Source organism: Aythya marila (genome assembly GCF_965140915.1).
Source record: "Aythya marila genome assembly, contig: HAP1_HAP1_SCAFFOLD_304, whole genome shotgun sequence".
NCBI classification, from domain to species: domain Eukaryota; kingdom Metazoa; phylum Chordata; class Aves; order Anseriformes; family Anatidae; genus Aythya; species Aythya marila.
Window position 1 is genome coordinate 69,943 of NW_028137351.1, and position 70,586 is coordinate 140,528.

The 70,586-nt window shown below is 47.5% G+C and overlaps 3 protein-coding genes across 3 annotated transcripts in view; all 3 read left to right on the plus strand.

Moving 5' to 3' along the window:
- Positions 1–14,159: 14,159 nt before the first annotated feature.
- Positions 14,160–21,262, plus strand: LOC309890875 (ubiquitin carboxyl-terminal hydrolase 42-like; the record flags this gene model as incomplete). Its single annotated transcript, XM_082785272.1, has 12 exons — positions 14,160–14,388; positions 15,139–15,339; positions 15,932–16,042; positions 16,202–16,304; positions 16,509–16,576; positions 16,733–16,803; positions 17,335–17,417; positions 18,336–18,447; positions 18,825–18,965; positions 19,160–19,260; positions 19,724–19,865; positions 20,546–21,262. 12 exons carry the CDS (start codon positions 14,160–14,162, stop codon positions 21,260–21,262), a joined length of 2,079 nt encoding a protein of 692 aa, XP_082641398.1.
- A 30-nt stretch (positions 21,263–21,292) lies between these two features.
- On the plus strand, positions 21,293–24,581 carry LOC309890876 (uncharacterized protein; the record flags this gene model as incomplete). The annotated part of the gene is given in 3 exon segments (XM_082785273.1): positions 21,293–21,306; positions 23,678–24,257; positions 24,259–24,581. Coding segments are annotated over 3 exon segments (669 nt in total). The 3' UTR covers positions 24,334–24,581.
- A 45,239-nt stretch (positions 24,582–69,820) lies between these two features.
- Positions 69,821–70,586, plus strand: part of LOC309890877 (ubiquitin carboxyl-terminal hydrolase 42-like) — a gene marked incomplete at both ends in the record, with an annotated part of 7,101 nt that continues 6,335 nt past the window's right edge. The window contains one exon of the mRNA XM_082785274.1: positions 69,821–70,049. Within this exon, the coding sequence (XP_082641400.1) occupies positions 69,821–70,049 (229 nt within the window). The remainder of the gene's footprint in view (positions 70,050–70,586) is intronic.

Below are 70,586 nucleotides of genomic sequence, written 5' to 3' on the forward strand. Positions count from 1 at the left end.
TTCTGACTGTCTGCCATTCCATGCTATGTTGGGTAAACTGCTAATAATGCAATTTAGTAGAGAATTGAAACACTTTGATTAAAAAATAAATAAATAAATCAGTTTCTTTCTTCATAGAGGCCAAAGCTTTCCAAGCTGGAAAGCTGAGTTCCAATTTCTGCTAAAGTAACTTTGGAATTGAATTCTAGTTGTAATCCTAAATAAACTGTAGTAGAAGTAGGTGCAGAACTTCATTGACTTCTGAGAGTTTACATTAAGGGAAGGTGCCCAAAACAGGACCAAGCTGTTCTCATTCTGATGATTTGGTCTCAGTCACTGGGGGAAGAGAACGGGTCTAACCTAGACGTGTTTATTATCAACTGCTTTGAAAGTGCTTGAGTTCCCACAGAAGTTTTTGTACAGGCTGTAAATTCCTTCTAAAATAAGTAGTGAAATTCCTCACCTACCTTTTATTACTAGAACTTGAAAATGGAGGAAGACGTAGAGGTACTAGCTACTTCAGACACCTTTTGGTAGAGAAATAAAAACTCAGCAAAAAGCCCTCACTTGTCTGCTGAAGCCTTTCTCTTCCCTCGATAGCCATAAAGGGTCTAAGTAAAGGCTGCAGCAAGGCAAGTAAATACAAAGGAGGCGCTGTTGGATGTGGTGAAAGCCATTACTTTACCAGTGTAGCGTACAATCCCTTCAGCGAGCTTTAATTCTACAGGTGATTCTTAAAGGTGATATTTGAATTTGCCGTGCCAGCCTGTGAAAATGTAGCGTTTTAAGGCCAGGATGATAACTTTTTTCAGTTTGTGTTCTTCAGGTTATTCTTAATTTGAAAAGGTACTCGTCTTTTTGGAATAGAAGATGAATTTTTGTGGCCTTAAATCTGAAATGTCTCTCCTCCTTCTGCTTTAGATGCAAAAATTATTTAATACGGAATTTGGAGAAGTGTGCAATATTGAGTTGCCTGGTAGGGCAGAGAGAGCAGCCTTTTTTTGAGGACCTAATTCTAAATGAAGTGGCTAAGCCTCCCGTAAAGAAAAGAGGTGAGGAGGATATGAGAAGTACATCTAAAACTTTCCTATCGAAGTTACTAGCTCTTTGGGCTTTGCTTTGGTGGTCATTTTCTGTCAGTAATTTGTCATATGCTTGTATCTGAGTACTGTAAATTGGCTAATGTTTCCTGATGAATTGAAGTTGATCGGACACTGGAAGTTGTGCCTGTAGCACCACCAGCTGAGCCTCAGAAGCCACAAGAGGAAGAAGTAGGGATGCTGGAGGAGGAAGAGGAGGATACCTTGCGTGACCTTAGAATTTTCTTGAGGGACGTTACTCACAGACTTGCCACTGACAGACGTTTCAGGGAATTTGCGAAGCCCGTTGACCCACAGAAGGTAAAGTAGTGCTGATCTGTGTGTGTCTGTAACTTCTCAGTGTTTGTACTTCTCAGCGTTTTGGGGAAGGTTCAACTTTGTTTTTAGGGCTGCACTGTTAGGATTTTGCAAGAAGCAGAGGCAGTGCTTTTACTTCTGCTGACTCTCAAATGTCTCTTATGGGATTATTCGCTGAAAGCCCTGGTTTCATTCTAAAAAGCCAGTCCAAATGCCAACACAGTTTGCTCGTGAAAAAGCTTTGATATGTAGGCGTGTCACAGCACTGAGAAGCACAGAGATCTTTCCTTATAATTACAAACAGTATTTACAGGAGTACTTGAGTGAAGTCTGAAGCCCTTTCTTGGACTGTCAGTTCCTGTGGGAACAGGAATAGGAGCAGCAGTTTGTAAAAATAAGTTTTGAGATCCTGTTCTCTGTTTCATCTGGAACTCCTCAATAGGAATCAACCATAAGTGCAGTGTGTTTTCTTTTTCCTCCAATTGGCTGCTTAGATGCCTTTTTCTCCTTAATTTATGAGATAAGCCTAAACTAGGGGCGTATATTTCAAAGACAGATGTAACTTGAATATACCTGGGGATCAGCAAAGTCGTCTTCATGTGGGCCTCCACTGGCTTTTCTTCCCCTTTTCTCCTAGGTTCTTGAGCTGTGAAAAATCTAGACAGATACATATGTCCTCATCTGAACTGGTCATTAGTCTCCTCTTCTGGTCTGAGGGAAGAAATGAGCACCTCAGGGCCCAGTTATCTCATTCTAAAGTAGATGCCTGCAATAGGTACTTCACAGGTGCAATTCATGCACCTTTTCCTCAATGTCAACAACAAAGAGAATGCCGGATGGCTTGCTCAGCTTTCACTGTTGTGATTTTCTGAAGCAAAGTGAAATGAATCTCCCACCCTCAGTGTTTCTTCTCTACCATGCATGTGCTTCTGACCTCCCTACTTCTTGTTGTCCTCTCGTGGCCGCGCTAATGAAAAATGAAAGAGCCCTTCCATTTTTGAGAAGCAAACTGGTTAATTTCAGCATCTTCTGATGCATCGCAAATGTTCAGAGTTTTTAGGAAGTTGTTTATTTAAAGTCTTCAGAATAATTTTGGTAGACAGTGTGCAAGGTTAAGAAAACCTCTGAATGCTTGTATTTGATCTGCAGGTACCTGACTATGCCACAAGGATTAAAGAGCCGATGGATCTTTCAACAGTTCTGACTCAAATTGACTCGCGCCAGTACCTCGCTGCCGGAGACTAGCTGAAGGACATCGATCTAATCTGTAACAATGCCTTAGAGTACTACCCGGATCAAAGATCTACAGGTGAGGATGTGCTTTTTAGCCCTAGTTTAAAAAATCTGTCGAACGTATAGATGGATAAGTGCTGTGTGCGGACAATAGACTTCGGATGGATTAGATGATTTTGGACGTCCACAGAGAACATCTCTTACCACAGTGTAAATATTTTATCATTTTGCTACTTGGGCATGGAATTGTGATATAAGTGTTCCCAAGGAACTAGTGCTTTTGTTTTAATTAACTTCGATGTTGTTATGCTGAAAATATTCACTGAGAGAACCTTTCGGAACCAACCTATGAAGAAAGCAATTTTCTTCTGTGATCAAAACAGTTTCATTGGTTGGTAGACAACATTCAGTTAAAGTGTGTAAAATTTCAGATCGTCACAGCGCCTATGTTTTGGAAGGCATTGCATATTCAATGGTGAGGAACGAAATGGATACAGAGTTTAGACGACTTTGTGAACAAATTAAAGAATCTCGTGAGAAAAGAGGTACGTGCTTTAACGCTAAGGATTTGAAGACTTGTCTCTGCATTTGTAACTGAAAATGCACGACGAAGATCTTTGGTATCTATTCTTTCTTGCAAGGTCGCACCTCTGCAGCGTGTGCTCCATGCGACAACTCCAAGTCACCACAGCAGAACCCTGCTACTGAAGACGAGAAACCAGATGAAGAGAGTAATGAAAATGAGGAGATGCCAGCAGCACCTGTAGATGCCAGTACACCCATTTCTAATGGCAAGTTGCATTTTATTCAGCTGCTCTTGTCGTTCATACCTTCTCTGTTCTTGAGGCGCAACAGGTGTCTCTGATGCCTGGCTCTTTATGGCAGAGGTAGTTTGTTTTCAAATTGACTTCCAAATGGGAGAGAGAAATCCAGAGGTCATTCATTCAATATAGTGATGAATTAAAGTTCGAAGAAAGTTGGTTCATTTGATGTACTCTTACTGGAACTTCATTTTGTAAACAGAACGACCCCCCACTCAAGGATATGACAGCTTCCCTCCCGTACTAAAAATGATAGTGCTCACCCTTGTAGGAGCAGCAATGTGAAGAAGGTCAAGGGCAGTAAGAAGGGTTCGAAGCTTTGATATAACAAGCCTTTCACTTTTTTTGACAGAGCTCCTAATAAGCATCTTTAGCAAGGTCTGGAGATGGGAGAAAAACTCAAACTAGATTTTAATTCTAGGATGTATAATGTCAAGCTTGACTGTTCCTCTGAACAGTCAATTGAATTTAATTTTTTTTAATTTAAATTAATTAGTTTATTTTTTTTAATTTAAATTCAACTGAATTTAAAGTTTTGAATTTAAATTCCAATTGAATTTATTGAAAAAAATTCCAATTGAATTTAAAGGTTTTTTTGTTGTTGTTGTTTTTCACGAAACACTAATTTTATGTGAAAGGTTTTGCTGCAATATCTTTTTGCCAAGGATATTAAGCTTAAGTTATCCACAAGAAAACGGTGGGGAAAGGGAAGCTTTAGTTTTGAAAGCTTTTTTTTTTTTTTTTTTTTTTTTTTCTCTCCCGGTTTTTCTTGAGCACAGCAGCGTTTCAGTGTCTGCCTGCAATTAGTTGCCCCACTACCAAGTCAGGAGGGTCAATTAAACTTGCGTGAGGCAGAATTTCTTTATCTGAATCTACGTGGTTCACATAAATATATTCTTGTTTCCTTCTTTCCCTAGGATTATTCTTCTCCCAGTATTGAATGTTTCAACGGACACCGTTGAAGATCAATGAGCAAAAGCATCCTGCGGTGTTCAGTCTCCAGCTTTGAAGAAAGTATGGCGATACTGAGGGGAAATGTCAAGAGAAGATGCTTTTCAAGGTACTGTATTTCTATATGTTCAATCTCTGTTCGATTTGTAGATTGAAAAGCAAGAGAGAAAGCATGTGCAGTGAGTTGTGGCCTGATAAACCTCCGGCTAAAATCAGCAGAGGCCTATGAGCATGCTGATGGCGTACCAGTACCTTAAAACTAGCATCCCTCTTCTCAGTGAAAGTCTTCCGCTTTTCTAAAAAAAACTGTTTTTTTCCCCAACCCCTTTGAGGTGGTGTTGTGGTTTAACCCGGCCGGCAGCTAAACACCACACAGCCCTTCTGCAACCCTCCCACCTCCCTCTCTGGGATGGGGGAGAGAAACAGGACAGTGAAGCCCGCGAGTTGAGATAAAGGCAGTTTATTATGACAGGAAAATAATAATGATGATGATGATGATGATAGTACTGCTACTAGTAATGTGTACAAAACAAGTGATGTACAATGCAGTTGCTCACTACCCGCTGACCAGTGCCCAGCGTAACCCCTAGCAGCCCAGCTGCCCCGCCCTATCCATGGTGCAGCGTGTTGCCATAAGGCATAGAATTCTTTGGCCAGTTGGGGTCGGCCATCCTGAGTCTGTCCCCTCGCAGCTGTTGCTGTGCGCCGATTCTGATCGCCAGTAGGACAGTGAGACACCGAAAGGTCCTTGGCTTGTTGTAAGTACTGCTCTGCAGCAATTGAAACATCGGGGTGGTATCAGCAATCTTCTAAACATCCTTTCACACATTCTAAGCCAAAACATAGCAACCTACCCGCTACTAGGAGGAGAACTAACGCTGTCCTAACTGAAACCCGGACATGTATCTTTTCCACTTGGGTGCTATTGCTCATAATTTTGAGAATTCAACATGAGCAAGCTAGGAAATGTGGGTACATACAGAACCGCGTGTATATGGCACGCAACAGACTTGGGATGTGGATCCTGCGTGAGGCCTACAGGCTTCTCTTTGTATACCATGGAGCACTGGCTTGTAAACATGGTGAAATTTCCCATCCTTGATGGGTCTAATACAACAAGTCTTTTCTCCCTTCTCTGCCCTGTCCTCTTTCTTAATGTAGGCAGTTGAGAAAGCCAAAATTGGAACGAAAAAAAGAATATAGCACAGGTAAGTGGCTGTAAGTCCCCGGGATACCTATTTGCGCAGGTTACTGAAGAGGATGGCACTTGGTCACTCCATGGCTTTCATTTGGCCCCAAAGCCTTCTGTAGTCAGCTGAATTCACTCCTCAGTGACTTTTCTGTGAAGAGAGGTAGGTGCAAATAGGAGATTTTATGAATTCCTTGGGGAGGGAGCAGTGTGAATTGCAGCTTGGTAGGCACAAAGCAAACTGTTCTAATTGTGCAAAGTAAATCGATACTTGATAAGTTCAAACTTAGTTTTATAGCTGGCAAGCACAAAAGTAAACCTTAGCTGTGATCCTAGCAGCACAGTGGTGTAGCTCTTCCCTTCCCCTTGTCCTCTTGGCTCTTTTAATGACAGTGCAAGCAACCAACCTGTGCCAAAGGGTGCTGTATGGCAAACAATGGGCAGGCTTTTTTCTAAAAAGCACGAGTTTGAGTTATGTGGTGTTTGGGTGTTTCTCTTGAAACGGTTCTTCCCTCCTTGAGCTGTTAGATCCTAATGCAGGAAATGGAAGTGCTGCATGCATAAACAGAGTAATCAAACATACACCTCTTAGGAAGAGGCTTGCAATGTCCTAGTGTTTGTTTTGAGCACTGTTAGATACAGTTTGACATGAATGGAGTGAAAACACCTTAGAGAAAGGTGTTGATTGTTCTCACTTTTCCAAGACAGAAATAAGTGGAGTAGATTTCCCTCCCGCATGGAACAAAAGTTGCACGTTTGTTTTTGTCTGGCTAGCTTTCAGTCTCTTTAAAAATTTCCCTACAGGTCCCAGTTTGAAGTAGACAGTTTAAACGTGCAGAGCGATAAAGAAGTGGAATGCAGTGGTTGTGACACCAACTTCTGACCTGAAATGTAAAGAAAACTCAATCCACTTCAGGGTGCCTTTTTTGTTTGTCTGTTTCCATTTTACAAGAGCAACGGTGAAATAAGGAGAATCCCATCTTCACTGTTTCAAAAGACTTTGTTTCTGCGTTTCAGTCACCAGAACATTGAGGAGTAGAGCTGGTGCAAAAACTGTGAGACGAGTCCATGGAGAAAACAGGGACTTGGAGCTGCGCCGCAGCTGTAGAGTCGGACACAGTCGGTACTCGACTACTAACTCGTCCATTCTATTTGACAAACTTATGACAAAGTAAGTCATCTTTTCTTGCAGACCTCTTAGAATGATCTTTCTTCGCAAGCCTTTGCACTATGGCATGATGTTGGCCTCGACTTGCTCTTTATTTTGACAGCAAAGAGGTATGGCTGCTCCTGGCATTTCCTTCCTGTTTACAGGGAGACACCGTTACCTGGCTAGATAAACAGATTTTCTTGAAGGTGATATTTCAGCATATAAGAATTGATTTAAAAAACAACCAACAACAGCAACAACAACAAAAGTGCTTCATGGCTTGCTAGTTTTGTAATCTCACATTTCTCCAGGAATACTTGATTTGCTGCATTTCACCATTACACTCGTCAGCGCCGCTGATTCTGGTTTATCACTATTTGCATTGCAAATCTCCTTGTCCAAAGCTTAAACTGATGTATGCACTTCTTGAAAACAAAACCTGAAGTTGCAGAGCAGAAGACTCAAGTCATTATGTTAGCAGCTGTGTAACCATACTGCTTTCCAAGCATAAGATGTCCAGCTTATTTTGTTTCTATGAAGAGTTTAAATGGCTCCCGTTAAGCAAAGATGTCCCCACACTGATACTTACTATTAAGCAAGGATTCCACCTCCTTTGGCTGAGGTCTGCTCCCTTACTCACATTGGAACATTCATCCAAGTAGCCTGCAATTCCACACTGTCGGGGGAAAGTCCATAGAATAGAAAAGGTTCCTCCAGTCTCTTCCTCAGCCTTTTTTTGAAGCATGCAATAAAGCAAAACATTCACAGGCTGCCCTTCCATGCAAAACAAGGCAAATTAGTAAGACAGGAGCCACAAAACTGATTGTCCTTTAAAGTTAAAATGAGATTTGAAATAGATCGAGTTAGCAAGTGTTGTAAGTCTGTAGCTAAGTCTGGTTTTGCCAATGCAGCACAATTCCCTATCACGTAGCCAGAGCTGCTTCTGTAGCTCCAAGAAGCAAAACTGCTTTGACAAAATACTGTGTCATCAAAGCATTCGTTGGCTCAGTAGGCACGGCTCAGGTTCAAGAAGTTTGTGAAAAAATGAGTACTAACAGAAGCAGCAGGGTCCAAAGAAACACTTTATGTCCCCACTGCGAAATGAGGGGCTTTACCTTGAGTGTTATGCACACTGTCAATAGAAAAGCACTGTAACAGAATCTGCCACGGCAGTTTGCATGTTACTGAAAGACCATCAGAGTGGGACTGCAGCAAGATCATTGCGAAGTTACAAAAAAACCATGTGGGGGTGGGAGTTTAGTTGCGTTCGATAACACAATCTTAGATAAAGATTTTGGTCTTAACGTAAAAGTAAGGATGTCTACTGATCTCTTCAACTCCAACAACTGAAGCCCAAGTCTGAAAAATCGCCTTTAAGAATGCAAAGAAAATATTTAACTCTTCTGTATGTTCATACTTTGCTATCAAGCAAAGGAATGAATGCTGATGCCTTAACTATGTAGGGCTGTAGCTTACAGAGAGACTACACCTTCCTGTTTTTTTCCCTTTAAAAACGTTAAATGCGCGTGAAATTATTTGGGGGTGTTTTCACATGCAAAGCCTAATGCAGTGCATGCAAGCCCTGTCATCTTCTTCGTCTAGTAGTGTCGCGTTAAGGGGTGTAGCCGATTGACCGTCATGGGTCCCGTCGGATTCAGGGTGCTGAACTATCACGGTCACGGATTCACCAACAACGCAGTACGGCCTCGCTCTAGTCGCATTCAAGGAGAACTCTCACAGCTAGGAAGAATGCAATTAAGTGCAATTTCTTACGGCGACAGGTACACAGGTTCTTTGGATTGTCAGTGATAAATTCACTGTCTGCAAAAGCAAGCTAGCATGCATGAAATGCAGAGGTACACAGCCTAGGTATTAAGACATTAAAAAGCATCAAAACTCTAGAGATTTCTAAGATTCCACAGAGACGCCTGGTATAAGCAAGCGTTCAGATCTTACCCCACGGCGTCCCAATGGAGTGGGGGTGGGGGAGTGAGAGGCTCAGCCTGTCGAGTGATGTCAGAAGGAATCCTTCCTGATAGTATCTTCCCTAACATCCCCTTTCTCTTAAAGCAATTGATATTATTTTCTATCTTTAAGGTGGAGCTTGAGTGACTCTAGTCATGCATATCTTGGTTGTGCTTGGTAGAAATGATCTCACTTGCGTTTAAAGGTACAGGCTCTGAGAAATTCCGAGGGCGTGCTCAGTGAGGGGTGGTTGCACCTTGGAGGCGGGTAGCTTTTGGGATGGAGGTGTGCTTATGATGCCTAGTCGCTTAAGGCAATTACTCCACAAGTAGTAACTTAGTGTTGATTTAACTCCAGCATATCTAAAACATAAGAAGGATGTTAGTATGGAAGAAGCCGATGAAACCAGTCCTTAAATCTTACTACTTATTGTGCGTGAGCAGACTGGCGTGAGTTTTAGCTATACTGGCAAATATCAAACCACACCTGTGTCGTCCCAAAGCTGGGAAAAAAAAAAAAACAAAAACAAAAACAAAACCAAGGAAATGTTGAAGCAAATAGGGAGGCCTGTAGCTTGTGCAGTCTTTTAGCTGAGAAAATAAAGAAGGAGAGAGACAGGTAGCCTTGAGCTAGCAGAAGCAAGGAAGAGAAGGGCTAAAAGGGAAAAAACAGGAAGGAGAACACCAGCTCCAGACTGACCTATAGTAACCTTTTTCTCATTAAGGGTCATTAGCACATTAAAAATCACACCTGTCAAAATGCTAATCTATGCTAATGTGGGATTCGGTGTGTGTCCCCCCTCTCCTGTTCCCCCTCCCCCCCGGTATTCCTCTGTAATGCACAAGCTCAATGGAGATAAGTTAGGTGAGCTGTAATAACCAATCCAAAGGAGCCAAAGAGAGAGTTTTCACAAGTTTCCTGTGTATAAATGACGGTGATTCGAGTCAGAGGTGTGCTTGCTTTGCGAAAGATGGCCAAGTACCTGACTCTGCAGAGTTCTATAAGTAATTATATAATTAAAAGACCTTCGTGTGCATTCCGACTCTGGGTGCTTATTGGCGCGGTGCACTCTGCACGAGCCTGCAGACAACATCTGTACTCAGTGTCATGCCTACAGACAACCCTTTACTGTTGGGACCTGCATATTTTTCTGTGCATTCAACACAACCCCTTTGGCACAACTAGTTAACCACGTAGCTGCCAGTCCACCACTCAGTTGCACTTGTGAAGAGGAAAAGCTATTTCCGTCTACTGGAGGAGCACATCCTCTAAATGCAAGCTTCACTCAGCTGGTCATTTACTGCAGGACAAGATTTGAAAAGTGTTGTTGAGTTCTGGGTTTCCTGCTTACAGGAAAAATTAAGTGCTAGATCGCCCTCTACTCCGCTTTGTCTGCTGCATTTAATGGAGATTAAACTGATTTCGTTTGCTCCTCCGTTTATGGACAATGAGCTGAAGGAACAGGTACAGCACATTAGCCTGGAATGCCTTCCCTCCCAACCAAAGTAAACTGGAGCTGTAACTAACACAAGCAGAAGCAAGGCTTCTGTGTTTTCAGCTGAATAAAGTTCCAACAAAATCATCCTCTGGGATTTGAAGCTTACTTCACATGACATGCCAACGACTCTTTTCCCTCCATTGTAAAGCGGATCCCTGCTGTTAGTTGCTCTAGAAGCAAAGGAATCATCGGTTTGGTTACCAAATAGCCGCTTCTGCAAACGAGAAGTGTTGTGCTCTCTCTTCCCTTTGAATGACTCCACACTTCTCATCAGCTACTGGATTGCTGACCTAGAATCAGAGAACATCCCAAGGTGGAAAGGACTCCCAATAATCACCAAGTCCAACTCGTGGCTCCACACAGGACCACCCCAAAGTGAGACCCGATGTCTGAGAGCATTGTTCAACACTTGTTGACCTCCGTCAGGCTCGGTGCCATGAGCAGTGCCCTGGGCAGCTGTCTCAGTAGCCAGCCACCCCCTCAGCGCAGCACCTGAGGCGCACGGGGCTCGGCGGGGCGGCCCGGGAGGGGAGGACGGCGGGGCGAAGTGGCAGCTCCCTCAGAGCCGTCTCCCCGCCGCCTCGGCCGCATGCCGTGGCTTTTTCGTGTCGGGGCTTTTTCATGTCGTGCCCTCGGTCTCTCGCCGCGGGTGAGATGCTGCTCCCCAGCGCGGACCCCTTGCGCGCGGGGCCTGCCCGCGGCGGCGGCGGGAGGGAAACCCCAACCCCAAAGCCCTCCCGGCAGGGAGAGCTCGGGGTGAGGGCCGATCCGGCACCGACAGTAAACACACGCCGGAGGAAACGCTCTGGTTTTAGCCATGAGCAGCGCGGCCAGGTTCACAAGGCGTCACGCTGGAGCTCCGAGTTCGGCGGCGTTCCGAGGCCGTTGTGGCGGTTGTGGAGACGGCCCCGGCTGAGGTGGCTGCTGCTGTCGCTGCTGTCCCCTCTGTCCCTGCTGTTGCCGCTGTTGCCGCTGTTCCCGGACCTTGGAGACCCCCGGCGGCTCCCTGTGCCAGGCCCTGTGGCCCCGGGGAGCTGCCCGCCGCCTCGTCGGCCAGCCCGGCAGCAATCCTGCCAGCACAGAATAGCCCACTGCGTTTCAGGGTAAAGTGACGATTAATTTCTATTTCCTGGCCTGGGTGCTGCTTTCTTCTTTAAGGAAGCTTCAAGGTTAAAGGTTCAACTCAGTTATGTCAGGGTTCAACTCCGTTTCGTGAAGGGGCTCTTGTACGAAAGCTTAAGCTGGGATTGACTCTCTGCTAAGCGGAGGCCAAACGTGGACCTACTGAGAAGCAGGTCCTAAGTGATAACATTTTCTAAAGAGACTGCTAAACACATCTGAAGAGTGCTGCTGCAGAACTCTGAATGGGGGGATAGCAACTGTCTTAAGTGATCTGGAATCTTGAATTTACTTTTCAATGGACAAGAGGTGTGTCTCTCAAGGCAAACAAAGAGAGGAGTAACACCCTCTCTTGTCACTCATGTCAACATAAATTTATGCTCAGAGCGTAGGTGTAGGAACAGCATCGGTATGTATATGGAACATCGGGAGAGGAAGCTCTATCGGTATTTACAGTTTTTCTACTACCTTGCCAGAGAGACGTCATCTCCAAATGATAAATGGATGTATTTTGAAACAGTGGTGGTGGATCGGATTTCTTCTTTCTAGTGTTAATATTTGCTCTTGAATCGTACTTAATAGCTGGTAACACCTCAATCAGTTGTCAAAAATAAACTTAAAAATGTGTAAGGCTTATCTCATTGGTCAGTATAAAGATCAAGGTCTTCCCTTCCCTTCCCTTCCCTTCCCTTCCCTTCCCTTCCCTTCCCTTCCCTTCCCTTCCCTTCCCTTCCCTTCCCTTCCCTTCCCTTCCCTTCCCTTCCCTTCCCTTCCCTTCCCTTCCCTTCCCTTCCCTTCCCTTCCCTTCCCTTCCCTTCCCTTCCCTTCCCTTCCCTTCCCTTCCCTTCCCTTCCCTTTTTTTCTTTTTTCCTTTCCTTTCCTTTCCTTTCCTTTCCTTTCCTTTCCTTTCCTTTCCTTTCCTTTCCTTTCCTTTCCTTTCCTTTCCTTTCCTTTCCTTTCCTTTCCTTTCCTTTCCTTTCCTTTCCTTTCCTTTCCTTTCCTTTCCTTTCCTTTCCTTTCCTTTCCTTTCCTTTCCTTTCCCCCCAGTATTGTTTTTCTGTTCTCCTTCTCACTGCAGTCTTGATTTTGTTTCTTGTCCCTTAAGTATGTTTCCAATGTGTTGCTGAAACATTTTCCCTTTCAATCCTAAAAAAGGAGCTGTCACTGGTGAAGATCGGAGCTTATCCCTGAGCCCAGGAGCTGTCACCTTAGTCTTCCAATCGGACAAGGACGACTTCATTTCTCATGTAAATGCATTTGTCAGGTTTGCGTATTGTTTTTTCAGGAATGGAAAGTGTGTATAGAATGGATTTAAAATCAATTTTAAATGTAAAACGTCAGGGCAAAAAAGTTCTAATTACAACCTCTGCACACAATTTGCCAGCTGTGGGACTAGGAGTTTTCTTATTTACTGTGTTTTGTTTAACGTGTCTGAAGTTTAATGGACAGCAATCAAGGCGTGCTAGAAATCTGAAAGCACTTTATGCTTTGTTCTCTCCGTCATTTTGGTATAACAAACTAGCTTATGTTTTAAACCCCCCATGAGGTTAGTGGTTTCCCTAAAGGTAACAAGTCCCTGTGTGCTACAGTAAGACAGTAACAAAACATGAAGTATAGAAGTTCATCCTGTCATTATTCAGCTTCTGCCTATGGACACACAACTACGCTTATTTAAAGCGGTATCACCTTGAAACCTAATCAGCATTTTAAAAAGGACTTTGTAGCAGTTATTGGCTTTTGTCCTGGAGGGCTGAGGTTTGTTTTGTTTTGTTTTACATTCAGCATTTCCGTTTCTAGCTTACATTCCCCTGTTGTTTTGCATGAGGAAAGCGTGAAACTTTAGAAAGGAGAACGGAAAGAGCTGCTTTTTAGTCTAACTTTTCAGTTTTTCGTAGGAGTTTTAAATGTGGTAGGAGTAAAACACCAGAAGTACTGCTGCCAAAGTTATATTCAAACTCGTCTTTCTTGGAGAAGCAGAAGAAGCCCAGGGAGAAATAAATTTGCAAACATGCTCTTCATGCTCTCCTTTCCCAAGATTTCTCTGAGATATAGCCCATCCTCTGTGGGTTTTGAGGTATATGGTTCCCAGGAGTGAAAAGGAGGGCCAAACATCTCTCCTCTTGGATCTCAGCATGCCAGGGCTTTAGTGTACTGCCACTTACGGCTCCGCTTTTTCACCTGGAAAAAGCGACCGCATGATGTAGACTGAGGAGCCCTCACAAATTAACTTGCCGTCACCAAGTGACGCCCAGAAAAGGTGTATTTAAAAGCTAGGCTCATTATAGAATCACAACAAACCCCTCATGACTGGTGCAGTAGACAGTGAGGTAGAGGGCGAGCCCTGGAAAGACAGAAGAAAAGTAGCAGTGAGTTCTGGGTACCTTTGTGCAGACGAAACAGAAAAACGCAGGCAGTGAAGTAATAGTGTTCCGTTACTAATGCCAGCAATAGATAATTGCAACAATTATCTATTAGATCATAGGTACTAATTAACAGATAATTGCGCAACTCCGGAAATCAATAAATAACTGATTCCCCTCAGAGAATGTCTTCTACATTTTTATATTAAAAAGACTCCAGAGTTGTAATGGATTAAAATCCTACGGAAGGGAAAGAAGTGGCATCAGCCACTAGTTCTGCAGAAGCGAAAAGTAATACTGATAGAGTTTAGATGGAAATTTTCACTTTGTGTGTTTAGTTTGGGGATTCTTTTTAAATCATTCATACCAGCGATTTAGTTCTTAAGGCTGTTTCTTTGAGATTAAGTGACAGGACTTCTGTTACTCTTTTCTTCTTGGAATGCTTCTTGATAGTCTTACGTCAACCAGAACTTCTGTCTCTGTCGCAGATGTGAACAATGACCGTAGCTAAGAAGCCCAAATCTTCAAAGCCTAAAAAGCCCTCTTCAAGGCGGTCTGGCAAATCCAAGAAACCAAGTCCTAAAATACTGATGTCACGCACCGCCAACTGGGGCCGGATAGTGCCTGCAGAAGATTCAAGCCAAGTCTCTGTGGCCCAAGGACGTGGAGGTGCTATTTACTGTAGATCATCTGAAAAATCTAAGGCTTTTGCCCCAAGAGATCTAAGTAAGTGTGCGTTTTATCCTGCCTCCATTGTCTTCAAAGCAAAAGTAGAAAATGCAGTTCTTACTTGTTGCACTGATAGAGAAGGGGACTACCGTGAACAAAGACTTGAAAAGCGAATCCCCTAAGGCAACTGAAGTGACTGATGTTACAGAAATTAATTTTGATATATTTACAGTCAACAGAGAAATATGGGGAGCTTTTTGTAATGCAGAGATTCCTCCATGTCTTTTCTGTTTTGCAGAGAAAAGTGTTTGATTGTTGCTATTCACAGCTTCCATTTTTCACAGGTTTTTTGAAGGATAACATTGCTCAGGAAAAGATCTGGTATCTGTAGGGGTACCGTCATTCCTAGTTCCTAGTTTTTACGTTTTTACCGTATAATTTCAAGTCTAAGTTTGTGGTTTAAGTTATAATACGGAAAAAAACAGTAGTTGAGTTAATCAGGTTAAAGATTATAGATGGAGAGGAACTTGGCATTAGGTGCTACAAACAGAATGGCAGTTAGCCTTGCCTTAGAAAAATTAAAATGGTTGACTAAAGTTTTTTTTTGTTTGTTTTTGTTTTTTTCCCCCAAAACATTGTGTTGACCAGCCAATTTGAATTTGGTGGTATTAAAGCTGTCTGCAATAGGTTTTTCTTGTTTGGATTGTAGCTAGCTCCTCTAGGTGCTCCTGCAGAATAGTACTTTTTTAAATACCTTTCTTCGAAACAAACAAACAAGATCTCTTTTTAAATTTAACTTTCTTGCAGTCGTTAATGATGGAATTGCTCCGCCACAGAGCATTCTTTTTCCACCTGAGAAGATTTGTATGGATTGGCAAGAAACACAAAGTGTTGGAGTTGGCCTGTACAATCTTGGCAACACATGTTTTCTTAATGCTACTCTACAGTGTTTGACCTACACACCCCCACTTGCCAATTACATGCTTTCTCTTGAGCACAGCCAGTCATGTGAGTACTTTCTAACAGTATTTTGAATCTGTTGGATAGCTCTGAAGGTGAAAGAACAGCAGTGATTCTGTGAGATAAGCTTATTTGCCTGATTTTACCTGTAGCAGCTGGCTTTGAGCACTGTATTAGCAGTGGGCTCCGAATAGCATATGGAGTGCAATTAATGCACCATGTTTTATTTATTTAGTTATTTGTTTGTTTGTTTGTTTGTTTGTTTATTAAAGGATCATTTATTGCTTCATGGGAATAATGAAGTGCATTGGACAGTAATGCATTTGGTAGTAATTTTAGAGAGTAATACATTTTGCAGCCTGTGGAGTTCACATTCCTGTCAGCCTTTACAACTGCGACTTTGCAGTAGTCTTTTAGATTTCTCATCACAAAATGCATTTGAATACAGGCTTAGTGGATATTTTTCTTCTGTCAAGTTGTGTGAAATGAAATGTTACAAGACTGTTGGGACATTGGCATCTTGGGAGAATAGAATGTAGCAAGGAGAGTGGATATTGTATCTATAGTTTAAATTGTACTTAGATGTTTGTAGGTATGGATATTTTGCTGGACTGGGATGCTTTGTTCTTTCACTCTTCAGGTCGTGAACAAGATTTTTGCATGATGTGCACGATGGAGACTCACATTAACCAGGCCCTGCGTTGCACTGTTGATGCCATCGAGCCTACGCATGTTATCAGTAATCTCAGTCGTAAGTGGCTTCAGATGTGTTTCTTTTCGATAGCTTGTAATCTTCAAATAATTATTTGATGTGTCTAAGTGGTTTTAACACTCCAATGAAGAGAGATTTTAGAAATACAAGAATGATTTCATTTTTAAATGAGGTCAATACTATCATCTTCTTATTTAGGAATAGGACAACATTTCCGTTTTGGCAGTCAAGAAGACGCACACGAGTTCTTGCGCTATACTGTTGATGCTATGCAGGAAGCGTGCTTGAACGGAAGCACCGAGTAAGCATAAACAAGTTCACTTTCATACATTCTCTAGCACCTTCTAGTCCTTTATTTACTCTCAGAAATGATCTCTAGCACCTTTTAGTGCCTTATTTACTATCAGCAACGCAAGTCTACATCATCCTTGGTTTTCATCAAACTCTTTGAAGAGTTAACTCTGTGCCTTAAATCTTCTGAGGTCTGATTATAATTTATTTCCAGATTGGACAGATCTTCTCAAGCTACCACCATCATTCATCAAATATTTGGAGGATTTCTAAGATCGAGAGGTACTTGAAAAAATATTCCTGTCCTTAGAACTGATCTGTGTCTTTTGTCGGTAGTAAAGCAGTCTGTAGTTTGTCTAAAGTAGTATCTGTCAACAACTTGAATTTGGGCAGTTAGTCTCCTTCACATAATGTTAAGCATTTATATTTTGCTTCCAGTGAAGTGCTTGAATTGCAAAGCAGTTTCAGATACGTATGAGGCATTTCTTGATATCACTTTGGATATAAAGGTAAGATGTTTTCTAAATATAATTCATGATGTTTAAGTACATGCATAACTTTCTAAATTAAACTTGTTTAACTTAAAAAACCAAACCACATATAATGTTAAAACATAAGAGCTTGGTGGTGCTAAGGAAGTGGATTGGACTCTGTCCTTCCGTGGAACCCATGTAAATAGTCTCCACATTTGCATTGGGTTTAAGGGGAAAGAATTCTCTTTCTGCAAAAATTATAATGCTGTCATACTTCTTTGTTGTTCTACCTCAATATACATCTAATTGTTAGACTGATGAATTTGTCCCCAGTATTGATGACAAAGCACACTATAGATGCTGTGTAGGCAACTGGGAAAGTATTTGTTCCAAAGTCAAATGCCTTCCAGGTGAGGTCAATGCTGAGCATGCTCTTTCTGCCTCCTTCTTCACAGTGCTCCTAGTAGATCGCTTGAGTATGTTAGTAAGATTCTCTTATAAACTACTAGTATGTGTCTGGAATTTTGAATTACGGTGACTTTGCGCTCTTCTTTCTCGCTGCTCTAGGCGGTTTCGTCTGTTAGCAGAGCTCTGGAACTCTTTGTGAAACCTGAAGAGCTGGATGGAGAGAATTGCTATAAATGTAGCGAGTAAGATTTTGACGACTTAGGTCTTAATCCTAGATGTCAGTTTTCTATGTTGCATGACTCTGTTGGACTACCTCTAAACTTTGGATCTACTTACAAGTTTTGTGGAAGTTTATAAAAGACTTGGATTTTTGTTTCTTTGGAGGGGGGAAGTCTTGTTCATAGGCATTCCCTATGGGTTTGCAATTCTCTGGCTTGTATTTTGCCATCAGAATTCAAAAAGAGCTACTTTTGTTCTTTCTCTTTATTAGCTCTCGACAGTACTTTTCTTGATGTAAACTGCCCAGTTTCCGTTGTTCTCTGGGCTAGTGGCTAATTTTCACTGCTTACACCGTAGGTCCTACCTTGGAGCGGGCAATGTGTCAAACTGAACTATTTTGTTTCAAAGGATGGCAGATGGGTTCAGTGTCTTTCCAGACAAGCTCAGTACATGAAGACTTCCTACTGTTAAATGTCTCCCTCCTGTAGAATGACCATGTGTTTCTGTTGTATTTTTGATGTTGATAGTCGACCTATGTTGGAGATTATTTGCAATTTCTAGCCCTGGGAACCAAGGCTCTCTCGTTCCGCTTTCAGTATTTGTATTTCCCTTGAAAGCTGAAAGAATGTATCCAGGATTGGAGTTCAAATAGCCACTTTTGTAGACCAAGAAATGGTACCTTGCCATCCAACCTGGTCATACCCTTTTGTGAGAGATTCCTGTTCCCGCTATGCTCTGAGTTGTTGGGAAAATTGACCTTCTTCTGTGTATTAACAAACCTGACACGCAGTGCATGGGTTTATGAAAAGAAAAAAGACCAACCTATTATGCAAGTAAATATCATTCAAATAGCATAGGCATGCGTGAGACATTAAAAGGAGTTTGTTTTGGGGGCGAAAAAAGAAGATGCCTTCAAACACTTATCTCTGCTTGTTTTTAAGGTGTAAAAAGATGGTTCCTGCATCCAAGAGATTTACCATACACCGTTCTTCCAAGGTTCTCACAATATCACTGAAAAGATTTGCAGATTTCACAGGTGGAAAGATCAACAAGGTATATTTACCACTGTAATGCAACTATATCATTGCGTAATGGGACATCCCCCAAAGCTGAAAGTTGTTAATATTTTCAGACAATAATTGTAGACTAACGACTATGGCTTATTCTTTCTCTTAATATCAATAAAGTTCCCGCTTGACAAGAAGCATATGCTTTCCTCTGAGAAGGCTGATTCATCAGGAAACAGTTCTCTGCAACTTCTAGTCTTAACCGTTGTTTATGGGAAGACTTATTTGTAGTGAATCAAGAAATATATTCGAGAAATATATTCTAGAAATCAATTCTAGTCTGTGTTTTTTGGAAGTGTTTTTCTCTGGCTAGTCCACGAAGTACTCTGGGATAATTTTTCTATCTTCTTGATGTCTCTTTAGGAGGTGAAATATCCGGAGTATTTGGACCTGAGAGCCTACATGTCGCAGTCAATGGGAGAACCACTGCTCTATGCCTTATACGCGGTGCTGGTACATCACGGTGTCAGCTGTCACTCAGGACACTATATATGCTATGTAAAGGTAGAAGTCAACAGCATTTCTAACAGGGTAAAGGTTGTGCTGGCAAACCAATTAAAGCATGACTAGCAGCTACTGTTTCTAGGGAAAAAGATTTCATTATATTTTTATTTGACATGTGTGTATTTTGTTCCTATCCGTGATTTCAATTGGAAAACGTGCAATTCACCTAAAGAAATCGTTGTCTTTATTTGCAGGCTGGTAATGGACTTTGGTATCAGATGAATGATGCTAAAGTAGTGCGTACTGACATTAAAAGAGTTCTTGGTCAGCAAGCTTACATACTTTTTTATATCAGGTAATAACAAATCTTAAAATGTGTTCAGAAGAGATTTACTTTCCTGTTATTGATATTTTTCTGTTTTGCAAGTGTTTTTCTTGCTATCCCGGGAGAAGATTATTATTTGTCTAATTCAGTTCTGTCTAACCTGAAATTCTCTGTGTCGTTTATTGTCTTTTGTTGCTTGGCCTTAAACTGCAGCACTTGTGTAAATTGCTATCTATGTGTTATCTGTAGCTGGCTACTTTAGAGAAGGAGAGAAATGAAGGTCATCTGTGGTGTAAGAATGAATTATTGCTCTGCAAGTGATAGTCTTAGTAGGAAGACTGTTCTCTACTTTTCAGTCTGTAGTCTTGGCGAAGCCTTCTGTGGAGAAGGCTTCCATATCGTATGAGCTGTTCCTCTAAAATGATAGGATGGGATTTAATCCAAGAGTAGGCTGAAAGAAAAACTAAACTACGATCACTGCTCTTTTCTGAAGGCGCTATGATTTGACACTTGGAGAACGTGCGTTTTACTTGCCAGCACCATCTTATCCCTGTTCATTCCCTCCTGGTCAGCAGGGGGCTAATAGTAAGCAGGCTGGATTTCTGGGACCACGACTTCTTCCTCATATGATTAAGGTAATTCAGGGAAGCGGGAGGGCAGATAACGGCACCAAACTGCTAGTGGGTTTGGGGTTTGGTGTGGGGTTTTTTGTTTGGTTTTCGGCATCTTAGTTTTGTTTTCCTTCCCACGCTGCAGCTTTCTTCACAGCCCTCATGCTACAGCCAGAGTCATTCAAACAGTGGTTACTGCTAAATTGTGCAGCCATGCGACTCCATTACTTTATACCTCCAAGACAGCTTTCTAAAGCACAGAGAGCTACGCTCTTTGACTATTTAAGCAGAGTGTACTAATCCTCAAATCATTTAAAAGAGGACTTGTTTTTCCTATCCTCGTCACTTTAGCTAAGACAGGGAAAACTAAATGTCTTATTCCTGAGCACCAGAACGATTACTTCAGGCTTTTCAGGGTATGTTTAAAGGGGAAAATAAATATATTTGGGAATAGCAGCAGGTAATGTTAAGTTGCTTGGCTGGTTTTCAAAGATGATGTTAATTTGATACCAATCTGCAGTAAACCAAAAGCAGGAATTGAATACGCTTATTGGACTTGCATTTATCCTTAAAGGGCAGTGTGTTTTTCTTTTTAGGTGTTAAGACCATTTGTAGAAACACTCAGTAGGAGAGTTTTGTGTTTCAAAATGTTACATGCAGTGTTTGCGTTAATCCATCTTGCAATTTCTTCTTTTTAAATACAGAATTCAAGCCGTTTAAATGGAAATGGATCCATAAAAGAGGACACAAAGACCACTGGTGTCACCCTAAAAAGGCCATCTTCAGCACCACCAATGGCCTGTGTTCAAAACCAGGCAATTACCAGGCCTTCAATGACTGATACGTCAAGAAAACAGAAGATCACCATCAGTATTCACAATAAATTGCCTGCTCGTCAGACTGTGTCACAGCCTGACTGTCTTAGCAGTGCTGTGGAGGATGAAGATCTCTACCAGGCTGTTCCTTCATCCACAATTACAAATTCGGTAATGCAAATGAAGCAAATGCAAACAAACAAAAAAGTTTCTGATGAAATTTTTGTGGAGCCAACAGTGAATGAAAATCCTAAACTCAGCTCTGATAACACAGTCCCTTATGGTGCAGAATCTTCAGGAAAATCTGAGGAGGAGTCAAAGGGCTTATTTCAAAGGAATTTGAAATGCAATGCAATGTCCTCTAATGGAATTTTGGTTGGAAAGGTAGTCCGTACATTGCAGCATTCCAATTCTTCCTGTCAGAATGCTGACAAAGGAAGATCCCAGCATGAGCTGCCAAAAACAGATTCACTAAATGGTGCTATTAGGTTAGTTACTGAATCTAAAGAAAACGGACTGAAACTTGATGATTCCACTTGCCGAGTTGAACCTGTTAAACCTTCTGAGATGTTCTTTTCTAAAACAAATGGATCGCTTGAAACATAGATTTGCTCCATCGAGAATTTCTCACCTACGATGTATTCGGGAGTGTTTATTGTGTTCCTAATTCAGGTGAAATACTGAGAAAACACAGCACACATGTGATCGTAAGACTTTGTGGTATTATCTCCTTAGAATTTGCAGACCTGAGCTTACATTAGAACTTGTCAACTTAAGCTCAGCTGAGATAAAAATTCCTAAGTTTCCTAAAGTAGATTTTGGGGGGTGAGTTGGGGTTATCTTTGAAGTGTAGATAATGCATACAACTCACAGCGGTCTTGCTTACCATTTAATGGAGACATTCTGACAAGACTAGTCCTCAGTACTACTACAAATAGTATTTTTTTGTCTGCTGACTTGTGCGTTTTAATTGCAGATGCCTGGAGCTATGCCTTCAGTCAATCGAGAAGTCATCACGGAGTCCTTCAGAGCCAGCCAGCTGAACAGCTTGTCAGAGGAAATGAGGTAAAATGAGCACAGTCTGATTAAGACAAGACTTTATGGAAGTTCGTTACAGTTTTATCTGTCTACTAATAGTATTTAATGGAAGGATTTAAATTAGTACAATTCCATACTGTGTGTCCAGTGTCACGAACAGAACTAATGATCAGCACTGAGCATATCACTCTGATGCAGGTTGGTGCCTCAAGGAGAACTTGTGTTCCTTTATAGAATGTTTTTCCATTTTTCTCCACTGTCTGGAGAAACACTGGCTGTTCCCCGCTCGCCCCTATGCCTTTTTTCTCAGAGCGTCCCCCAGGGCTCGGTGCTGGGGCCGGTCCTCTTTAATATCTTCATCGATGATCTGGACGAGGGCATCGAGTGCACCCTCAGTAAGTTCGCAGATGACACCAAGTTAGGTGCGTGTGTCGATCTGCTTGAGGGTAGGAAAGCTCTGCAGGAGGATCTGGATAGGCTGGACCGATGGGCTGAGGTCAACTGCATGAAGTTTAACAAGGCCAAGTGCCGGGTCCTGCACCTGGGGCGCAATAACCCCAAGCAGAGCTACAGGCTGGGAGAGGAATGGTTGGAAAGCTGCCAGGCAGAGAAGGACCTGGGAGTGATGGTGGACAGTCGGCTGAATATGAGCCAGCAGTGTGCTCAGGTGGCCAAGAAGGCCAACGGCATCCTGGCTTGTATTAGGAACAGCGTGACCAGCAGGGCTAGGGAGGTGATCGTCCCCCTGTACTCAGCTCTGGTGAGGCCGCACCTCGAGTACTGTGTTCAGTTTTGGGCCCCTCGCTACAAGAAGGACATCGAGGTGCTTGAGCGGGTGCAGAGAAGGGCGACGAAGCTGGTGAGGGGCCTGGAGAACAAGTCCTACGAGGAGCGGCTGAGGGAGCTGGGCTTGTTCAGCCTGGAGAAGAGGAGGCTCAGGGGTGACCTTATTGCTCTTTACAGATACCTTAAAGGAGGCTGTAGAGAGGTGGGGGTTGGCCTGTTCTCCCACGTGCGTGGTGACAGGACGAGGGGGAATGGGCTTAAGTTGAGCCAGGGGAGTTTTAGGTTAGATGTTAGAAAGAACTTCTTTACAGAAAGGGTTGTGAGGCATTGGAACAGGCTGCCCAGGGAAGTGGTGGAGTCACCATCCCTGGAAGTCTTCAAAAGACGCTTAGATGTAGAGCTTAGGGATATGGTTTAGTGGAGGGCTGTTAGCGTTAGGTTGGAGGTTGGACTCGATGACCTTGAGGTCTCTTCCAACCTAGAAAATTCTGTGATTCTGTGATTCTGGAAGGAGACAGATGCGTTTGCTTTTTTAGTGCAATGGCTTCAGAAGCAAGAGGGGAAAAAGCACTTTCTCTGGGAGCTGAAGAAGGTGTCCTAATCACAGGAGAGGTTTCTAAATGGCATATCATTGCGAGGGTTCCTGTAGTCCGGAGGTTTTTGTTTGTTTGTTTGCCTTTGGAAGGTTTTACTCTTAATATTCACGTCCTTCAGCAGAAGTGAGAAATGGGTTTTTATTTTATGCAGTGTTGCGGAACCTCCGAAATCTCCTGGGAATGATGAATACCTCGCCCAGTACCAATGTGATGACTGTGGAGACAAGGAGAAAGCAAGAAGATCAAAAGAACGTGACCTCATTTCAAAAGAAAATGTTTTGTCCGGCAAAGAGTCTTGTGAGCCTGGTGAGAAATTGCGGCAAACTTCCTCTCTCAAGTCTGACACTGAATGTAGCTCTAACAATCTTTCTTCCTTAGCTATTGCAGATAGACGCCAAGATACAAAGGACAAGACTAAAACCACTGAGAAAGAGCATTACCGAAGCAAGAGGGAACATGCTCCTAGTGAAGAGAAGGAGAGTCAAAAAGCAGGTCCTTCCAGCAAGAGGAGGTGTTCTCAGAGCGTGGAATTTGTTGAGCAAAAGAGTCACAAGCAGGAGTACTGGGAGGGAAGCAGGTACAGATCTTTCCCTCGTGAAAGAAACAGCCCTGAGAATGGCAGAAGAGCAGTCAAATATTCAAAGTACAGATCTGGCAGCGGAGGAAGATCAGAACAAAGTAGCAATAGGTACTACCGATCCAAAGGGGAAAGAAGTTGGAGCAGAGAAAGATACTATCGAGACGAAGCACGGAGATGGGAAAGATGTGGCTATTACAGTGATTACTATTCACCTCATGCGACAGGAGACAGTAGAGAGAGAAAGTTCTCTCACGGCGATTCAGCCTTTGACAGATCGACTGCAACTTACTACAGCAGGTCACATAAGCATTATCATTACAAAAGCAGATGGCCTCACGGTTCCCTCTTGAGAGAGGAAGATGTACGTCGCTTTGGCACACCCCGAGCAGACTTGCATCGTTGCTCGGTACCTCAGCAACATTCCGGAAGACATTCTCGTGAAAGACATGCGCTTCCACCTGTGTCAGCTCATTTGGAGAACTGTCGCCAGAAAAATGAAACAGAAGGAAACAGAAAAAGAAAATATACCCGTGCAGAAGGTAGTGAAAGTGAAATAGAAAGGAAAGACAGAAAGATAGAAAAGGAGCTTTTAGGTGGTGAAAAAAATGCAAAAATATCACAAGTTCTGGAAGAAAAAGAAGTCTAAGGATAAACATGGAGAGAAGGATTCCAAGTAAGCAAGGATTCCGGCATACTCCGCATTTTTTATCCTAATTCTTTTCTGGGTGCTTCTCATGTCTTCCTTTTTTTTTTTTTTTTTTTTTTTTTTTTTTTTCTGGTAGTTTCTAAGTTCTTTAGATAGCACCAGCTGGCTGGGGATCATGTTGTTAGGTTGATCAGTGAAGACAGGAAAGCTCTTGCTGAATTGTGTCAGAGCACTAGCTTTGGACCACATAGTTCGAATCACATCCGTACACCATTCCAGATTAGGTTAAAAGATTTTTTCTGCTTGCACGTATTCCAGAGCTAGCCGTTGTTAATGATCTGTGTACAAACCAGGACCTATGGTCCTTCAATCTGACAGCTTAAGTTTGCTGCATCTAAAGTAAGTTGCGTGTGCACAAAGCACCACAAAATAGCTGACATGCTGCAAATCATCACCTGTGGTAAAATAAATCAGGTTTCATATAGGCAACAAGTGCCACATCTTTTTTTCCCTTTTTAACTTGCATGTTTCTTTCAGACTTCATGATTTGTGTTTCTGTGCGCTCCGCTTTGACAATGCCAATCGCAAGCGTAAGAAAAAGAAGAAAAAGGAGAAGAAAAAGAAGAAAAAGGAGAAACACCAGGAAAGCAAAAGGCTCCTTGGAACACTTAGATCCTCGTTTCCAGAAGATAACACGGGAGAAGAAGGAAGAATCCCATCCTCCAGATGGCTCTTCATGTCAGTAATGCAGAAGTGAGAGCAGTAAACAACCTTACAAGGAAGGGAAGACTTCCAGTGCAGGCGAAAGCAAGAAATACTGCTCCATCGCATCCAACGACTATACTAAAGGTAAGCGGCCGCAGCGTGTGTGAGGAATTCCTTTTATATTAATCTCGAGATTATTTCAAACAGTCTTGAAGTGCTTGATGACTTAACAGTCTGCAGATTTATTATCAAATCAAAAAAAAACCCCACTTGGTAGACTATTTTTTTCCCAGTTTTGAATGGCCACTAGGAAAGAAGGCCTGAAATAAAGAGGTTAAAGGCAAATGGTTTTCATCTGGTTTGATGATGAAGTGGCAAACAAGAGGAAGAGTTGCAAGCTCCCTTCTTAAATTCAGTCCAGCCAAGTAGGAAAAGTAAATGTGGACGGACAGCTGTATCTTGGCAAAGAAGATAGTAGGGAGCAAGGAGGTTTAGCAGTCAAGATGGAAGGTGATGCCATGAGGCTTAGAGGCTAGTAATGTTCTAATGAACATGGCCAAGTCTTGCGCTGGGCAGCCTGCTTGGGTCCAAAGCCTGCAGTCCTCCCCAAGATGTCGGCGAGGGGCTGGTGAGCCGTTGGGACGGAACCCCCGTTGCCCGGGTTCCCCAAGCAACCGCCCCACTCTCCAGCCACCATGGCAGGTCCAGCAGCCGGCTCCCGCTCCTCCCGGGGCTGCGGCCCTGCTGGCGAGCCCAGCGCCCCAGAGCTCAGCCCAGCGGCCTTTTTCCCACAGAGGGTTTCCCCAGACGGCTTCCGCGGCTTGCGCAGACGCAAAACTCCCCCTTCGTCGTCCCAGCCGTGCCGCCAACGGTGGCTGCCTGGCTGCTGCCCTCCCTCCCCGGAGCGACGGCGCTGCCCTTGCAGCCCCCGCAGGTACCCACCCTCCCCTCCGCGCTGCCCCAGGCCACCGTCTGGCACGTGGTGCCGGGGGTCCAGGGGCAGGTGCTGCAGCTCCCCGCCGGGGTGCAGCTGCCACCTGGGGGGCACCTCCCAGCCCAGGGGCACCACCTGCAGCTTGGGCAGCTCCCCGCCGGGGGGCAGCTCCCTGCTGTGGGGCAGCTCCCCGCCGTGGGGCACCAGCTGCAGCTGGTGCAGCTCCCCGCTGTGGGGCAAAACCTGCAGCTGGTGCAGCTCCCCGCTGTGGAGCAAAACCTGCAGCTGGTGCAGCTCCCAACCATGGGGCACCAGCTGCAGCTGGTGCAGCTCCCCGCCGGGGGGCAGCTCCCCCACACCGCTCCTCCCTGTGCCCCCGTCCATCAGTGGGGACAGCCCATGGTGACGGGGACACTGGTACCCCACCATGCGCTGGGGCTGGGGCCCAGGGCCGTGCTCCATGGGGAGCTCCTGCACCCCGCAGGCACCTGCCTGTTGCAGGCCCCCGCCCAGCGCAACCCCCCGCCACCCCTCGTCCCGGGGCCTCCGCTGCGGGGGCAGGCGCTCCCCACGCCCCGCACCCTGAGCAGCAGCCGGGGGCAGCTGCCGGAGCCCTGCTTGCACACCGTGGGGCTCAGCGAGGACCAGGGGCCCCCGCTGCCCGGCCCCACTGCCCCCAAGCCTGCCCAGGCTCCAAGGACCGCCAGCACCCAGACGGCGACGCCTGACGGTGAGTTTGGGGCTGGCACAGCCGGCCGCTGGGCGCCCCACACCCAGGGGCCATGGGAAAGCTGACATCGCCCGTCTTGGGGGATTTTCTTGCTTCGTCCTCAGCGGCGACAGCCCCGCAGGTGCCTGAGGAGCCCCCGCAGCTGCCCGAGCTGGGCCCTGATGCCTTTGCCGAGGCCTTTCCAGAGCTGGCAGGGGACAGCCAGCAGCTGCAGCACATGCAGGACGAGCTCCTGGCCGACCTGGACATCCCCATCCCCGGCATGGAGGAGCTGCTCAGCTGGCTCGATGCCGTGGAGCCCCAGGACGCCTTCCCCGATTTGCCCAGCAGTCCTGCCCTCAGCCGCTTCCTCTCGCAGCTGCCCGACCTCTGCGAGGACATCGAGGAGCCGAGCACGCAGGGACTGGAAGCCACAGGAGCCCTCGGTGAGGTCCCCTCAACCCCTGGGCTGCGCCCCGAGAAGCTTGAGGGTGGGCTGTCGCTGCAGTCCCCCGTCGTGCCAGCAGTGAGCCCCCCGCTCAGCCCTGCAGCCAGTCCCCTGCCCAGTGCGCTTAGGAGCCCCCTACCCAGTCCACCCCTGAGTCCCCCCAGGAGCCTCCCTGACACCCAGCTCCTCAGTGCCCTTAGTAGACCCCTGCCCCAACCCCCCCAGCGTTCCCTCAAGACCCGCCCCAACCCCAAGGTCCCCAGTGCCCTTAGTAGACCCCAGCCCAAATCCCCCCCGAGTTCTCCCAAGAAACGCCCCAACCCCAAGGGCCGCAGTGCCCTTAGTAGACCCCAGCCCAAATCCCCACCGAGGTCCCCCAAGAAACGCCCCAACCCCAAGGTCCCCAGTGCCCTTAGTAGACCCCAGCCCAAATCCCCCCCGAGTTCCCCCAAGAAACGCCCCAACCCCAAGGGCCGCACTGACCATAGGAGACCCCTGCCCAAACGCCCCCTGGGTCCCCTCAAGAGCCCCCCGCCTGCCCCTGCGTCCACCGGCACCAAGCGGGGGGCCAAGCGCCCTGCGCCCAGCAGCACCCCCGGGACAGCGCAGAGCTGCCAGCACAGGAGGCCGACGACAGAGAACCCCCCCGGCAAGGAGAGGAAGACGCTGCTGGGCCAGGCTGGCCAAGGCCGCAAGAGACCGTGCCAGGGGAAGACGGGTGGCAGCAGCACGGTGGCTGGCAGCAGCAGGGAAGCAGGCAGCAGCGGGCAGCAGCTGGCGATCAACAGCACCACGGCACCCAGCAAGAGAGCGCGAAGCCCGGGGGCTGCAGGGGGGCAAGGAGCAGCGGCGCCACCTCCCCGCAGAGCGCGGCTGCTGCCGGAGACTCCGAGTGGGGAGCCCCGTGCCGTGCGGCCCCAGGACAGGCTCTGTCCCCAGGCCAGCGGGGCCAAGACGCTGCAGCGCCAGCAGCCGGGGACAAAGACCCCCAGCGAGACTTTGCAGCCGCTGGGGGCCAGGGCCAAGGCGCTGGGGCCAGCGTGCCAGCTGGCCTGTGTGCAGCCGCAGCCCACCTCCAGCAGCCCCAGCAGCATGCCCAGCGCCCCGCCGACAGTGCCAGGCTCCAGCGCTGTGCCCGCTGCCCCCCGGCCCCCAGCTGGCGGCAAGGAAAGGGAGGTGCCAGCACCACCAGGCAGCACAGCATGAACAGGGGACGCCGCCATAGAGCCGGCGCCCAGAGCGCTGGGCCTGCCAGCCGCGTGAAGCACGTGCTCCAGCTTCAGCCACGCTCCTCAGCCCTTGCCCCTCTCGCTTGCCCTCTCCCCTCTCTCATGCTGGAGCTAGGGGATGGGCTTGCCACTCACAGGGATGGCAACAGCGCCAATGGCAAATGCGCGCGCGCCTCACCCAGGAAGGTGGCAATGGCAAGCTGGGGAGATGCTGGCAGCAGCTGGGCTGGGAAAGCTTGGCCATGGCAACTGCTGCTTGGGACACCAAAGGGCTGAGAGACAAGACTTGCTTCTTCTTTCGGGGCATTGCTCTTCTTTCCTGCCTTCTGGATTAAATTCCTCTCCTTAGGTGGTCACTCAGCAAGGCCTCTGCCTGCAGAGCACTTCTTCTTGCACTGGCATGCCAAGGGGATAAGAACTGGGAGGTCTTTGGGATAGCAAATGATCAGTGGGATGGGAAGTGATGATGGGGATAGCAATTCATTGGAATGGGACAAATGGGTTTTATTTGTATTAAATTTAAATTTTTAAATTTTCATTTAATTTATTGGTTTTCTTATTTATTTAATTAAATCCACTTTATTGACTGTGTTGTACAGTATGGCATTGTTTTATTATTATAAAATTATAAGTATTTAATAGTATTAAATATTTTTATATATTAATATCTTATAAACTGTAAGTATCATTATTTATTATTTTGTTGGTTTTTATTCCTTTTCTACCCTATTAAACTCTCTTCATCACAACGCACTGGTTTGGACTTTATTTTTCCTTCCGAGTCATTCTGGATTCACTCCGGATGGGGGGACACTAGCGAACGCCTGTGTGCTTCAGATCCAAGGTCACCTTTGCCCTCATTCAAGATACATATTTGCATCTGTTGTTGTGAAACAAAATTAACAACAGGAACAATAAAGTTACCTACTTGCTAGCAGCAGCTCTACATTTGCTGGGGTCTGCTCTGTGCATTTTGAAGACCATTCCATGCTCTTCAGCCCCTCCAGGAGGAAATGTATGGTTCTAGGAAAATGCGTCTTGACCTGATGCAAAGCTGTGACGCAGCCTGCAGCTGCTGCAAGCCCTGGCATTTTACCTTTAGCCCCTCCAACAACTCTGATGTTCCCTGCATCGACTTCAACCACTGCGGCAGGACCTGAGGCCCCTCAAAGCCTTGTCACACACCCTGCGGCCCCTCGAGCCCCTGGCATGTTCCCTGCAGCCCCTCCAGCCCCTGGCATGTTCCCTGCAGCACCTCCAAGCCTGGCACAGGCCCTACAGCTGGCTCCGGGGACGACCCCGCTGCTGTCTCAGGCACCAATACACACAAGGGGAAGGAATGCATGCAGAAGTCATCTCGTTTCGGAAGGGCAGAAAGTCCTCCCAAGGAGGGGAAGGAGCAAGAGGAAGGCGAGGCAGCCTACCCCAAGGTAGGGCCATCCCAGGGCACAGGAGGCTGTTGGAAAGGAGATTAGATAGAAAAGCAGCAGGAAGCAGGTGATCCCCATCCCTGGGTGAGCTGCGAGCCATGGGACAAGATTGCAGCTGTCCTCCAGGCGAGCACATTGTCAGCTGGCTGCTGCGCTGCTGGGATAGCAGCTGCGGGAGCCTGGCAGCAGAGGGCAGGGAAGCCAAGCAGCTGGGATCCTTCTCTGGGGAAGGGGGCACTGAGAAAGCGCTTGCAAACAGGGCACAAGCCCTCAGCCTCTGGAGGCGTGAAGGAAAGGGATCCCTTCTGGGAAGATGCTGTGGGCTTGCTGAGGCTCGAAGAACAGACGGTGCTGGCTGCTACCAGCGTGCTGCAGCAGCGGCAAGACAGAGCCGTGGTGGTTTTCCTCAGCTGGGCAGCTGAGCTCCAGCACAAGCGCTCTCTCCCTGCCCCTCCTCCAACGCCAAGGGGAGAAAAGAGGCTGGCAAGGGCTCAAGGGCTGCCAGAAGGACAGGGAGATCACTCCACAAGGAGCGTCACGGGCAAAGCAGGCTCAGCACAGCCTGTTCCAGTCCAGCCCGGGGCCTGCTCCTGCGGGGGCTCTCCACAGGCCGCGGCCTCCTCCAGGCCACAGCCACCTGCTCCACCGGGGGCTCCTCCAGCCACAGGGGGGCTGCAGCGTGGAGATCTGCTCCACGGGGGACCCATGGGCTGCAGGGGGACAGCCTGCTCCACCAGGGGCCTCTCCCTGCACAGGCCGCAGGGGAACTGCTGCTGTGAGCCTGGAGCACCTCCTGCCTCCTGCTGCACGGACCTTGGGGGCTGCACAGAGCTTTCTCACTCCTCCCTGAGCCAGACGCTGCTGGGCAGCAGCTTTTGTTCCCTTTCTTAGATGGGCTCTCCCCCAGGCGCAAACATCATCCTTTTGCTCTGCGTTCTGGGCAGCAGCGGGTGGGTCCCTCCTGGAAGGAGCCTCCTGGCAGCAGCCCTGAGCTCCCATGGGGCAGCTGCTGCATTCTCCTCACAGAGGACACCCCTGCAGCCCCCCGCTCCCACAGCCTGGCCACGCAAACCCAAGCCAAGACACCGAGCGAGCCTCCCTGATTGCCAGCCAGCAGCTGGCTCAGCCTGGGACCCCAGGCCAGTGCCCACAAGACTCTCCTGGGCCTTGAAAAGCAAGCCTTGTGGGGACGGAGCACCCACAAAGAACGGACTCACACAACAGGTCTCCTTGCCAACACCGCCTCACAGACACCTGGGCCTTGAGCGGGTAGCTCACCTTGAGCGAGCTCATTTCGTTCCCAGTAGCTGAAATGTGCCCTTTCGGGGGCATTTGGGGACTACAGCGTGCTGTTGAGAGGGATGTTGGAGCTCCTGCAGGGCAGTGCTTCCACTAAGGCAAGGCCTTTTCTGCATCTTCTACTGCCCTGCAAGCGAGGATGCTTGGGGCACACAAGAAGCTGGCAGGGGACACAGCTGCAGGGATTGCAGGGATTCCTAAAGTCATAGCCAAATACAAGAAAGACAGGAGGACGTGATGCTTCCGAGAGAAAGGAGCTCGCTTTGGGGTCCAAATCCATCCATTTTTCAAATTAAAATATTTTCATATATTTTATTTGGGGCCTCCTCCTCCACCATCACTTCCTCCAACACATCCTCCTCCTCCTCATTTTCTAGGATTTTTCTCTTTTTTATTTTTTGGCCTCCTCCTCCTCCTCCACCGCCTCCTCCTCCACCGCCTCCTCCTCCACCGCCTCCTCCTCCACCGCCTCCTCCTCCACCGCCTCCTCCTCCACCGCCTCCTCCTCCACCGCCTCCTCCTCCACCGCCTCCTCCTCCACCGCCTCCTCCTCCACCGCCTCCTCCTCCTCCTCCACCTCCTCCTCCTCCTCCACCTCCTCCTCCACCTCCTCCTCCTCCTCCACCTCCTCCACCTCGTCCTCCTCCTCCTCCTCCTCCACTGCCCCCTTCCCCTCTTACCCCCCCCCCCCTTTTCCACCTATGCCTCTTCCTCATCCTCCTCCTTTTCTGTTTCCATCTTCTCCCATCTCCCCTCTCCAGCACTCTGGCTCCCACTGCCCCCCTTTGGCCCTTTTATAGGGAGGAGCAGCCACACCCCTGATTGATGACAAGCCATTTGCATAAGAGCTAACAATCGCTACCCAGGCAACCAGCAGCGCATCACAGAGCGTCATCAAGATGATAGGAGCCGCCAGCTGCTACCTTACAGGGCCACGGTGCCATGGTCCTGTGGGGTGACAAATGGAACTAGAATTAGGAGCGGTGGGCAGCGCTCACAACCAGAGCCTCCCAGAGAAGCCGCCTTGGCACACCTGGTTCGTGGCAACTTTTCCTGACATCTCTGGGCTCACCATCATTGCTACCAGCATGCCTTAGCAAGGAGCATGCAGAGGAAGTTGGCCAGGAAGTTTCTGCCGAGGTGGAGGAGGCTGTGGAGGAGGAATAGTCAGTAGGGCTGGAGAAGGAGAAGGAGGAAGAGGCAGTGGAGGTGGAGGAGGTGTTGGAGGTGCAAGAGGCAGGGAAGGAGGAGAAGGAGGAGGAAAATGAGAAATAGGATTAGCAGGCGGGGGACGAGGAGGATGCGGTAGACAAGGAGGAGGCAGTGAATGAGGAGGAGGCAGTGGACAAGAAAAAGGCCGTGGATGATGAGGAGGAAGTGGTGGAGGAGGACGTGCTGGAGGTATCATAGAATCACAATTGTTAGAGGAGACCTTCACATTTGTCCGGTCTAGTCCTCACTGTACTACCAATGTCACCCAATAAACCATGTTCCTAAGCACCAGCTCCAACCTGTCCTTGAACACCCTGCTCCTCTGGGGCGTCCTCCACAGGTCGCAGCCTCCTCTAGGGCAGATCCACCTGCTCCACCGGGGGCTCCTCCAGCCACAGGGGGGCTGCAGCGTGGAGATCTGCTCCACGGGGGACCCATGGGCTGCAGGGGGACAGCCTGCTCCACCAGGGGCCTCTCCCTGCACAGGCCGCAGGGGAACTGCTGCTGGGAGCCTGGAGCACCTCCTGCCTCCTGCTGCACGGACCTTGGGGGCTGCACAGAGCTTTCTCACTCCTCCCTGAGCCAGACGCTGCTGGGCAGCAGCTTTTGTTCCCTTTCTTAGATGGGCTCTCCCCCAGGCGCAAACATCATCCTTTTGCTCTGCGTTCTGGGCAGCAGCGGGTGGGTCCCTCCTGGAAGGAGCCTCCTGGCAGCGGCCCTGAGCTCCCATGGGGCAGCTGCTGCATTCTCCTCACAGAGGACACCCCTGCAGCCCCCCGCTCCCACAGCCTGGCCACGAAAACCCAAGCCAAGACACCGAGCGAGCCTCCCTGATTGCCAGCCAGCAGCTGGCTCAGCCTGGGACCCCAGGCCAGTGCCCACAAGACTCTCCAGGGCCTTGAAAAGCAAGCCTTGTGGGGACGGAGCACCCACAAAGAACGGACTCACACAACAGGTCTCCTTGCCAACACCGCCTCACAGACACCTGGGCCTTGAGCGGGTAGCTCACCTTGAGCGAGCTCATTTCGTTCCCAGTAGCTGAAATGTGCCCTTTCGGGGGCATTTGGGGACTACAGCGTGCTGCTGAGAGGGATGTTGGAGCTCCTGCAGGGCAGTGCTTCCACTAAGGCAAGGCCTTTTCTGCATCTTCTACTGCCCTGCAAGCGAGGATGCTTGGGGCACACAAGAAGCTGGCAGGGGACACAGCTGCAGGGATTGCAGGGATTCCTAAAGTCATAGCCAAATACAAGAAAGACAGGAGGACGTGAGGCTTCGGAGAGAAAGGAGCTCGCTTTGGGGTCCAAATCCATCCATTTTTCAAATTAAAATATTTTCATATATTTTATTTGGGGCCTCCTCCTCCACCATCACTTCCTCCAACACATCCTCCTCCTCCTCATTTTCTAGGATTTTTCTCTTTTTTATTTTTTGGCCTCCTCCTCCTCCTCCTCCACCGCCTCCTCCTCCACCGCCTCCTCCTCCACCGCCTCCTCCTCCACCGCCTCCTCCTCCACCGCCTCCTCCTCCACCGCCTCCTCCTCCACCTCCTCCTCCCCCTCCACCTCCTTCTCCTCCTCCACCTCCTCCTCCACCTCCTCCTCCTCCTCCTCCACCTCCTCCACCTCGTCGTCCTCGTCCTCCTCCTCCTCCTCCTCCTCCTCCTCCTCCTCCTCCTCCTCCTCCACCACCACCACCTCCTCCACTACCTCCTCCTCCACTACCTCCTCCTCCTCCTCCTCTCCATTTATAGGGAGGAGCAGCCACACCCCCGGTTGATGACAAGCTATTTGCATCATAGCTAACAATCGCTACCCAGGCAACCAGGCCACAAGCAATGCATCACAGAGCGTCATCAAGTTGCTAGGAGCCGCCAGCTGCTACCTTACAGGGCTACGGTGCCATGGTCCTGTGGGATTACAAACAGAACTAGAATTAGGAGCGGTGGTCAACGCTCAGCACCAGAGAGGGTGTTTTGTTTTGGAGTCCTCCGCCTCCTCCTCCTCAACCACCTCCTCCTCCACCTTCTACTCCTTCTCTTTTGTTTTTTGTTGGCCTCCTCCTCCACCACCTCCTAGTCCTCCTCCACCTCCTCCTTTTTGTTTTTCTTTTTTGCTGCCACTTCCTTCTCTCACATTCTACTATTTCTCCTCCACCTTCTTCTCTCCTCTTCCACCTCCATCGTGTCCCTCTGCCTAGCCCTTGCTCACCTCCTCTTTTGTCACCGCTTCCTACTCATCCGTCTCCTTTTCCAGAAATGCCGCCACCTCCTCAATCTTCTCCGCCACCACCTCCTCCTCCGCCACCTCCTCCACTGCCCCCTTCCCCTCTTACCCCCCCCCCCCCTTTTCCACCTATGCCTCTTCCTCATCCTCCTCCTTTTCTGTTTCCATCTTCTCCCATCTCCCCTCTCCAGCACTCTGGCTCCCACTGCCCCCCTTTGGCCCTTTTATAGGGAGGAGCAGCCACACCCCTGATTGATGACAAGCCATTTGCATAAGAGCTAACAATCGCTACCCAGGCAACAAGCAGCGCATCACAGAGCGTCATCAAGATGATAGGAGCCGCCAGCTGCTACCTTACAGGGCCACGGTGCCATGGTCCTGTGGGGTGACAAATGGAACTAGAATTAGGAGCGGTGGGCAGCGCTCACAACCAGAGCCTCCCAGAGAAGCCGCCTTGGCACACCTGGTTCGTGGCAACTTTTCCTGACATCTCTGGGCTCACCATCATTGCTACCAGCATGCCTTAGCAAGGAGCATGCAGAGGAAGTTGGCCAGGAAGTTTCTGCCGAGGTGGAGGAGGCTGTGGAGGAGGAATAGTCAGTAGGGCTGGAGAAGGAGAAGGAGGAAGAGGCAGTGGAGGTGGAGGAGGTGTTGGAGGTGCAAGAGGCAGGGAAGGAGGAGAAGGAGGAGGAAAATGAGAAATAGGATTAGCAGGCGGGGGACGAGGAGGATGCGGTAGACAAGGAGGAGGCAGTGAATGAGGAGGAGGCAGTGGACAAGAAAAAGGCCGTGGATGATGAGGAGGAAGTGGTGGAGGAGGACGTGCTGGAGGTATCATAGAATCACAATTGTTAGAGGAGACCTTCACATTTGTCCGGTCTAGTCCTCACTGTACTACCAATGTCACCCAATAAACCATGTTCCTAAGCACCAGCTCCAACCTGTCCTTGAACACCCTGCTCCTCTGGGGCGTCCTCCACAGGTCGCAGCCTCCTCTAGGGCAGATCCACCTGCTCCACCGGGGGCTCCTCCAGCCACAGGGGGGCTGCAGCGTGGAGATCTGCTCCACGGGGGACCCATGGGCTGCAGGGGGACAGCCTGCTCCACCAGGGGCCTCTCCCTGCACAGGCCGCAGGGGAACTGCTGCTGGGAGCCTGGAGCACCTCCTGCCTCCTGCTGCACGGACCTTGGGGGCTGCACAGAGCTTTCTCACTCCTCCCTGAGCCAGACGCTGCTGGGCAGCAGCTTTTGTTCCCTTTCTTAGATGGGCTCTCCCCCAGGCGCAAACATCATCCTTTTGCTCTGCGTTCTGGGCAGCAGCGGGTGGGTCCCTCCTGGAAGGAGCCTCCTGGCAGCGGCCCTGAGCTCCCATGGGGCAGCTGCTGCATTCTCCTCACAGAGGACACCCCTGCAGCCCCCCGCTCCCACAGCCTGGCCACGCAAACCCAAGCCAAGACACCGAGCGAGCCTCCCTGATTGCCAGCCAGCAGCTGGCTCAGCCTGGGACCCCAGGCCAGTGCCCACAAGACTCTCCTGGGCCTTGAAAAGCAAGCCTTGTGGGGACGGAGCACCCACAAAGAACGGACTCACACAACAGGACTCCTTGCCAACACCGCCTCACAGACACCTGGGCCTTGAGCGGGTAGCTCACCTTGAGCGAGCTCATTTCCTTCCCAGTAGCTGAAATGTGCCCTTTCGGGGGCATTTGGGGGCTACAGCGTGCTGCTGAGAGGGATGTTGGAGCTCCTGCAGGGCAGTGCTTCCACTAAGGCAAGGCCTTTTCTGCATCTTCTACTGCCCTGCAAGCGAGGATGCTTGGGGCACACAAGAAGCTGGCAGGGGACACAGCTGCAGGGATTGCAGGGATTCCTAAAGTCATAGCCAAATACAAGAAAGACAGGAGGACGTGATGCTTTTGATAGAAAGGAGCTGGGTTTTGGGTCAAAATCCGTCCCTTTTTCTATCCCGCAGACCCCCAAGGGCGTAGGACAGCAGCACTGCAGGGCAGCAAGAGATGCTGTGCATTTCTCTCGTCCCCCTCAGACAGCCACTGGGTGACGATGGTGCCAAGTGTCTGGAAAGAGACCTTGCTTTCTCAGGCCCAGGTGTCCAGCTGCACACCAAGGCCGTCCCTGGCTTCCAGGCGCAGTTGCCAGGCCCGAGGCCGAGCTCCCCTGCGAACCCCCAGCCCAGCAGACCTTGCTCCTGGCATTGTGGAGCAGCCATTTCACGGCAGCCTTTTCTCCTGGCAGTCAGCTTAGCGCCGAAAGCTCTGTCACCGGGACACCCGAGAGCCGTGGCAGCTCAGCAGAGAGTCACTGTCAGCCTTGGAGCTCACAAAGGTGGGTGGCCACAAGTGCCCTGAGCGTCCAGCTCGCAATGAGGACTGGTGCTGGCACTCGAGGCGTGGAGGTCGGTATGGTGCAATGGGAGACGCCACTGTCCTGCTGGTGGGACAAGAGACACTGATGTGCTGCTGCTGCAGGAGGAGACTTGAAGGTGCTGCTGCTTAGAGGTGCTGAGGAGCGGGCAGCCTCCTTCGTGGTGGCTGAGCTGAGCATGCTCCTGTTCATTAGTACTCTCCCCTTCCTATGTTTTTCCTAAGGTGGAGAGAGAGAAACGCACAGATCTCTTTCTTTCCCGGTAAGAAATGGAAGAGCCTCGTATCTACATATTTGCCAGATTCATCCTAGCACCCTTGGGACTGGGGATCTGTGTTGATCTGTAATAAAGAGCAATCATCAGCACAGCAAATCCCCGTGACCTTGTGTCTATCAGCATCGTCCAAATCCCTCTCTAGAGCTGTGGGCTGGCCAAGCTGTGTGTTGGATGGTGAAGCTGGGAAATGCTTGGGATGGGGAAGGCTGAGTGGGCCGAGAAATCCTTGCTGGGATGGGAAGGTTTCCTTGGCGTGGAAAGGCATTGGGCTAGGAAATGAGAGAGGTGGGAAATGTTCCCGGGCTTTGAAAGCACTGGGAAGCAAAAGCATTGGGATGAGCAATCGCTCCTGGGATGGGAAAACATTGGGATGGGAAGTCTTGAAAGGGGTGGGTAACATTCGCTGAGGAAGGAAATACTTGGAAAAGTCATCCAAGAGAGGGAAATTCTTTGGGACGAGATCTCTTTGGATGAAGAAACGCTTCGTGTTGATGGGAAATCTTTTGTCTGGGAATCTGTTCTCATGTGAACTTGTCAGGATGGGAAATGACCATGAGGATGAAAGCTGGTCCTGGCATGGGAAATGCCAGGGAAAAGAGGCGGTGTGGAAGCGTGGTGGGCATGGCAAGTGCTGCGTGGGAGGGCAAGCCTGCTGGGGATGGCCAAGTCTTGCGCTGGGCAGCCTGCTTGGGTCCAAAGCCTGCAGTCCTCCCCAAGATGTCGGCGAGGGGCTGGTGAGCCGTTGGGACGGAACCCCCGTTGCCCGGGTTCCCCAAGCAACCGCCCCACTCTCCAGCCACCATGGCAGGTCCAGCAGCCGGCTCCCGCTCCTCCCGGGGCTGCGGCCCTGCTGGCGAGCCCAGCGCCCCAGAGCTCAGCCCAGCGCCCTTTTTCCCACAGAGGGTTTCCCCAGACGGCTTCCGCGGCTTGCGCAGACGCAAAACTCCCCCTTCGTCGTCCCAGCCGTGCCGCCAACGGTGGCTGCCTGGCTGCTGCCCTCCCTCCCCGGAGCGACGGCGCTGCCCTTGCAGCCCCCGCAGGTACCCACCCTCCCCTCCGCGCTGCCCCAGGCCACCGTCTGGCACGTGGTGCCGGGGGTCCAGGGGCAGGTGCTGCAGCTCCCCGCCGGGGTGCAGCTGCCACCTGGGGGGCACCTCCCAGCCCAGGGGCACCACCTGCAGCTTGGGCAGCTCCCCGCCGGGGGGCAGCTCCCTGCTGTGGGGCAGCTCCCCCACACCGCTCCTCCCTGTGCCCCCAGTGTCTCCCAGTGGGGACAGCCCCTGCTGACGGAGACGCTGGTGCCCCAGGATCCCCTCTGCTTGGGGCCCAGGGCCGTGCTCCAAGGGGAGCTCCTGCACCCCGCAGGCACCTGCCTGCTGCAGGCTCCTGCCCACCCCGGCCCCCCCCCACTCCTCGTGCCGGGGCCTCCGCTGCGGGCGCAGGCGCTCCCCGCGCCCCGCACCCTGAGCAGCAGCTGGGGGCAGCTGCCAGAGCCCTGCTTGCACGCCGTGGGGCTCAGCGAGGACCAGGGGCCCCCGCTGCTTGGCCCCACTGCCCCCGAGCCTGCCCAGGCTCCAAGGACCGCCAGCACCCAGACGGCGACGCCCGACGGTGAGTTTGGGGCTGGCACAGCCGGCCGCTGGGCGCCCCACACCCAGGAGCCATGGGAAAGCTGGCATCGGGGGAAGCCTGGGGGATTGCATTGGCTTGCTTTTTCCTCAGCGGCGACACTTGCAGAGGTGCCTGAGGAGCCCCTGGAGCTGCTGGAGCTGGGCACCGATGCCTTCACTGAGGCCTTTCCCCAGCTGGCAGGGGACAGCCAGCAGCTGCAGCACGTGCAGGACCAGCTCCCGGCCGACCTGGACAGCTCCGGCTTGGAGGCGCAGCTCAGCTGCCTGGATGCCGTGGAGCCCCAGGACGCCTTCCCCGATTTGCCCAGCAGTCCTGCCCTCAGCCGCTTCCTCTCGCAGCTGCCCGACCTCTGCGAGGACATCGAGGAGCCGAGCACGCAGGGACTGGAAGCCACAGGAGCCCTCGGTGAGGTCCCCTCAACCCCTGGGCTGCACCCCGACAAGGTGCAGGCTGGGCGGGCGCTGCAGCCCCCTGCAGCTGCTGTGCCGCCACTCAGCTCCCCCCTCAAGCCTGCAGCCCGGCCCCAGCTCAGGAGAGCCCTGCCCAAAAGGCCCCCCCAGCAGGAATTCATCCCTGCCCGCAGGAGAAGCCTGCCCCAGCCTCCCTCGGCTCCCGTCCAGAGCCCCCCCGACCCTGACTTCCTCACTGCCCTCAGGAGAGCCCTGCCCAAGCCTCACCTGAGTCCCCTCCAGAGCCCCCCCGACCCTGCCCGCAGGAGACCCCTGCCCAAGCCTCTCCCCAAAAGGCCCCCCCAGCAGGAATTCATCCCTGCCCGCAAGAGAACCCTGCCCCAGCCTCCCTTGGCTCCCCTCAAGAGGTCTCAACTTCTCCCAGCCCTGAGGAGAGCCCTGCCCAGTCCCCCTCACAGTCCCCTCCAGAGCCCCCCGCCTGCCCCTGCGCCCACCGGCACCAAGTGGGGGGCCAAGCGCCCCGCGCCCACCAGCACCCCCAGCACAGCGCAGAGCTCCCAGCACAGGAGGCCCACGACGGACAAGACCCCCGGCAAGGAGAAGACGCTGCTGCTGGGCCAGGCTGGCCAAGGCCCCAGGACGCTGCGCCAGGGCAAGACGGCTGGCCACAGCGCGCTGCCTGGCAGCAGCAGCCAAGCGGGCAGCGGCAGGCAGCAGCCAGCGAGCGACAGCACCAGGGCACCCAGCAAGAGAGCGCGAAGCCCGGGGGCTGCTGGGGGGCAAGGAGCAGCGGCGCCGCCTCTCTGCAGAGCGCGGCTGCTGCTGGAGCCCCTCCCCATGAAGCCCCGTGCCCGTGCCCGTGCCCGTGCCGTGCGGCCCCAGGACAGGCTCCGGCCCCAAGCCAGCGGGGCCAAGATGCTGCAGCGCCAGCAGCCGGGGACAAAGACCCCCAGCGAGACTTTGCAGCCGCTGGGGGCCAGGGCCAAGGCGCTGGGGCCAGTGCGCCAGCCGCCCTGTGTGCAGCCGCAGCCCACCTCCAGCGGCATGCCCAGGGCCCGGCCGACGCTGCCAGGCTCCAGCGCTGTGCCCGCTGCCCCCCGGCCCCCAGCTGGCCACAAGGCCCAGGCGCTGCCGGCACCACCAGGCAGCACAGGAGCACAGAGAGCTCCCCCAGAGCAGGCGCCCAGAGTGTGGGGCCTGCCAGCCGCAGGGGGCAAAGCGCAGCGTCCGGCTCTGCCCACGCAGCCGCGCACGCTGCAGAATCCGGCGCAGCCCCGCGTGGACTACGTGCCCTGCGTGGGGCCCTGGGCAGGCCGCGACGCAGCGCCCACGCCGCTGGAGGAGCAGGAGGAGTCGGTGCCCATCACGCCGCAGCAGCGTCCCAAGCGGGAGCGCCTGAAGAAGCTGGCCCAGGAGGAGCGGCAGCGGGCGGCCCACCAGACCAAGATCGGCCCCGTGCAATTCTTCGTGCAGCGGCAGAAGGACCACGCCATAGCCTACTATTACGGCTACCCGTGACCGACCTCGGGCTTCTCCTCGACGGCCCCCGCAGCACCCAGGCAGGCACAGAGACCTCTGCAGGCACCTGCTCCAGCTTCAGCCACGCTCCTCAGCCCTTGCCCCTCTCGCTTGCCCTCTCCCCTCTCTCGTGCTGGACCTACGCACTGCTTGCCACTCTCAGGGATGGGCAACAGCGCCAATGGCAAATGCGCGCGCGCCTCACCCAGGAAGGTGGCAATGGCAAGCTGGGGAGATGCTGGCAGCAGCTGGGCTGGGAAAGCTTGGCCATGGCAACTGCTGCTTGGGACACCAAAGGGCTGAGAGACAAGACTTGCTTCTTCTTTCGGGGCATTGCTCTTCTTTCCTGCCTTCTGGATTAAATTCCTCTCCTTAGGTGGTCACTCAGCAAGGCCTCTGCCTGCAGAGCACTTCTTCTTGCACTGGCATGCCGAGGGGATAAGAACTGGGAGGTCTTTGGGATAGCAAATGATCAGTGGGATGGGAAGTGATGATGGGGATAGCAATTCATTGGAATGGGAAAAATGGGTTTTATTTGTATTAAATTTAAATTTTTAAATTTTCATTTAATTTATTGGTTTTCTTATTTATTTAATTAAATCCACTTTATTGACTGTGTTGTACAGTATGGCATTGTTTTATTATTATAAAATTATAAGTATTTAATAGCATTAAATATTTTTATATATTAATATAAATTATAAATATCTTTATTTATTATTTTGTTGGTTTTTATTCCTTTTCTACCCTATTAAACTCTCTTTATCACAACGCACTGGTTTGGATTTTATTTTTCCTTCCGAGTCGTTCTGGATTCACTCCGGATGGGGGGACACTAGCGAACGCCTGTGTGCTTCAGATCCAAGGTCACCTTTGCCCTCAACTCAAGATACATATTTGCATCTGTTGTTGTGAAACAATGTTAACAACCAGAAAAACAAAATTTACATACTTCCTAGAAGCAGCTATACGATTTCCGGGGTCTGCTCTATGCATTTTGAAGACCATTCCATGCTCTTCAGCCCCTCCAGGAGGAAATGTATGGTTCTAGGAAAATGCGTCTTGACCTGATGCAAAGCTGTGACGCAGCCTGCAGCCCGTGCAAGCCCTGGCATTTTACCTGCAGCCCCTCCAACAACTCTGATGTTCCCTACATTGACTTCAACCACTGCAGCGGGACCTGAGGCCCCTCAAAGCCTTTCACTCGCCCTGCAGCCCCTCGAGCCCCTGGCATGTTCCCTGCAGCCCCTCCAGCCCCTGGCATGTTCCCTGCAGCCCCTCCAAGCCTGGCACAGGTTCTACAGCTGGCCCCGGGGACGACCCCGTTGCTGTCTCAGGCACCAATACACACAAGGGGAAGGAATGCATGCAGAAGTCATCTTGTTTCGGAAGGGCAGAAAGTCCTCCCAAGAAGAGGAAGGAGCAAGAGGAAGGCGAGGCAGCCTACCCCAAGGTAGGGCCATCCCAGGGCACAGGAGGCTGTTGGAAAGGAGAGCACATTGTCAGCTGGCTGCTGCGCTGCTGGGATAGCAGCTGCGGGAGCCTGGCAGCAGAGGGCAGGGAAGCCAAGCAGCTGGGATCCTTCTCTGGGGAAGGGGGCACTGAGAAAGCGCTTGAAAACAGGGCACAAGCCCTCAGCCTCTGGAGGCGGCGCCTGTCAGGCGTGAAGGAAAGGGATCCCTTCTGGGAAGATGCTGTGGGCTTGCTGAGGCTCGAAGAACAGACGGTGCTGGCTGCTACCAGCGTGCTGCAGCAGCGGCAAGACAGAGCCGTGGTGGTTTTCCTCAGCTGGGCAGCTGAGCTCCAGCACAAGCGCTCTCTCCCTGCCCCTCCTCCAACGCCAAGGGGAGAAAAGAGGCTGGCAAGGGCTCAAGGGCTGCCAGAAGGACAGGGAGATCACTCCACAAGGAGCGTCACGGGCAAAGCAGGCTCAGCACAGCCTGTTCCAGTCCAGCCCGGGGCCTGCTCCTGCGGGGGCTCTCCACAGGCCGCGGCCTCCTCCAGGCCACAGCCACCTGCTCCACCGGGGGCTCCTCCAGCCACAGGGGGGCTGCAGCGTGGAGATCTGCTCCACGGGGGACCCATGGGCTGCAGGGGGACAGCCTGCTCCACCAGGGGCCTCTCTCTGCACAGGCCGCAGGGGAACTGCTGCTGGGAGCCTGGAGCACCTCCTGCTGCACGGACCTTGGGGGCTGCACAGAGCTTTCTCACTCCTCCCTGAGCCAGACGCTGCTGGGCAGCAGCTTTTGTTCCCTTTCTTAGATGGGCTCTCCCCCAGGCGCAAACATCATCCTTTTGCTCTGCGTTCTGGGCTGCAGCGGGTGGGTCCCTCCTGGAAGGAGCCTCCTGGCAGCGGCCCTGAGCTCCCATGGGGCAGCTGCTGCATTCTCCTCAAAGAGGACACCCCTGCAGCCCCCCGCTCCCACAGCCTGGCCACGCAAACGCAAGCCAAGACACCGAGCGAGCCTCCCTGATTGCCAGCCAGCAGCTGGCTCAGCCTGGGACCCCAGGCCAGTGCCCACAAGACTCTCCTGGGCCTTGAAAAGCAAGCCTTGTGGGGACGGAGCACCCACAAAGAACGGACTCACACAACAGGACTCCTTGCCAACACCGCCTCACAGACACCTGGGCCTTGAGCGGGTAGCTCACCTTGAGCGAGCTCATTTCCTTCCCAGTAGCTGAAATGTGCCGTTTCGGGGGCATCTGGGGACTACAGCGTGCTGCTGAGAGGGATGTTGGAGCTCCTGCAGGGCAGTGCTTCCACTAAGGCAAGGCCTTTTCTGCATCTTCTACTGCCCTGCAAGCGAGGATGCTTGGGGCACACAAGAAGCTGGCAGGGGACACAGCTGCAGGGATTGCAGGGATTCCTAAAGTCATAGCCAAATACAAGAAAGACAGGAGGACGTGATGCTTTTGATAGAAAGGAGCTGGGTTTTGGGTCAAAATCCGTCCCTTTTTCTATCCCGCAGACCCCCAAGGGCGTAGGACAGCAGCACTGCAGGGCAGCAAGAGATGCTGTGCATTTCTCTCGTCCCCCTCAGACAGCCACTGGGTGACGATGGTGCCAAGTGTCTGGAAAGAGACCTTGCTTTCTCAGGCCCAGGTGTCCAGCTGCACACCAAGGCCGTCCCTGGCTTCCAGGCGCAGTTGCCAGGCCCAAGGCCGAGCTCCCCTGCGAACCCCCAGCCCAGCAGACCTTGCTCCTGGCATTGTGGAGCAGCCATTTCACGGCAGCCTTTTCTCCTGGCAGTCAGCTTAGCGCCGAAAGCTCTGTCACCGGGACACCCGAGAGCCGTGGCAGCTCAGCAGAGAGTCACTGTCAGCCTTGGAGCTCACAAAGGTGGGTGGCCGCAAGTGCCTTGAGCGTCCAGCTCGCAATGAGGACTGCTGTGGCACTCAAATTGTCACCTGTTTGCTGCGATGCTGGGATACCTGCTCTGGTAGCCTGGCATCAGAGACCAGGGAAGCCAAGCAGCTGGGATCCTTCTCTGAGGCAGGGGACACTGAGAGTGGAAATGGAAATGGGGCACAAGCCCTCCGCCTCTCAAAGGAACCCCTCAGATGTTTAGGTATAGTAAACTTATGTATATCTGTGTGACTCTAGACCACAACATGTTAGTGTTCTGGTTTGTCCACTGCTTTGTTGTGGGGGCTTTGAGTTGGCCTCTACTCTTTAGGTGAATGCTGACTTCATATCTATGGTGCACTTTATTCTTAAAATGGGAAGTTTCTACCAATTTCCTGTCCAAAGTTCCTCATAAGCCAACTGCAATCATCATTTCAGATGTATCTCCCAACTTACACATTTCCTAATTCTCCTTGATATTTACTCAAGAAATGCATTTTCACAGAGACATCATATTTTTCTCTCAACTGGCATCTGGCTGAGCAGAATGATGTCCTTTAATTCCCTTCCACACAATAGGCAACTTGTTCCTTCTGTCTTCTGAACACTTCCTCCTAAGTTCAATGTGAATACAAGTGGCAGAATTTTGCCTCATGTCTTATATGTGTGGCAGGGCTGCCCTGTCAGGTGTATTTATACTGGAGAAAAAAAAAAAAAAAAAAAAAAAGAATAGCCATACACACCATATAACCACTTAACTTTTTCAGTTCTTCTGTTAACAGTGTATGAACATGGGGTTTTGTTGTTTTATTGTTTGTTTTAAACTCCTGACTGCCATATAGCAAACATGACAAAAAAAAAAAAAAGAAAAACAAAAAAAAAAAACACCCTTTGTTGAGAATCTCTAAGCATGGCTCTGCTTTGTATTATCAAATGTCACTTCACCTGAACCATTTCAATCACAAGGGATATCCTTCTGTCAGGCTCGGTAGGACTTCCCAACTTTATGTCACCTGGAAATCTGAAAGCTCATATGTAATTTTTAGTCTTCGGCCACCATGTCCATATGAACATACCTAAATTTGAAGTCATCTCTGCTCTGAATAGGAGGTTGGGTTTTCAGAGGTCCCTTCCAGCCTACATTTCTCCATGAGTCTTTGCCTCCTTAGCAGCTGCAGTTTCAGAACTGTCTCTGAGAATCACTACAGGGAACCTCTCCTTTGCCGGTAATTCCCTCTTCGAACAGTGTGAACAATTGCAAACTCCCTTGATTCACTTGCAGCCCCAAAGCCCAAATCCATAGATAAGGTATCAGAAGCTCACAGAAAGTGAAATAGATGTAGTTCATCCCCTGTGTAGGGGAGCACTGGTCCTACAAAGGCAAGCTACTAAATTCTCTGGAAACAAATTAGCTTTAATAAATTATCTTGTAAATTCCACATTACCCGCTACTTCCCTAGTCTTATCTCTTCTTGCTACAAAACTTTGCCCAGCGTTGATGTCAAACTAACAGGCCTGCACTTGTCTGGATCACTCTTTACATTCTCCTGGACAGAAGTATATTTGTTACTCTCCCGTTCTGGGGACTATCCCTGATTTGCACAGTTGTGATGTATTTTTCCTACTTGAGTTGTTGTTCTGTGTGCCAATGCTGTTAATAGGCTAGGTAGATATCAGCTTGTCATTTTTCACTTGAATCACTGTAGATTTTTATTTCACCTCAGATGATGTTGTGCCTAGTGCCCTACCCTCATTTGCAATGGGAATCCTGTCACTGCCCTTAATATCACATTGTTGTTGCTGTTAGATGCAGGAAATAAGATTTGCAGCATTTGAGACATCATTAACTTTTGATCTATTTTTGCCTCGAGTATGCAACTGTCCTAATTTGTTCTCTTTGTTCCCCCTGGTTTCTGTGGCTTAAGTATCATTTACTATTATTGTTTAATTTCCTATGTGAAGGAGGTTTTGGGTCATTCGTACTTTATTTTTGCAGTTTTTAACCTCTGAAATGTACCTTTTCTCATTGCTTTTTTCCCATTGGAATTTTGAATTTTAACTCTGCCTTCTCTGCACTCCAGTCCCAGAGATGCTTAGTCAGACTCAATGATTCATTTCCTTAGATTTCAAAGTTTGAAATTGTAAGACTCAAAAATTTCGTTTTAAGCCTGGTTTTGTTTTGTGTTTTGTTTTATCAGTTTTATGGTATGATAAGCTTTTGCTTCCACTGAAGGGTAGAAGTCATTATGAATAGTGCCAACAAAACAGAAACATAACAATGAAAATGATATTTGAATTCAGAATAGGTATTTAAAAAGTTCACCTTCTCCAGCACAAATGGGGAAAGTAAAATAAATAAATAAATAAATAAATAGAGCAGTCCTAAATCATCAAAACTGGCCAAAGAATTAGAAGAAGCACTATTTTTCCAAGGCTGCAATGTTTTCCATTCATCTCACTGGGCCAGCAGAGCACTAGAGAGCTGGATGCACTGAACTCCTGGCTCATACCCTAAATGACCTGCAGGAAGATCTTCTTATCTCTGTCCCCCCGTTTCTCCTTTCAATCTCTGTTTTGTCTGTTTGTATCACTAGCTATCAAAGCGCTACTGAGATATGCACGTGCAGCACCCAGCACAACCTTGTTTCAGGCTCCAGTGGGACCTTTAGGCATTACCATCCTATAAAAAAGTCACAGTGATAGTGAGCATAATTACGGTCGTCAAACTATTCCAGCTCCACTTCATTAGCCATGCCCTGAGCTAAATAACATTTTAATCAGTCTGATATGTCACCTGTGGCTTTCTTCACTGTCACTTGCAATCCAGCAAACTCCTTCCTTCATGTTTCTAGATTAGACAGAGGGTTCTTAACTGCAGACATCCACTTCCCTGTTCAGGAAGCAGTGAGACCTTTCATCTTCACCCAGAATTAAGATGATATCCAAGCATCATGAGACACAGCGCGTGTGTCTCCTAGGCCCATCCCATAAGAGCAGGACATTTACCTCACATGAGAAGAAGACTTAATGCAGAGGCAAAGCAAGATACTCGGTGTCAAAGCCATGTCTGGATGAGCATTAAAGACAGACCAATATTACCCAGTACAGGAGGAAAATCTATCATTTGAAGAAGATTATGGTCTCTGATTATTAGTTTCAAAATTTGTTTTTTTCTTTGGATTTCCTCTGAACTTAAACTTAGTTTGGAATGCCTTTGGTTTTGAATAGTTCTGAAATTGTATTACTTCTCCTAAGTAAGTTGATAGTCTGTTCTATTTACGTGAAATTCAAATAATATTGTGAAGGATCTGCCATCAGTTTTACTGTGTGCCAGGCTGAGAGCCTTCCTGTACTTAAAGGCAACCTATAGGAAAGCTGGGGAGGGGGTCTTTATCAGGGCCTGGAGTGACAGGACATGGACTAATAGCTTTACACTGAAAAGTTAGATTTCTAATATATGTTAGGAAGAAATTCTTTACTGATAGTACTTCACATCCAGCCACTCCAGCCCCTGGCATGTTCCCTGCAGCCCCTCCAAGCCTGGCACAGGCCCTACAGCTGGCTCCAGGGACGAACCCGTTGCTGTCTCAGGCACCAATACACACAAGGGGAAGGAATGCATGCAGAAGTCATCTCGTTTCGGAAGGGCAGAAAGTCCTCCCAAGAAGAGGAAGGAGCAAGAGGAAGGCGAGGCAGCCTACCCCAAGGTAGGGCCATCCCAGGGCACAGGAGGCTGTTGGAAAGGAGATTAGATAGAAAAGCAGCAGGAAGCAGGTGATCCCCATCCCTGGGCGAGCTGCGAGCCATGGGACAAGATTGCAGCTGTCCTCCAGGCGAGCACATTGTCAGCTGGCTGCTGCGCTGCTGGGATAGCAGCTGCGGGAGCCTGGCAGCAGAGGGCAGGGAAGCCAAGCAGCTGGGATCCTTCTCTGGGGAAGGGGGCACTGAGAAAGAGCTTGCAAACAGGGCACAAGCCCTCAGCCTCTGGAGGCGGCGCCTGTCAGGCGTGAAGGAAAGGGATCCCTTCTGGGAAGATGCTGTGGGCTTGCTGAGGCTCGAAGAACAGACGGTGCTGGCTGCTACCAGCGTGCTGCAGCAGCGGCAAGACAGAGCCGTGGTGGTTTTCCTCAGCTGGGCAGCTGAGCTCCAGCACAAGCGCTCTCTCCCTGCCCCTCCTCCAACGCCAAGGGGAGAAAAGAGGCTGGCAAGGGCTCAAGGGCTGCCAGAAGGACAGGGAGATCACTCCACAAGGAGCGTCACGGGCAAAGCAGGCTCAGCACAGCCTGTTCCAGTCCAGCCCGGGGCCTGCTCCTGCGGGGGCTCTCCACAGGCCGCGGCCTCCTCCAGGCCACAGCCACCTGCTCCACCGGGGGCTCCTCCACCCGCAGGGGGGCTGCAGCGTGGAGATCTGCTCCACGGGGGACCCATGGGCTGCAGGGGGACAGCCTGCTCCACCAGGGGCCTCTCCCTGCACAGGCCGCAGGGGAACTGCTGCTGTGAGCCTGGAGCACCTCCTGCCTCCTGCTGCACGGACCTTGGGGACTGCACAGAGCTTTCTCACTCCTCCCTGAGCCAGACGCTGCTGGGCAGCAGCTTTTGTTCCCTTTCTTAGATGCAAGATCTTCTTAAATTCAGTCCAGCCAAGTAGGAAAAGTAAATGTGGACAGCTGTATCTTGGCAAAGAAGATAGTAGGGAGCAAGGAGGTTCAGCAGTCAAGATGGAAGGTGATGCCATGAGGCTTACAGGCTAGTAATGTTCTAGTGAAACCCAGCCTTCCTAAAGAAACCTGCCTGACTACTTGATGTGAATAACAGACTCTATCCAGCTCTTTGCTATCATAGAAATGGTGCTGACTGCTTCTTCAGAGTAACAGAAGTTAGTGATACTACTGAAATAGTTATGGTTCAGATGTAGATCTGATTTCTCCTAAGCACGCTGAATTCGCAGCTATTGATCCTCCAGAGGAGGCTTTGCAATTGAACACCTGGAGAATAGGTAAATTTCCCGCTGTTGTTCTCCTCTCCTCTTGTTTTGTTTTGTTTTGTTTTGTTTTCCTAGCAGCATAGGCTTAAGACTCTGAAGAAACAGGCTGCTTTTTTTCATTTCCAACATTTGCTGTTCCCTGAGCCCTGCCTTCTATTTTTGCAGTCATAGGATATGTGAATGTAAATTCATGGAGAGAGGTAGAAAACTCTTTCAACTGGTGTTTTTTCGGCTATGTGGGGAGAACAAATAGAGTGGTTTTGAATATTCTGGCTCTTAATCAGAGCGGCATGTGGAGGGAGACAGATGCGTTTGCTTTTTTAGTGCAATGGCTTCAGAAGCAAGAGGGGAAAAAGCACTTTCTCTGGGAGCTGAAGAAGGTGTCCTAATCACAGGAGAGGTTTCTAAATGGCATATCTTTGCGAGGGTTCCTGTAGTCCGGAGGTTTTTGTTTGTTTGTTTGACGTTGGAAGGTTTTAGTCTTAATATTCACGTCCTTCAGCAGAAGTGAGAAACGTGATTTTATTTTGTGCAGTGTCGTGGACCCTCCGAAATCTCCTGGGAACGATGAATACCTCGCCCAGTACCAATGTGATGACGGTGGAGACAAGGAGAAAGCAAGAAGATCAAAAGAACGTGACCTCATTTCAAAAGAAACCGTTTTGTACGGCAAAGAGTCTTGTGAGCCTGGTGAGAAATTGCAGCATACTTCCTCTCTCGAGTCTGACACTGAATGTAGCTCTAAAAACCTTTCCTCCTCAGCTGTTACAGAGAGATGCCAAGATACAGAGGACAAGACTAAAACCACTGAGAAAGAGCATTACCAAAGCAAGAGGGAGCATGCTCCTAGTGAAGAGAAGGAGACTCAAAAAGCAGGTCCTTCCAGCAAGAGAAGGATAAAGTGGAATACAAAGAATACAAACTTGAGCTCCTGATTGGCTTCATGCTGAACTCTGTGCTTTTCTTGTCCTAATCTTGGTCTCTCCATAGATAATATGGTTTAAATCCAAATAGAATCGTGCGATGAGGAAGATCTCACTGCAACAAATTCAACATCTAAAATCAAAGTTGACATTTTCCGTGATTATCTTCCTGAGCAGAAGTGTGCGGTACTCCTTTTATATTAACGTAGAGATTATTTCAAACAGTCTTGAAGTGCTTGATGACTTAACAGTCTGCAGATTTATTATCAAAAAAAAAAAAAAACGACAATCAAAAAAAAACCGACTTGGTAGACTATTTTTTTCCCAGTTTTGAATGACCACTAGGAAGAAGGTTATTCCGGCATCAAGAAAGTCATGTGGAATGTAACAAAATGTACTGAACCAGTAAGTAAAACTTATATTTTTCTATTATTTCCATTGTTTCAACTCTTCACACGCTTATGGATGGCATAGATAACAGAGGGGAGATCGTGGTAATCAGAGCTACTAACAGACTGGATTCTATAGATCCTGCTTTACGAAGACCAGGACGCTTTGGCAGACACTTCCTCTTCAACTTGCCAGATAAAGAGGTGAGAACTTAAATTCAATGTAAGTGCTACCATGGCAAAGTCCAACTTTATAGGAAAAAAATAATTGACAACTTGAACAAAAGAGTGATACGTGGAGACACTGCGTTGTTCCATGGAGGGCAAATCTGGTACTGGATATATATGGTCAGGATGATACCACCAAGTAGTTAGTTCTATAATCAAACCTTTCATTCCCCAAGTTGTACCTGTTTGCTTAATTATTTAGTCCACTTGGGTGTTTTCATCATGAAGTTGTGTTTTTGGTCTCAATCCTTCCCTTATGAATGAATAGGGGACGTGTTTGCATTTGATTGTGCCCCGGATCAGTGGTAGTAGTTTGAGTCATAATTCTTTTCTTCTTTATAGTAATTGTAGCAATTGGAAGCATTGTGCCAGAAGTGCTTTCTGTGAATTTACTGACTGAAAATCAAATGTGATGAAGTAATGAGACTGTCCCAATGAAAGCTTGCTAAGTTTTAGAGAAGTTTTTTGGACAGCAAAGAAATGTTTCTGGATAAATTTTTCATTACAGTATTTTCCTCTGGGTCCTTAGGTCTCGTAGTTTGGAAACTTGTTATTGAAGCTATAAATGCCTTTTCTTTCACTGTAGGTTCCTAGAAAAAGTTCAGTATAACAAATAAGAACTATTCAATTTCCTGGTTGACAATGCAGAGTGTATATTAAATAACTGTAAAATACTTGAAAGTTGAGCAAGTAAGAAAAGCGTATTAATAGATGAGGGGTTTTGAGGGAGGACTGTTTTGTTTTTTGTTTACTTGTTTGCCTTTTGGTTTGTTTGTTTCTTGTTGGTATTTTTAAGGAAAACTTGGGACAAGCTAAAATGCAATGATTTTGCTTCCAGGCTAGAAAAGAAATTGTCAAGATTCATACTCGTGACTGGACCCCTCAGCCACCGGACATGTTGCTTGATGAACTAGCTGAGAAATGCATTGGTAAGACTGAAACAGAAACGGATTCTTGCTTGTGACCAAGTTGTAAAGAACCTTAGCTTGTACCAGGCAGTACCCATGCTCTTGTGCCCTGCTGCACAACTAGTCAACGAGGCAGCTGGCACACCTTCATAGCAATCAGAGTGAGATGCTTTCATCTATTTACTCTTTGTTGTCGTTCCTCTTGTTGTCTAAGAACGTTAAATGGTTCTGGGGCATCTTCCTCAAGAGTATAGTTTTTGATGAGGAGTCTGCTTCAGCTGCATAAGCGCAGGATATCAGGCAGTGAGCAACATGAAACTTCCCTGCAGAGCGGTAGCACTTTGAATTCCCTGTTAAGCTGTTTGGTTTTGGCATTACAAATTCTTTAAATGTTGCATGTTGTAAACCTGGGCCTTGACTGATGTAACGTTTGATTTTTGTTTGTTAGGATACTGTGGTGCAGATATCAAATCCCTCTGTACTGAAGCTGCGCTGTGCTCTCTACGCCGATGCTATCCTCAGATTTATGCAAGTAGGGAGAAATTGCAGCTAGATGTTAATTCTATTAAAATAAAAGCGAAGGACTTTTTCATGGCTATGAAGAAGGTTGTTCCAGCTTCAAACAGGATCGAGACTTCGCCCGTACAAGCACTATCACCCATTTTCAAGCCACTTTTTCAAAGATCAGTAGAGAATATTTTACAAGTTGTGCAGAAGATCTTCCCGCATGCACAGCTTGCACTAAAGGAGGACCGACAGCAAGGTATAACCACAGCATCCACTTCTTTATAATTCTGCTAAAGCAAAAACTTGTGGTTTGTGCAATCAACTTAAACCTTTCAGACATAATGGTGGTAGAATTTTATTATTTGCATGTGCGTGTCTTGTTTTTGGGCAAGTCTGGAATATAACGCATAGGTTTTATTGTGGATTCGAAACTGAAATGCCAAATGGAAGCTCTGAATGATCAATACACAGTAAAGGACGATGCGTTCTCTACTGAAGCATCCTGCTTCTGACGGCAGCTAAGATAATTAGCATTTGTAGAGGTTGACTTGAGGTTTGAAGTATAAGGCACCTATTTTTCTTTAAAAAATCAAAACTCAGATCTTTGGAGGGGAAGCATTTCTAGGTCAATGTTTCTAATTCCTTTCTGAAGAATGTCAGGACCAGGATACAAGTATACCTGGTCTAAGCTAAATATTGTTTTAGCTATCATCATTTTTAACCAGTCTCCTAATTTAAATGTTTGTGGATCGTACTATACACGTGAGATCAATTAGCATTGATATTTACTAGATGAATGGAATTCTGTGGCCATCACATCCTTTATCCCCATGCTTTCATTGTGGGAACCTCCTCCAGAAAGAAATGGTCTTGTTTGTTTCTTTTTTAGCTATTAAGCAACTGCAGAAAGTGTTTGTAATCTCCTTTATTCCAAGGGGGAGAAAAAAATCACCAAGAGTAGCGTACCTTATATGTACACATCAGTGGGACTTAGTAGAGCTTTGTAGGGCCTTGTGCCATCTCCTTAGATCTGTGGTGGGCTGAACTCTAGGAAATAGCTTTCAGTGTGTGCTCTCAAATGAAGAAAGGGTTTTGGCACTGATTTAGAAGCTGTATTAATGGAAGAGAAAGAGACAAAGGCTATTCAGGAAAGTTAACAAACCTCTTTTGCCTTTCAGAGCATTTCAGTCCGATTTTACAAGATGATATGTTTGACAGTGATGACGATGCATCCTTGGTTTCTGGAGATGAATTAAAAGATGGAATGCCTGACAGACCAGAGAAAAAATGCCTCTGTTTCAGCAGGTAAAGAAAGATAGATCCCTGTTACGTTTAAATTCTCAGGTCTGCTGAGTCTTTGTGAACAGTTCCAGCTGTTAAAAGTGCGAGGGGTGGTAGACGAAGGGGCAACATCAAGTTTGTGTGTTGAAGGGGTGCTTGGTATTCACAAGAAGAAAGGGTGGAGGGACTAAAGTTGTAACGAAGTTGCTCTGAATGTCCAAATTGAAAAGCCCAGGCTTCTCTTCGTAAGCCAAAGTGATCCGTAGACTACCAGAACACGTTGACTTAATCCATGGCATTCTTTGAAAGACTCAAGACCACATAAATGTGCTGTCTGTCCTTTTAGCTAAAAATACCCCAACTTTATGGGTTTGTGTTGCCACCTTTTGCCCTTCTGTTTTCCAGGATTGTTAAACCAGTAGTGAATTATGTAGCAGAAAGAAAACTGAGAAATGGCTTGTTAAAACACCTTGAGAAAAAATTGAATGGTGTCTTTATTTGTTAAGCCACCAAGTTGTGTTAATCTTGTGATATTTTAGTATGGAAGTCATGCAAGCCCACAGTTGGAAAGTTAGATCATGTTGTCACAGCTGGATCAGTTATTTTTTTCAGTTTCTATTGCTGTGCTGTCCAGAAGATTTTCTGTGCTTTAGAGCAAGGCTAAGTCTCTAGCATCTTTGATTTAAGCCAGCAGAGGTACAGCCTGATTGTAGTGGGGAAACAAATGCTCCTCACCAATTTATTTTTAAATAAAAATAAATTTATAATAAAGTAAATAATAAATATATAATAAATAATAAATTTATAATAAAGTAAAGCAAGATTGCAGGGATATTAATTTGCAGTCTTGGTTTAGTAAAGAATAGGAAACACAAGGGGAGAAGATGAAACAAAGGGAAGAAGGTGAAACAATTGGAATGACTGAATAACTTAACTGGAAATCTTACATGTATTTAATGTACCGCTGCCATTTGGATTATTTGGGGAGGGAAAAGAAAGTCTATAGGAAAATTACTTGGAACATCTGTGTGTCTATTCAGCACCTCATTTATAAGCTTGTTTTCTTAACTCTTGTTCTAGGAGTGCTTTCTGCGAACCAACATCATGCCAGCCCCGTCTGCTAATAGCAGGAAAAGAAGGGTACGGCCAGGTTTCTTACGTGGCACCCGTGGTGTTGCACGCTTTGGAGAAGTTTCCCGTTCACACCCTGGACCTTTCTGTTCTGCTTACAAATGTTGCATTGCCAGAAGAAATCTGCGGACAGGTACCTTTTTTTCTTTTTCTTCTCATCGGATTCACTGACTGTATGTAAAGGATCAATCGAGTTGCAAGTAAGGTGAGCAAAATTAATTGGTAATGGAGGTGGCCTTGTTTTAAAGTTGCTTCTGTCTGAAAATCCCCTTTTCTTTTAGACAGCACCACAAACAATCTGGATGTTGTACATGTCCACATTTTCCATACCCAATTTTACAGTGAGGCTGTTGCTAGCAGCTCAGGAAGCTGGGCGGTGTTGCTAATAAACATCTCTTTGTGGAAAGAAATGCTGCTCATGTCACTGGGATCCAGAAAGTAGTTCTCATTGCCTCCTAGGACTGTGTGCTCCCAGTAGATGGCTCTGTATCAGACTGCATGTCGGCTACTTTTTGTAGCCTTCTTCTAGATTATATTAGTAAGGCAACCAAGGTTTGGGGCTTCTGTTTATTTTGTTTTCGCACGGACATACACAACTTGTGCTGTTGCAGTATGTGCACTAAAAGCATTAACATTCAGAAAACACTTCATTTGCATGGTGATGTGGTTTTAACTAGAAAAAATGACCAGATTTGGTGTTTTTACTTTTAGGCAGGAAATCCATTTTCTTGTTTGGCATCACTACCTTAAAATATTTTTACCTTTAGTGGAAACGTTTGAGAGCCATACAAGTAAGGACAGACATGTTACACGACTGAATACTGATGTGTCCCTTAAGAGGGACATTTCCTTTCTTTGTTATGCGATGATTGTGGCTGTGGCCATATAGCTATGGTGTCTAGCCACTGCCTGAATATATCCTTCCCATCTTCTGACTAGAGTTGTCCGAATACTGATAATCTGAAAGGGTGCACAGAGAAATTCCTTATGTGAAAGGATGCTTGCCACTCTGTTCACGCAGTTTCATTTCATGGGGCAGTCAGATGGCTATGTAGCTATGTATTAAGAGGTTCTTGTACGTGTTTTAGTTTTCTTACGCAAGCTTTCCTTTTCACTAGCTGATCCGAAATGCTCAGAAGACAGCACCAAGCACAATTTATGTCCCAGATATCCATTTATGGTGGGACAACGCTGGACCTGCCTTGAAACTTACTTTTCTAATTCTACTACGTAACATTCCAGCACTTTTGCCAGTTTTGCTGCTTGCTCCGTCTGATGTACGTCACTCAGATCTCCCAGAAGAGGTATTTGTCAATACTTTCCTTACTATTTCTTCAGTGTCTTGTAATTTATGAATGCTTTCAACATCAAACTGGTGTGCTTTCTTAAATGCATACTGTTATTACTCAGACACCCTAACAAATCACTTAAAATTTGCTTAGAGAAAAGAATACTGTGAAAGCATCTGCTTAAGGTTTTTTCTGAGTCAAGCAAGTGACTTTCACGCCCTTCTCACACATGCAAATAATAAATTAATACAATAATTCTGGTGGCTACAAAGTGGTTCAGTCAAGAATATGCAGTGCTTGAAATGACAAGAGGATGTTTTTACTGAAGAGATTTCTTCTGACTGTCTGCCATTCCATGCTATGCTGGGTAAACTGCTAATAATGCAATTTAGTAGAGAATTGAAACACTTTGATTGAAAAATAAATAAATAAATCAGTTTCTTTCTTCATAGAGGCCAAAGCTTTCCAAGGTGGAAAGCTGAGTTCCAATTTCTGCTCAATTCCAAATTCTTCTCTCAGTCACTGGGGGAAGAGAACGGGTCTAACCTAGACGTGTTTATTATCAACTGCTTTGAAAGTGCTTGAGTTCCCACAGAAGTTTTTGTACAGGCTGTAAATTCCTTCTAAAAGAAGTAGTGAAATTCCTCACCTACCTTTTAATACTAGAACTTGAAAATGGAGGAAGACGTAGAGGTACTAGCTACTTCAGACACCTTTTGGGAGAGAAATAAAAACTCAGCAAAAAGCCCTCACTTGTCTGCTGAAGTCTTTCTCTTCCCTCGATAGCCATAAAGGTTCTAAGTAAAGGCTGCAGCAAGGCAAGTAAATACAAAGGAGGCGCTGTTGGATGTGGTGAAAGCCATTACTTTACCAGTGTAGCGTACAATCCCTTCAGCGAGCTTTAATTCTACAGGTGATTCTTAAAGGTGATATTTGAATTTGCCGTGCCAGCCTGTGAAAATGTAGCGTTTTAAGGCCAGGAAGATAACTTTTTTCAGTTTGTGTTCTTCAGGTTATTCTTAATTTGAAAAGGTACTCGTCTTTTTGGAATAGAAGATGAGTTTTTTGTGGCCTTAAATCTGAAATGTCTCTCCTCCTTCTGCTTTAGATGCAAAAATTATTTAATACGGAATTTGGAGAAGTGTGCAATATTGAGTTGCCTGGTAGGGCAGAGAGAGCAGCCTTTTTCTGAGGACCTAATTCTAAATGAAGTGGCTAAGCCTCCTGTAAAGAAAAGAGGTGAGGAGGATATGAGAAGTACATCTAAAACTTTCCTATCAAAGTTACTAGCTCGTTGGGCTTTGCTTTGGTGGTCATTTTCTGTCAGTAATTTGTCATATGCTTGTATCTGAGTACTGTAAATTGGCTAATTTTTCCTGATTAATTGAAGTTGATCGGACATTGGAAGTTGTGCCTGTAGCACCACCAGCTGAGCCTCAGAAGCCACAAGAGGAAGAAGTAAAGATGCTGGAGGAGGAAGAGGAGGATACCTTGCGTGACCTTAGAATTTTCTTGAGGGACGTTACTCACAGACTTGCCACTGACAGACGTTTCAGGGAATTTGCGAAGCCCGTTGACCCACAGAAGGTAAAGTAGTGCTGATCTGTGTGTGTCTGTAACTTCTCAGTGTTTGTACTTCTCAGCGTTTTGGGGAAGGTTCAACTTTGTTTTTAGGGCTGCACTGTAAGGATTTTGCAAGAAGCAGAGGCAGTGCTTTTACTTCTGCTGACTCTCAAATGTCTCTTATGGGATTATTTGCTGAAAGCCCTGGTTTCATTCTAAAAAGCCAGTCCAAATGCCAACACAGTTTGCTCGTGAAAAGGCTTTGATATGTAGGCGTGTCACAGCACTGAAAAGCACAGAGATCTTTCCTTATAATTACAAACAGTATTTACAGGACTACTTGAGTGAAGTCTGAAGCCCTTTCTTGGACTGTCAGTTCCTGTGGGAACAGGAATAAGAGCAGCAGTTTGTAAAAATAAGTTTTGAGATCCTGTTCTCTGTTTCATCTGGAACTCCTCAATAGGAATCAACCATAAGTGCAGTGTGTTTTCTTTTTCCTCCAATTGGCTGCTTAGATGCCTTTTTCTCCTTAATTTATGAGATAAGCCTAAACTAGGGGCGTATATTTCAAAGACAGATGTAACTTGAATATACCTGCGGATCAGCAAAGTCCTCTTCTTGTGGGCCTCCACTGGCTTTTCTTCCCCTTTTCTCCTAGGTTCTTGAGCTGTGAAAAATCTAGACAGATACATATGTCCTCATCTGAACTGGTCATTAGTCTCCTCTTCTGGTCTGAGGGAAGAAATGAGCACCTCAGGGCCCAGTTATCTCATTCTAAAGTAGATGCCTGCAATAGGTACTTCACAGGTGCAATTCATGCACCTTTTCCTCAATGTCAACAACAAAGAGAATGCCGGATGGCTTGCTCAGCTTTCACTGTTGTGATTTTCTGAAGCAAAGTGAAATGAATCTCCCACCCTCAGTGTTTCTTCTCTACCATGCATGTGCTTCTGACCTCCCTACTTCTTGTTGTCCTCTCATGGCCGTGCTAATGAAAAATGAAGGAGCCCTTCCATTTTTGAGAAGCAAACTGGTTAATTTCAGCATCTTCTGATGCATCGCAAATGTTCAGAGTTTTTAGGAAGTCGTTTATTTAAAGTTTTCAGAATAATTTTGGTAGACAGTGTGCAAGGTTAAGAAAACCTCTGAATGCTTGTATTTGATCTGCAGGTACCTGACTATGCCACAAGGATTAAATAGCCGATGGATCTTTCAACAGTTATGACTCAAATTGACTCGCGCCAGTACCTCGCTGCCGGAGACTAGCTGAAGGACATCGATCTAATCTGTAACAATGCCTTAGAGTACTACCCGGATCAAAGATCTACAGGTGAGGATGTGCTTTTTAGCCCTAGTTTAAAAAATCTGTCGAACGTATAGATGGATAAATGCTGTGTGCGGACAATAGACTTCGGATGGATTAGATGATTTTGGACGTCCACAGAGAACATCTCTTACCACATTGTAAATATTTTATCATTTTGCTACTTGGGCATGGAATTGTGATATAAGTGTTCCCAAGGAACTTGTGCTTTTGTTTTAATTAACTTCGATGTTGTTATGCTGAAAATATTCACTGAGAGAACCTTTCAGAACCAACCTATGAAGAAAGCAATTTTCTTCTGTGATCAAAACAGTTTCATTGGTTGGTAGACAACATTCAGTTAAAGTGTTTAAAATTTCAGATCGTCACAGCGCCTATGTTTTGGAAGGCATTGCATATTCAATGGTGAGGAACGAAATGGATACAGAGTTTAGACGACTTTGTGAACAAATTAAAGAATCTCGTGAGAAAAGAGGTACGTGCTTTAACGCTAAGGATTTGAAGACTTGTCTCTGCATTTGTAACTGAAAATGCACGACGAAGATCTTTGGTATCTATTCTTTCTTGCAAGGTCGCACCTCTGCAGCGTGTGCTCCATGCGACAACTCCAAGTCACCACAGCAGAACCCTGCTACTGAAGACGAGAAACCAGATGAAGAGAGTAATGAAAATGAGGAGATGCCAGCGGCACCTGTAGGTGCCAGTACACCCATTTCTAATGGCAAGTTGCATTTTATTCAGCTGCTCTTGTCGTTCATACCTTCTCTGTTCTTGAGGCGCAACAGGTGTCTCTGATGCCTGGCTCTTTATGGCAGAGGTAGTTTGTTTTCAAATTGACTTCCAAATGGGAGAGAGAAATCCAGAGGTCATTCATTCAATATAGTGATGAATTAAAGTTCGAAGAAAGTTGGTTCATTTGATGTACTCTTACTGGAACTTCATTTTGTAAACAGAACGACCCCCCACTCAAGGATATGACAGCTTCCCTCCCGTACTAAAAATGATAGTGCTCACCCTTGTAGGAGCAGCAATGTGAAGAAGGTCAAGGGCAGTAAGAAGGGTTCAAAGATTTGATATAACAAGCCTTTAACTTTTTTTGACAGAGCTCCTAATAAGGATCTTTAGCAAGGTCTGGAGATGGGAGAAAAACTCAAACTAGATTTTAATTCTAGGATGTATAATGTCAAGCTTGACTGTTCCTCTGAACAGTCAATTGAATTTAAATTTTTTTTAATTTAAATTAATTAGTTTATTTTTTTTAATTTTAATTCAATTGAATATAAAGTTTGTTGTTGTTGTTGTTGTTTTTTACGAAACACTAATTTTATGTGAAAGGTTTTGCTGCAATATCTTTTTGCCAAGGATATTAAGCTTAAGTTATCCACAAGAAAACGGTGGGGAAAGGGAAGCTTTAGTTTTGAAAGCTTTTTTTTTTTTTTTTTTTTTTTTTCTCTCCAGGTTTTTCTTGAGCACAGCAGCGTTTCAGTGTCTGCCTGCAATTAGTTGCCCCACTACCAAGTCAGGAGGGTCAATTAAACTTGCGTGAGGCAGAATTTCTTTATCTGAATCTACGTGGTTCACATAAATATATTCTTGTTTCCTTCTTTCCCTAGGATTATTCTTCTCCCAGTATTGAATGTTTCAACGGACACCGTTGAAGATCAATGAGCAAAAGCATCCTGCGGTGTTCAGTCTCCAGCTTTGAAGAAAGTATGGCGATACTGAGGGGAAATGTCAAGAGAAGATGCTTTTCAAGGTACTGTATTTCTATATGTTCAATCTCTGTTCGATTTGTAGATTGAAAAGCAAGAGAGAAAGCATGTGCAGTGAGTTGTGGCCTGATAAACCTCCGGCTAAAATCAGCAGAGGCCTATGAGCATGCTGATGGCGTACCAGTACCTTAAAACTAGCATCCCTCTTCTCAGTGAAAGTCTTCTGCTTTTCTAAAAAAACCTGTTTTTTTCCCCAACCCCTTTGAGGTGTTGCTGTGGTTTTACCCAGCCGGCAGCTAAACACCACACAGCCCTTCTGCAACACTGTTACCTCCCTCTCTGGGATGGGGGAGAGAAATGGGACAGTGAAGCCCGCGAGTTGAGATAAAGACAGTTTATTAAGACAGGAAAATAATAATAATGATGATGATGATGATGATAGTACTGCTACTAGTAATGTGTACAAAACAAGTGATGTACAATGCAGTTGCTCACTACCCGCTGACCAGTGCCCAGCGTAACCCCTAGCAGCCCGGCTGCCCCGCCCTATCCATGGTGCAGCGTGTTGCCATAAGGCATAGAATTCTTTGGCCAGTTGGGGTCGGCCATCCTGAGTCTGTCCCCTCGCAGCTGTTGCTGTGCGCCGATTCTGATCGCCAGTAGGACAGTGAGACACCGAAAGGTCCTTGGCTTGTTGTAAGTACTGCTCTGCAGCAATTGAAACATCGGGGTGGTATCAGCAATCTTCTAAACATCCTTTCACACATTCTAAGCCAAAACATAGCAACCTACCCGCTACTAGGAGGAGAACTAACGCTGTCCTAACTGAAACCCGGACATGTATCTTTTCCACTTGGGTGCTATTGCTCATAATTTTGAGAATTCAACATGAGCAAGCTAGGAAATGTGGGTACATACAGAACCGCGTGTATATGGCACGCAACAGACTTGGGATGTGGATCCTGCGTGAGGCCTACAGGCTTCTCTTTGTATACCATGGAGCACTGGCTTGTAAACATGGTGAAATTTCCCATCCTTGATGGGTCTAATACAACATGTCTTTTCTCCCTTCTCTGCCCTGTCCTCTTTCTTAATGTAGGCAGTTGAGAAAGCCAAAATTGGAACGAAAAAAAGAATATAACACAGGTAAGTGGCTGTAAGTCCCCGGGATACCTATTTGTGCTGGTTACTGAAGAGGATGGCACTTGGTCACTCCATGGCTTTCATTTGGCCCCAAAGCCTTCTGTAGTCAGCTGAATTCACTCCTCAGTGACTTTTCTGTGAAGAGAGGTAGGTGCAAATAGGAGATTTTATGAATTCCTTGGGGAGGGAGCAGTGTGAATTGCAGCTTGGTAGGCACAAAGCAAACTGTTCTAATTGTGCAAAGTAAATCGATACTTGATAAGTTCAAACTTAGTTTTATAGCTGGCAAGCACAAAAGTAAACCTTAGCTGTGATCCTAGCAGCACAGTGGTGTAGCTCTTCCCTTCCCCTTGTCCTCTTGGCTCTTTTAATGACAGTGCAAGCAACCAACCTGTGCCAAAGGGTGCTGTATGGCAAACAATGGGCAGGCTTTTTTCTAAAAAGCACGAGTTTGAGTTATGTGGTGTTTGGGTGTTTCTCTTGAAACGGTTCTTCCCTCCTTGAGCTGTTAGATCCTAATGCAGGAAATGGAAGTGCTGCATGCATAAACAGAGTAATCAAACATACACCTCTTAGGAAGAGGCTTGCAATGTCCTAGTGTTTGTTTTGAGCACTGTTAGATACAGTTTGACATGAATGGAGTGAAAACACCTTAGAGAAAGGTGTTGATTGTTCTCACTTTTCCAAGACAGAAATAAGTGGAGTAGATTTCCCTCCTGCATGGAACAAAAGTTGCACGTTTGTTTTTGTCTGGCTAGCTTTCAGTCTCTTTAAAAATTTCCCTACAGGTCCCAGTTTGAAGTAGACAGTTTAAACGTGCAGAGCGATAAAGAAGTGGAATGCAGTGGTTGTGACACCAACTTCTGATCTGAAATGTAAAGAAAACTCAATCCACTTCAGGGTGCCTTTTTTGTCTGTCTGTTTCCATTTTACAAGAGCAACGGTGAAATAAGGAGAATCCCATCTTCACTGTTTCAAAAGACTTTGTTTCTGCGTTTCAGTCACCAGAACATTGAGGAGTAGAGCTGGTGCAAAAACTGTGAGACGAGTCCACGGAGAAAACAGGGACTTGGAGCTGCGCCGCAGCTGTAGAGTCGGACACAGTCGGTACTCGACTACTAACTCGTCCATTCTATTTGACAAACTTATGACAAAGTAAGTCATCTTTTCTTGCAGACCTCTTAGAATGATCTTTCTTCGCAAGCCTTTGCACTATGGCATGATGTTGGCCTCGACTTGCTCTTTATTTTGACAGCAAAGAGGTATGGCTGCTCCTGGCATTTCCTTCCTGTTTACAGGGAGACACCGTTACCTGGCTAGATAAACAGATTTTCTTGAAGGTGCTATTTCAGCATATAAGAATTGATTTAAAAAACAACAACAACCACAAAAGTGCTTCATGGCTTGCTAGTTTTGTAATCTCACATTTCTCCAGGAATACTTGATTTGCTGCATTTCACCATTACACTCGTCAGCGCCGCTGATTCTGGTTTATCACTATTTGCATTGCAAATCTCCTTGTCCAAAGCTTAAACTGATGTATGCACTTCTTGAAAACAAAACCTGAAGTTGCAGAGCAGAAGACTCAAGTCATTATGTTAGCAGCTGTGTAACCATACTGCTTTCCAAGCATAAGATGTCCAGCTTATTTTGTTTCTATGAAGAGTTTAAATGGCTCCCGTTAAGCAAAGATGTCCCCACACTGATACTTACTATTAAGCAAGGATTCCACCTCCTTTGGCTGAGGTCTGCTCCCTTACTCACATTGGAACATTCATCCAAGTAGCCTGCAATTCCACACTGTCGGGGGAAAGTCCATAGAATAGAAAAGGTTCCTCCAGTCTCTTCCTCAGCCTTTTTTTTTGAAGCATGCAATAAAGCAAAACATTCACAGGCTGCCCTTCCATGCAAAACAAGGCAAATTAGTAAGACAGGAGCCACAAAACTGATTGTCCTTTAAAGTTAAAATGAGATTTGAAATAGATCGAGTTAGCAAGTGTTGTAAGTCTGTAGCTAAGTCTGGTTTTGCCAATGCAGCACAATTCCCTATCACGTAGCCAGAGCTGCTTCTGTAGCTCCAAGAAGCAAAACTGCTTTGACAAAATACTGTGTCATCAAAGCATTCGTTGGCTCAGTAGGCACGGCTCAGGTTCAAGAAGTTTGTGAAAAAATGAGTACTAACAGAAGCAGCAGGGTCCAAAGAAACACTTTATGTCCCCACTGCGAAATGAGGGGCTTTACCTTGAGTGTTATGCACACTGTCAATAGAAAAGCACTGTAACAGAATCTGCCACGGCAGTTTGCATGTTACTGAAAGACCATCAGAGTGGGACTGCAGCAAGATCATTGCGAAGTTACAAAAAAAAACATGTGGGGGTGGGAGTTTAGTTGCGTTCGATAACACAATCTTAGATAAAGATTTTGGTCTTAACGTAAAAGTAAGGATGTCTACTGATCTCTTCAACTCCAACAACTGAAGCCCAAGTCTGAAAAATCGCCTTTAAGAATGCAAAGAAAATATTTAACTCTTCTGTATGTTCATACTTTGCTATCAAGCAAAGGAATGAATGCTGATGCCTTAACTATGTAGGGCTGTAGCTTTAAAAACGTTAAATGTACGTGAAATTATTTGGGGGTGTTTTCACATGCAAAGCCTAATGCAGTGCATGCAAGCCCTGTCATCTTCTTCGTCTAGTAGTGTCGCGTTAAGGGGTGTAGCCGATTGACCGTCATGGGTCCCGTCGGATTCAGGGTGCTGAACTATCACGGTCACGGATTCACCAACAACGCAGTACGGCCTCGCTCTAGTCGCATTCAAGGAGAACTCTCACAGCTAGGAAGAATGCAATTAAGTGCAATTTCTTACGGCGACAGGTACACAGGTTCTTTGGATTGTCAGTGATAAATTCACTGTCTGCAAAAGCAAGCTAGCATGCATGAAATGCAGAGGTACACAGCCTAGGTATTAAGACATTAAAAAGCATCAAAACTCTAGAGATTTCTAAGATTCCACAGAGACGCCTGGTATAAGCAAGCGTTCAGATCTTACCCCACGGCGTCCCAATGGAGTGGGGGTGGGGGAGTGAGAGGCTCAGCCTGTCGAGTGATGTCAGAAGGAATCCTTCCTGATAGTATCTTCCCTAACATCCCCTTTCTCTTAAAGCAATTGATATTATTTTCTATCTTTAAGGTGGAGCTTGAGTGACTCTAGTCATGCATATCTTGGTTGTGCTTGGTAGAAATGATCTCACTTGCGTTTAAAGGTACAGGCTCTGAGAAATTCCGAGGGCGTGCTCAGTGAGGGGTGGTTGCACCTTGGAGGCGGGTAGCTTTTGGGATGGAGGTGTGCTTATGATGCCTAGTCGCTTAAGGCGATTACTCCACAAGTAGTAACTTAGTGTTGATTTAACTCCAGCATATCTAAAACATAAGAAGGATGTTAGTATGGAAGAAGCCGATGAAACCAGTCCTTAAATCTTACTACTTATTGTGCGTGAGCAGACTGGCGTGAGTTTTAGCTATACTGGCAAATATCAAACCACACCTGTGTCGTCCCAAAGCTGGGAAAAAAACAAAAACAAAACCAAGGAAATGTTGAAGCAAATAGGGAGGCCTGTAGCTTGTGCAGTCTTTTAGCTGAGAAAATAAAGAAGGAGAGAGACAGGTAGCCTTGAGCTAGCAGAAGCAAGGAAGAGAAGGGCTAAAAGGGAAAAAACAGGAAGGAGAACACCAGCTCCAGACTGACCTATAGTAACCTTTTTCTCATTAAGGGTCATTAGCACATTAAAAATCACACCTGTCAAAATGCTAATCTATGCTAATGTGGGATTCGGTGTGTGTCCCCCCTCTCCTGTTCCCCCTCCCCCCCGGTATTCCTCTGTAATGCACAAGCTCAGTGGAGATAAGTTAGGTGAGCTGTAATAACCAATCCAAAGGAGCCAAAGAGAGAGTTTTCACAAGTTTCCTGTGTATAAATGACGGGGATTCGAGTCAGAGGTGTGCTTGCTTTGCGAAAGATGGCCAAGTACCTGACTCTGCAGAGTTCTATAAGTAATTATATAATTAAAAGACCTTCGTGTGCATTCCGACTCTGGGTGCTTATTGGCGCGGTGCACTCTGCACGAGCCTGCAGACAACATCTGTACTCAGTGTCATGCCTACAGACAACCCTTTACTGTTGGGACCTGCATATTTTTCTGTGCATTCAACACAACCCCTTTGGCACAACTAGTTAACCACGTAGCTGCCAGTCCACCACTCAGTTGCACTTGTGAAGAGGAAAAGCTATTTCCGTCTACTGGAGGAGCACATCCTCTAAATGCAAGCTTCACTCAGCTGGTCATTTACTGCGGGACAAGATTTGAAAAGTGTTGTTGAGTTCTGGGTTTCCTGCTTACAGGAAAAATTAAGTGCTAGATCGCCCTCTACTCCGCTTTGTCTGCTGCATTTAATGGAGATTAAACTGATTTCGTTTGCTCCTCCGTTTATGGACAATGAGCTGAAGGAACAGGTACAGCACATTAGCCTGGAATGCCTTCCCTCCCAACCAAAGTAAACTGGAGCTGTAACTAACACAAGCAGAAGCAAGGCTTCTGTGTTTTCAGCTGAATAAAGTTCCAACAAAATCATCCTCTGGGATTTGAAGCTTACTTCACATGACATGCCAACGACTCTTTTCCCTCCATTGTAAAGCGGATCCCTGCTGTTAGTTGCTCTAGAAGCAAAGGAATCATCGGTTTGGTTACCAAATAGCCGCTTCTGCAAACGAGAAGTGTTGTGCTCTCTCTTCCCTTTGAATGACTCCACACTTCTCATCAGCTACTGGATTGCTGACCTAGAATCAGAGAACATCCCAAGGTGGAAAGGACTCCCAATAATCACCAAGTCCAACTCGTGGCTCCACACAGGACCACCCCAAAGTGAGACCCGATGTCTGAGAGCATTGTTCAACACTTGTTGACCTCCGTCAGGCTCGGTGCCATGAGCAGTGCCCTGGGCAGCTGTCTCAGTAGCCAGCCACCCCCTCAGCGCAGCACCTGAGGCGCACGGGGCTCGGCGGGGCGGCCCGGGAGGGGAGGACGGCGGGGCGAAGTGGCAGCTCCCTCAGAGCCGTCTCCCCGCCGCCTCGGCCGCATGTCGTGGCTTTTTCGTGTCGGGGCTTTTTCATGTCGTGCCCTCGGTCTCTCGCCGTGGGTGAGATGCTGCTCCCCAGCGCGGACCCCTTGCGCGCGGGGCGGCGGGAGGGAAACCCCAACCCCAAAGCCCTCCCGGCAGGGAGAGCTCGGGGTGAGGGCCGATCCGGCACCGACAGTAAACACACGCCGGAGGAAACGCTCTGGTTTTAGCCATGAGCAGCGCGGCCAGGTTCAAAAGGCGTCACGCTGGAGCTCCGAGTTCGGCGACGTTCCGAGGCCGTTGTGGCGGTTGTGGAGACGGCCCCGGCTGAGGTGGCTGCTGCTGTCGCTGCTGTCCCCTCTGTCCCTGCTGTTGCCGCTGTTGCCGCTGTTCCCGGACCTTGGAGACCCCCGGCGGCTCCCTGTGCCAGGCCCTGTGGCCCCGGGGAGCTGCCCGCCGCCTCGTCGGCCAGCCCGGCAGCAATCCTGCCAGCACAGAATAGCCCACTGCGTTTCAGGGTAAAGTGACGATTAATTTCTATTTCCTGGCCTGGGTGCTGCTTTCTTCTTTAAGGAAGCTTCAAGGTTAAAGGTTCAACTCAGTTATGTCAGGGTTCAACTCCGTTTCGTGAAGGGGCTCTTGTACGAAAGCTTAAGCTGGGATTGACTCTCTGCTAAGCGGAGGCCAAACGTGGACCTACTGAGAAGCAGGTCCTAAGTGATAACATTTTCTAAAGAGACTGCTAAACACATCTGAAGAGTGCTGCTGCAGAACTCTGAATGGGGGGATAGCAACTGTCTTAAGTGATCTGGAATCTTGAATTTACTTTTCAATGGACAAGAGGTGTGTCTCTCAAGGCAAACAAAGAGAGGAGTAACACCCTCTCTTGTCACTCATGTCAACATAAATTTATGCTCAGAGCGTAGGTGTAGGAACAGCATCGGTATGTATATGGAACATCGGGAGAGGAAGCTCTATCGGTATTTACAGTTTTTCTACTATCTTGCCAGAGAGACGTCATCTCCAAATGAGAAATGGATGTATTTTGAAACAGTGGTGGTGGATCGGATTTCTTCTTTCTAGTGTTAATATTTGCTCTTGAATCGTACTTAATACCTGGTAACACCTCAATCAGTTGTCAAAAATAAACTTAAAAATGTGTAAGGCTTATCTCATTGGTCAGTATAAAGATCTAGGTCTTCCCTTCCCTTCCCTTCCCTTCCCTTCCCTTCCCTTCCCTTCCCTTCCCTTCCCTTCCCTTCCCTTCCCTTCCCTTCCCTTCCCTTCCCTTCCCTTCCCTTCCCTTCCCTTCCCTTCCCTTCCCTTCCCTTCCCTTCCCTTCCCTTCCCTTCCCTTCCCTTCCCTTCCCTTCCCTTCCCTTCCCTTCCCTTCCCTTCCCTTCCCTTCCCTTCCCTTCCCTTCCCTTCCCTTCCCTTCCCTTCCCTTTCATTTTCCCCAGTATTGTTTTTCTGTTCTCCTTCTCACTGCAGTCTTGATTTTGTTTCTTGTCCCTTAAGTATGTTTCCAAAGTGTTGCTGAAACATTTTCCCTTTCAATCCTAAAAAAGGAGCTGTCACTGGTGAAGATCGGAGCTTATCCCTGAGCCCAGGAGCTGTCACCTTAGTCTTCCAATCGGACAAGGACGACTTCATTTCTCATGTAAATGCATTTGTCAGGTTTGCGTATTGTTTTTTCAGGAATGGAAAGTGTGTATAGAATGGATTTAAAATCAATTTTAAATGTAAAACGTCAAGGCAAAAAAGTTCTAATTACAACCTCTGCACACAATTTGCCAGCTGTGGGACTAGGAGTTTTCTTATTTACTGTGTTTTGTTTAACGTGTCTGAAGTTTAATGGACAGCAATCAAGGCGTGCTAGAAATCTGAAAGCACTTTATGCTTTGTTCTCTCCGTCATTTTGGTATAACAAACTAGCTTATGTTTTAAACCCTCCATGAGGGTAGTGGTTTCCCTAAAGGTAACAAGTCCCTGTGTGCTACAGTAAGACAGTAACAAAACATGAAGTATAGAAGTTCATCCTGTCATTATTCAGCTTCTGCCTATGGACACACAACTACGCTTATTTAAAGCGGTATCACCTTGAAACCTAATCAGCATTTTAAAAAGGACTTTGTAGCAGTTATTGGCTTTTGTCCTGGAGGGCTGAGGTTTGTTTTGTTTTGTTTTACATTCAGCATTTCCGTTTCTAGCTTACATTCCCCTGTTGTTTTGCATGAGGAAAGCGTGAAACTTTAGAAAGGAGAACGGAAAGAGCTGCTTTTTAGTCTAACTTATCAGTTTTTCGTAGGAGTTTTAAATGTGGTAGGAGTAAAACACCAGAAGTACTGCTGCCAAAGTTATATTCAAACTCGTCTTTCTTGGAGAAGCAGAAGAAGCCCAGGGAGAAATAAATTTGCAAACATGCTCTTCATGCTCTCCTTTCCCAAGATTTCTCTGAGATATAGCCCATCCTCTGTGGGTTTTGAGGTATATGGTTCCCAGGAGTGAAAAGGAGGGCCAAACATCTCTCCTCTTGGATCTCAGCATGCCAGGGCTTTGGTGTACTGCCACTTACGGCTCCGCTTTTTCACCTGGAAAAAGCGACCGCATGATGTAGACTGAGGAGCCCTCACAGATTAACTTGCTATCACCAAGTGACGCCCAGAAAAGGTGTATTTAAAAGCTAGGCTCATTATAGAATCACAACAAACCCCTCATGACTGGTGCAGTAGACAGTGAGGTAGAGGGCGAGCCCTGGAAAGACAGAAGAAAAGTAGCAGTGAGTTCTGGGTACCTTTGTGCAGACGAAACAGAAAAACGCAGGCAGTGAAGTAATAGTGTTCCGTTACTAATGCCAGCAATAGATAATTGCAACAATTATCTATTAGATCATAGGTACTAATTAACAGATAATTGCGCAACTCCGGAAATCAATAAATAACTGATTCCCCTCAGAGAATGTCTTCTACATTTTTATATTAAAAAGACTCCAGAGTTGTAATGGATTAAAATCCTACGGAAGGGAAAGAAATGGCATCAGCCACTAGTTCTGCAGAAGCGAAAAGTAATACTGATAGAGTTTAGATGGAAATTTTCACTTTGTGTGTTTAGTTTGGGGATTCTTTTTAAATCATTCATACCAGCGATTTAGTTCTTAAGGCTGTTTCTTTGAGATTAAGTGACAGGACTTCTGTTACTCTTTTCTTCTTGGAATGCTTCTTGATAGTCTTACGTCAGCCAGAACTTCTGTCTCTGTCGCAGATGTGAACAATGACCGTAGCTAAGAAGCCCAAATCTTCAAAGCCTAAAAAGCCCTCTTCAAGGCGGTCTGGCAAATCCAAGAAACCAAGTCCTAAAATACTGATGTCACGCACCGCCAACTGGGGCCGGATAGTGCCTGCAGAAGATTCAAGCCAAGTCTTTGTGGCCGAAGGACGTGGAGGTGCTATTTACTGTAGATCATCTGAAAAATCTAAGGCTTTTGCCCCAAGAGATCTAAGTAAGTGTGCGTTCTATCCTGCCTCCATTGTCTTCAAAGCAAAAGTAGAAAATGCAGTTCTTACTTGTTGCACTGCTAGAGAAGGGGACTACTGTGAAGAAAGACTTCAAAAGCGAATCCCCTAAGGCAACTGAAGTGACTGATGTTACAGAAATTAATTTTGATATATTTACAGTCAACAGAGAAATATGGGGAGCTTTTTGTAATGCACAGATTCCTCCATGTCTTTTCTGTTTTGCAGAGAAAAGTGTTTGATTGTTGCTCTTCACAGCTTCCATTTTTCACAGGTTTTTTGAAGGATAACATTGCTCAGGAAAAAATCTGGTATCTGTAGGGGTACCGTCATTCCTAGTTCCTCGTTTTTACGTTTTTACCGTATAATTTCAAGTCTAAGTTTGTGGTTTAAGTTATAATAAGGAAAAAAACAGTAGTTGAGTTAATCAGGTTAAAGATTATAGATGGAGAGGAACTTGGCATTAGGTGCTACAAACAGAATGGCAGTTAGCCTTGCCTTAGAAAAATTAAAATGGTTGACTA